The following is a 69807-nucleotide window of genomic DNA, read 5'->3' as shown; positions in this document are numbered from 1 at the left end:
GCTAGGCCTGCTCCTGTACCTTTGTTGCGGTTTTCCCCTGGATTCCCCTCAGCTGGAGCTCACTCTGTAATCCATTTGGCCTAGCTCCAGGCTTTATAGCCCACAGGCCAAGCCCCCCGTTATATACCCTCCTCCTTAGAACCTGGCCCACGCGGGGGCAAGTTCTATTCTTCTCCAAGCTTCATCCCTCCTCATCTCATCGCTGTCACCGGCTGCGCGCTTGTACAGCCTGTGCCCAGTGTCTGCAGCTCCACTGCCAGCTCGCTCGGGGCAAACCTTCTCTTCTGCAGTATCCCGACGCTCTTCCTGCAGCCACTCAGTCTCATGAACAGCTGCTTGCAAAGCCTCTTCTGAAGCCTTTAGCGTCTTCTGTTGCCTTTTTGCTACTGCCGCTGCATATGCCAAAACCTTTTCGGTCAGGGTCTGAGAACCCCCCATGGACTGCTCCACCCTTGTGTTTGTTCCTCCTCCAGTCTGCTTCATCTCTGGGCCAATCATTTCATCCTTCATCTCCCTGCAGCACCCGACAGGGTGTGTTGGTGGAGGGTCTGCAAGGTCCATGGCCACCCCAGCCACCTCCACCTTACCTGCCTCATGGGGGTTTGTGTCAGAGGACACCTTCTCCTTTCTTTCTAACTTCTTAGGGCCCTGGCCCCTCGTTCAGCCACTCAGCAATTTCCTAAGCAGGCCGTGTCTTTTGATATGGCCTGCTTCTCTGCCCCCAAAACAAAGAACTCTTGCTCCCATCTTGGCATTAGGCCACGCTTGTACACTTTCTCATGCCCTTCTCCCTGGGCTAACCTTCTCAGCACAGCCCAGGCATGCTCTCCTTCTCTGCTCTTTTTGTCCATGGGCATAGCAGACCCTGGGTTGATTTCCCTTTGCAGGATCTCTCACAGGTATTGCTGCTGCTGCGTCTGTAGCTGCACCTGCACTTCCTTCTGCGTCTGTTGGTTTTCTAGGAGCTGCTGGAGAAACCCCTAGATCTGCTTTGGCTGCTTAGCCAGTCCCTGGAACTGAAGTGGGAAATCCAGCGACCAGCTTGGTCCCTTGATACACCTGCTTGGGGGAGGGATAGCTCAGTGGTTTGAGCATTGGCCTGCTAAACCCGGGGTTGTGAGCTTAATCCTTGAGGGGGCCATTTAGGGATCAGGGCAAAAAACTGTCTGGGGATTGGTCCTGTTTTGAGCAGGTGGTTGGACTAGATGACCTCCGGAGGTCCCTTCCAACCCTGATATTCTATGATTCCTTCAGCAACCAAGACTTCCCTCACGGATCACGGGGGGAACTCAATCCTGCCAACTATGCCAATCATAAATGAATCTACTCATCGTTAGGTGCCCCCCTGTGGCCAGGCATGGCATCACAGCCCTCTCGCTGGGCTAGCGTCCCCCATCCATGGTCGCTCCAGCACCACGGCAGTTTCTCTGCCTGGTAACTCCGGCCAGGTCACCACCTTTAGTCCACCCTTCTGGGGCCCAGCTTGCCTCACACTAAAAGTCCAAAGAGGTCTTTCCACAGACAGAAGTCCTTCTGCCATCGCTGGGGCACTTGCTCAGCCTGTAGCCCCCTTCCTGGGCTTGGGAACCCTCTCCAGGTGCGTGTACGCCGCCTCCTCTGGGGCCGGTAGGGGAACCCAGTCCCACCCTGACATTGATAGCAGCTCAGGGCCCTGGACCCAACAGCTAGGTCTGCACCTTTCTCTTTGCTGCACTTTTCCAACCTCTCTTCTCAAGTTCCCCTCCAGGCTTTCCTTGCTGCTCTGAACTTCCTACCTCGTTCTCAATCCTGTTGCTACCCCAGCTGGGGTGTATCACCACTGAAGTCTGGCTCTTTACGGGGGCGGATATGGTGCCTCTCAGTTCGGGCTCATTCTGTAATCAGCTTTCTGTGAGTGCCAGGGGGCTCCATTTCCCCTTCCACTAGCTCCCCATTTACAGAGAGCCAGAGCAGTACCTGCAGCAGGGAGCGGGAGTTGCTGGTGGCCTCAGAAGCACAGGCCCTGCAGCGCCTCGGGCACCTGGCGCAAGTGCCGCATGATACGGAGCTGGCGCATCACATTGGCCGTGACGTCCTCCTGCTGCAAGGGAATGAGAACCTGTCTGAGACTCAGACGCCTCAGAGGAATCAGGGGGGATTAACGGCCCCTGGAACCAGCAGCATTTCCACCCAGCCCCTGCCCACCTCTGAGGGACGGATTCCCCCTCGTGACCCCCAGGATGGAGTTTTGTTGTCCTTCCTAGTGACCTCCAGTGGCAACCCCCCTCCTTGTACGGGGCGCTCCTGCTACCTCCCCCTCAGTGCCCCTGACAGCTGTTCCACCTCCAATCCACAGCTCAAGTTCTCAGACCCCTCTCCTACAGCCCCACCGGGGTTGGGTAGGGAGGGGACTGTAGCGGGGGCGGGGCAGGAGGGATTTTGGCAGCAGTGAAGTGGGATGTGGGGAGGTTGAGACCTTTCCCCAAGTCACCCCAGCCACTAATGCTGAAGCCGCAGGATGGCAGCCCTGGTGAATGGGACAGATCGACAGCCCCTGCTGACTGAATCCTCCTGTTCTCTCCAGCAGGGCCGGCTTTAGGAAGGGCGGGGCCCAATTTGAACATTTTTGGTGGGGCCCCGGCAGGGATGACTAACAAAAAAAATAATGTAAAAAAAAGCCTTTCATTTCTTCCATGTATTATTTACTTTCCATAACTATATAAATAATAAAATTATATATTATGTACATTGCTTCATATATGCTGTTGGTCAGTTATTAATGAGCTCCGTTTCACGTGTGTGGGCCCTGCCACTCCGTAGGGGTGTGCTAGGGTGACCAGATGTCCTGATTTTTTAGGGACAGTCCCGTTTTTTCGGTCTTTTTCTTATAGGATCCTATTATCCCCCATCCCCTGTCCCGATTTTTCACACTTGCTGTCTGGTCACCCTAGTGGTGTGCACATGTGTGGGTCCCAGCTGCTCCCTTCCCCCCTCATTGAAGCAGGTGTGCAGGGTTACTGCCCTGGGAACTGCAGGGCACCAGTGGACATGTGGCTGGCTGGAGGCAGGGCAGGGGCTCACTGGAGATAGGGTCTGGCTGCAGGCAGAGCAAGGGGTGCGGGGCTGGCTGGAGACAGTGGTGTGTGGGGCTGGCTGGCTTTGGGCAGGGCCGCAGGGGGGTGCGGCAGGGGTTGCCTGGAGACAGGGCAAGGGGTGCGGCAGCGGCTGGCATTGGGCAGAGCTGGCTGCAGGCAGGGCAGGGGGGTGGGGCTGGTGCGGGCAGAACAGGGGGGGCGGGGCTGGAGGTAGGGCAGGGGTGCAGCAGGGGCTGGCTGTGGACAGGGGGTGCAGGGCTGGCTGGAGACAGGGCTGGCTGCGGGCAGGGCAGGGGGTGCGGGGCTGGTGCGGGGACGGGGTGCAGCAGAGGCAGCTGGAGCCCCGGCCCTTTAAATAGCCCCCGAGCCCCCCGCTATCCCAGGGCTCTGGGGGCTATTTAGAGGGCCCAGGGCTCCCCTGCTTCTACCACCCCGGCCCTTTAAATAGCCGCGGGAGCCCTGGGGAAGCAGCGGGGCTCCAATGGCTATTTAAAGGGCCGGGGCGGTAGAGGCAGCGGGAGCCCCGGACTTTTTAAATAGCCCCCAGAGCCCCGCAACCCTACACCAGGGCTGCAGCAGTGGGGGTCTGGTGGCAATTTAAAGGGCCTGGGGCTCCGGCCCCTGCTGGGAGCCCTAGGTCCTTTAAATTGCCCCCTGGGGAAGCCGGGCCACCCTGGTACAGCGCACAGGCTCTTGCCGGTACACTGTACCGGGGCTTGGGCACGGGGCCCGATTCAGGGGAATTGGTTGAATTGTCCTAAAGCCGGCCCTGGTGCGGGGATGGCCACAGAGCCGCAGGGAGGGGAACCCTGAGGTGTGGGGGCTGGGTGGGTACTGGGAGTTCCTCCTGAAGGGATGTGGGTTGGCCAAGGTCACTCAGCCCCGGGGTGTGGGAGGCGGACAGGCTGAGGGCACTCAGAGCCCCAGGAAGTGGAGGGACCGAGGGGAGGGACTGGCCAGGAGCACTCAGAGCTCGGGGGGGAGGGGCTATCCAGGGGGGCACTCACAGCCCCAGGAGGTGGGTGGGGGAGGGGCACACAGGATTTCAGGAATTCCCTGGCAGTGAAGAGCTGCTGGCGGCAGGGAGGAGCCAGCCGTGACAATCCCCACTTGGGATCCCTGGCTGGGCTAGTGGCTATGGGGGCCCGTGGCCCAGCTGCAGCGGAAGGTGACCTGAAGGAAATGCCTCGGCCTCCGGCTAGGAAGGGCCTGGGCCAGACAATGACCCACCGCAGAGTGTCCCAGCTCCCTGCCCCACACCTGCGGGGCACGGCCCCTCCTCTGTAGGGAGGTTGGCATGTACCTTAGTGCTGCTTACTCCATCCCCAAAGGCCTCTCCCAGCCAGTCTCTGGCAACCCCAGCCGTTCAATACGCACATTACCCTGCTGTGACATACCGGGGGGGGGACCCCTCGGGGATCGGGGGGCTGTCACACAGCTGGGCAATTTAACCCGGCTGGGCAGGGGTGACTGTCTCCCTGGAGCTGGGGTCTCAGCCCAGATGTCTCTCTGCCCTTTCCCCCAGTTGCCCCCGGGCGAGGTGGGAGCGCCCCACGTTGCGTTCCAGCCCCACATTCACACCCACAAGTGCTGGTGGGTTCCAATCCCAGCTGAACACGCTCACCCGGCCCTAGTGCGGAGCAGAAGGGCCCAGTGCTGCCCCATAGACCCTCTGGCTCTCTGAGCCCACTCTTACCCATCACCGCAGCACGTCTGGCCCAGGCTGAACGCTGCTGCTCTGTGCAGAGAGGCTGGCACTTCTCGCTCCTGCGTACGAGGGGCAGGTGCTGCTACCGACTGCTCCTCCTAACCCCCGCCCTGCTGCGCTCTGGGGATGCTGCCCTGCTGTGGAGCTCTCAGGTGTCTTGAACTGGAATTTGTTTGGAGAGAAACTGCTAAGGAGCCTTATCAGCCCCGAGCAGAGAGTACCTGGGAGCCTGCCTGGGTCGGGCGGGTCTGGTACAGCCTCCCCCCAGATAAGGCTCTTCCCTGGACCTGCCACCCATTGGAATCTGGAACGATTCCCTCCGAGGTAACACCCGGGGCAGCCAGGGCAGGGCAGGGCATGGCCTGCTCCCCGGGAGCGTTAGGGCTTTCAGGAGTCAGAGGTGTCAGCGGAGCAGGTTGTGATTGTACGTTAAAGCAGCGAAGGCAGTTGGGGGGGCAGAGGAATTGGGTGCTGTGGCCCCCCCATGCCTGGGGCCTATTTGAAAGGCAGCTGTCACACTGTCCCCTTTATCGGGAGTGCTCACTACACCCATCTCATGTAGTCCTCGGCACGAGAAGGGGGAGCATGTTCCCAGCTGAACGGCGTTCGTCCAGGACTCACCAACCCCTATTCCAGGATGGGGGAGTGACCTGAGAGAGAGGTCACCATGTAGCCTGCAATTATCAGTGGCTTCTGGATTCCTCTGGGAAAGGGTTAACCAGGGGCTTAGTTTAGTCCACACTTGGCTTTCTCGGCAGTGCTGGACTCTGGTGGCAGGGAGGGGTCCAGCTCGCACCCTTTCACCTGGCAGGGAGAGTGACCTAAAGCTTAGGATGTTTTCACAGGCTATCGTAGTTACTGGGACCTTGGCAGGGAGGATTGGTGGCTTGTGGGGCATCGGATACCTCCCCTCCTCCTAGAGCTGTGCAGTAACCAGAACATTACCCCTGCGAGGAGAGGGTTTCGGGGACCCTGGGATCTTGGAAGCCAGGGCTTCTCTCAGCAGCCTGGAAGCCCAGGCCCCCCATCAGCCTGTCAAGCAGGTGGGCAGGTGGGCGAGCAGGCAGGGAGCCAAGCAGCTTTCCGTGCGAAACCTTCCTGCTTTCTGTCTGAAGGTTTGTCCACATCGACGTGTTCCCACGAAACGTTTGGATTTTGACAAGCTGGCAATTTCTGATGGAAAAACAGTTCCACTGGCAAATTCTGACCAGCGCCTCTCCTGATGGCACAGCTCCCTGCATCTTTGCTGAGCGTGGAAACAGAATGGACTTGACACAGGTGGTTGTGCCCTGGGATGCCATCTCAGCCCAGCTCCCCCAGTGCTCCGGCGCTCACATTCTCCTAGTGGTGACATTTGACCCTGGGGAGATGAAAGGCCTCTGCAGGTTGTTTCCTGCAGTGTGAGCTTTGGCTGCAGGCTTCTGTCCCCAGCCATGCCAGGAAGGAATCTGTCTAGCCAGGTTGGGCGTCCTCCCTCATCTGTGGTCAGAGGTCACACGGGTCCTTCCAGTGACAAGGTGGCAGCATCTGGCCCTGGGAAAACAGACATCTGCTGTGTGCTCACCCCAGAGATTTCTTTCTTTCTGCAAACTGAAGAGGCCTCTCTCCTGTAGCCTCAGCAGAGGCTGCGAGGAGGCCAGCAGGCCCTGTGGCCCCCCGCAGACTGGGGGAGGCCCTGACCAGTAGCTCTAAAGGCCAGAAGACCCCACAGGACAGGTGGGGAACGGGACTGTGACGTTACGTTGCTGTTCCATGGTTCCTTTCTCCTCAGCTGAAGAAGAAACTGAGCCCTGAAGCAAGGCACCAGACTGGCTTGTCCGTGCGGCTGACCCAGTATTCACCAGAGGGGGGAGAAGGAACAGTGAGGCTGGTGGGTTCCTTCTTCTAAAAAGAAAACAAATCAGAGCATGTTTTTACATCCGGCTTTTGACTCCCCGGCCAATGGGTGTGATCATCCCAGGTAGAAAAGTCAGCCTGTAATGCCTGGCTCCTGCTGGCTGCTCCGATGGAGACTCCACTTCCCCTCTCCTCCCCGTAAGGCAGGGGAACTGCCAGCCACTGCCTGGTACTGTCTGCACCCAGCAGCAACACTCCTCTACCTCCCACTGCCCTCTCCTCTGCTGAGGTCCCCTGTGCCCTGCCCTGGCACCCTCTCTGCTATGGGGTCAGACACGCGGGGAGAGCAGGGCAGGTCTGTGCCCTCAGCCCCGGGGCTCTCGCACAGAGCTCTGCCCTCAGGCCCAGCCCTGAACATCACGGCGTCAAAGGAGCTTCTCCCACTATCATGGCAGCTCCTCCTGTTGGTGCCCAAAGCCCGGGACTTGCACTCAGCCCCTGAAAGCAGGGCCGGCTCCAGGCACCAGCCGACCAAGCACGTGCTTGGGGCGGCACCTGATAAGGGGCGGCCAATCTTGGGGTGGTGGGGTTTTTTTTGGGGGGGGGGAGTTTGGTCGCTGGGGGTGGGGTGGGTTGTTTTTGTTTCGTCGGCTGGGCGTGTAGGGGGCACTGGGGGGTGGGATTCGGCAGCAGTGCACCCGGGGGGGGGGGGGGTGGCGGCAAAGCGGGGCGCTCCGCGGGGGCGTGGGCGGTGTTTGGCAGCACGGCTCGGCGGTGGGGTGTTCGGCTCCGCGGCGCTCCGCGTTGGTGGGGTGGCGTCGCGGTGCTGAGGGCGTGTGTTATGGCGGCGCTATGGAGGGCGGCACTCTTTTTTTTTGCTTGGGGCGGCAAAAAAATTAGAGCCAGCCCTGCCTGAGAGTTGGGAACGTTGCAGCACGGCTCAGCCTCAGCTGCTGGGAGAAGGTAAAACTCCTGTGAAAGGTGCGCTAGTAATGTTCAAAGCCGGCCGGCAATGCAGGTACTGCCACCAGGCTGCACGGTGATTCATCTCAGAGACATCTCATTAATTTAGCAAATACTGCCTGAAAGGAAGAGAGCGTCGGCCACCCAAACTGTTCACACAAATAAAATCCATATCAGACGCCGCTCACCTTTCCGAGGCGGCTTTGCCTTCCCCTCCCCTCTCCTCTGAAATGTGCGTGGATATAGGTGAGTAAGCAAAGGTGCACTCACACACAAACACACAGTGACACATCTATAATCATACAGTGCATCACTCTGTTCCTAGGATCTCAACAAAGTTCACCTCTGCTCATTAAAGGTGACATGCTAAACAATTGGGTTTGAGCTCTTATTTTTTTCTTCTTTATGGTGGATAAAGAAAGCATGAAAAGGCTTTTTTTTTTAAATTGTTTCTTTCTTGTTTTTCACTTTAGACATACCCAGTCTTAGCTTCCCTGTTTCTGCTGGTGGGCTCCAGAGGGAGTTTTCTAATCCCTCAAACCAAAGGAGAATGACCACTGAATATTTAGCAAAGAGAGCTTTTCTCCCTACTGTGTGTTCGACATTTGAGTGAAATGGGTGCCAACCAGAACAACCGACCTCCTCCCCATGCACCTGTTTCAAGCAGCCTGACCAAAACCCCCTTCCTTCCTCCCTTGATCACTCAGGTTTCATATCCTTGGTACTTGTGAGAAAGCTGTGCAAATCTGTGATCACACTGAGTGTACTGTGCACGTCTTAGTATACTTCTCTGTCACCCTGTTTGGACTGTAAGTTCTCTGGGGCACAGACTGGGTGATAGTTTTGCTTCTCTGGCACAGTAGGACGCTATAACAAGAGACAGGTTTCAGTGTGGTAGCCATGTTAGTCTGTATCAGCAAAAACAACGAGGAGTCCTTGTGGCACCTTAGAGATTAACAAATATATTTGGGCATAAGCTTTCGTGGGCTAGAACCCACTTCATCAGATGACTTCATTAGACTGACCTCCCACTTGGTAAGACAACTCCCATCTTTTCATGTGCTGTGTATATACCTGTTAGTCTCTAAGGTGCCACTAAGGACCATCCCAAACTGCCCCACCATCCGCTCCAATGCAAGGCATTTCTTTACAGCGCCTTCTCTGATATACACACACACACACGTTGCTATGTGTATGTATTATTAAAAAGCCCTCTTGATCGCACACACTTCTCACCCTTGGGAGAGGACAAGGGAACAAATACGTGACGGGTGTTAGTCATGTAGTGTAATGCACCACTGGAAGGTGCTGTGATACTGTGGTGGTGAACGTGGTATAATGACCTGCACAGAACAGAATAGCACGGGAGTGACACTTGAGGTATGACTGTACAGGCCCAGCAAAAGTAGGGCCCAGCTGATAATAGTCTTTCAGCACTACCACGAGAGAAACGTTAAATAATAATAAACCGACCTCGTCAACCCAGTAGTTCTGTCGTCACCCATAGAGCCAGCCACGAAAAAAGAAGGGTGGACAAGATCTGCATTTCTAATGTAAAAGCAAATCAACCCCCACAGGGCTTTAACAACAACTACCCTTTATTCATCAGAAAGAAGCCAAAAGGAACGTGCCCTGTATTTGGTTCCGAGCACAGGTCCCCGTTTGAAGGATGTGCTGACCTCAGGATAGCCGTAGAGGTTTGGTTGAGGGCACAGGCCTGGGTGTCAGGACACCTGGGTTCTATTCCTGACCTGCTCTTTAGCTTTGGTCACTTCATTTCTCCGTGCCTCTGTTTCCCCACCCACTTTTTGTCTGTGTAGACTGTAGGCTCTCTGGGGTGGGGCCAATCTCTTATCATGTGTTTGGACAGCGCCTAGCACCAGGGGGCCCTGGTCTCGTTTGTGGCCCCTAAGCCCTACCGAAATGCATTACCTAGGGAGGTGGTGGAGTCTCCTTCCTTGGAGGTTTTTAAGTCCCGGCTTGACAAAGCCCTGGCTGGGATGATTTAGTTGGGAATTGGTCCTGCTTTGAGCAGGGGGTTGGACTAGATGACCTCCTGAGGTCCCTTCCAACCCTGATATTCTATGATTCTATGACTCTATGACTGTCCTCTGTGCACAAACCCTAGCCTCTCCCCTGCCCCACACATCTCCCTGAGCCTCCCTCCTGCCTCCCTTAGCCTCCTTCCTGTCCCCATCCCCCTGTACCCCCCTCAGCCTCCCTCGGCTCCCCACACCCCGGCCCCCTTAACCTTCCCCCACATTCTTCTGCCCCCTGCCCCCACATGCCCCTTCACCTCCCTCAGCCGCTCTTATATCCCACATGATCACCTCCAACCCCCTCAGCCTCCCCTCTGCCCCATCCCCATGCCCCCCTCAGCCTTCCCCCTGCCCCCCACACTCCCTGGCCCCCTCAGCCTTCTCCCTGCCCCCCACACCTACTACCCCTTTCAGCGTTCCCCCTGCACACTCTGTCTCCCTCATGCCCATATCCCTCTGTCCCCCTCAGCCTGCCCCCTATCCCTGCCCCCACACCCCCCCTGCAACCCGCTCAGCCTTCCCCCCACATCCCCTCACAGTCCCATGCGCTGTCCAGGCCCTGAACCATGGCCTCAGCCAGTCTGCCTGTGGGCTCGGCTTCAGCCTCCTGGAGCCCAGCGGGAGGTGGCAGCCAGCGTCAGGAGGGCAGCCTGCCTGCCACATGCAGACAGAGCGTGGGGACGGGGCGGCCCTCGCGCAGGCCTCAGCCCCGCTGGCAGCAGTGGGAGATGGTGCCATTTTGATGAAGGGACAATTGGCGCCTTTGGCCACGTTTCCATGGGACAGTGAGAAGCCCCCACAATCCCGAGTCACAATCAGAGCGTCAGGGTGGCCGCGCTGATGCCCCTGTTGTGCATGGGGTCGGCCCAGCACGCCCAGTTGATGGGGGTGATCCTGTCACGGAGTGTGGGGGGACTCAGGGCCCTGCACCCCCAGCTTCCTGCCATTCACCATGACTCTCAGCCAGCCAGTAAAGCAGAAGGTTTATTTAGACGACAGGGACACAGTTCAAGACAGGTCCTGCAGGCACAGAAAACAGGACCCCCTCAGTTAGGTCCATCTTGGGGTCCTCGGGCACCCCAGCCCCCTTGGGAGGTCAGAGCCCTGTCTGCCTCCCAGCCATTCCACCAGCCAGCTCCTGAAACTCTCCCTTCAGCGACCCCTCCCACAGCCTTTGTTCAGTTTCCTGGGCAAAGGTGTCACCTGGCCTCTAACCCCTTCCTGGGTTCTCATGTTACACGCTCAGGTATTCTCCGGTCAGTCTCCCATCCCCCAATGCAGACTATCCCAGCCACACTCCGCTGTCAGCATTCAAAGACCACAGTAAGAACAGCCCCAGTTCCTCACAGATGCGTAGCCAGAATCAGCCAGAATCCACTGGAAGCTGCTTTACCAGTTTGTTGGGGCAGCCAGACTTATGGGGCCGGCTGCAGCTGGCATTCGGGGTGTGTGGGCGGGGGGGGGAGGCAGCATGAATTGCATGTGGGAGATTCATTCGTTGTTTGTGTGACAGCACAAACTCCCCCTCATCCCAAAACCTGGTCCCCAAATGAGCAGACTGGAGCACATCACACTAAACAAACTGGTGCCACGTGCAACAAAATAAACAGGTCCCATCTCGTGTCCTTTGTTGCACATTTCAATGGCGTGTGCCAGGTGCTGGCAGGTTGCAGGGTCGAGAAGCGTGCATGCGGGTGAACCGCCTGGGTGCTCTTTTCCAGAACTATACGGACGTGGAGCTGTTCCTTCTAATGCACCAGTTCCTGCCCCCTGTAGGGACACAGAGAGCAGCTGCCTTGACAGTCGCTGAATGAATCCAGTTTGATCCTCTTCCCTGTGGGACAGATGCAGCAGCAGCGCAGTGTCGCTCCAGCCCATCCCACTCAGGTATCTCCTCACCCGGCCGTGACCTGTCGGGACAATGGCGGGAGCGGGGGTTCAGTCTCTGTAACCTCACGTGCTAAGCAGGGGTTAGTGATACCAAATGGTACTGAAAGTCCGAGGGGGGTGGGGAGAGGGGTTCCCACCGGGTGTGTGGGTTTGGTGAAAGGCGCCTACAAAACGTTGGGCCTGCCCAGTGCTTAAAGACAGAGCTGACTGGACTCAGCTGGAAGTCCTGGTTTCTTCTCAGTGATCCCTAGAGCTGAAAACACTGTGAAGCCGGTTGACCTGGGCACCATAGAGCCGGTGCTGTGGTGAAAGACAGTACAGGGGGGAGCAGCAGCGAGGTTCCCCCTAGCCAGGGAAGTCACTAAGAGCTGGACTCACTCCGGGCTGGAGGCCCCTCAGAGCATGGCATCGCAGCTCCAGGCAGAGACGGCAGCATGGAGCAGCAGCGGTGCAGAGCAGAGGCAGAGGCATCCCTGGCCCACCCCTTCTCTCCCTGGGGCAGGAGGCCAACCCTCCCCCCCCGCGAACATCCCCTGAACTCTCAAACTCTGCTGAGCTGGGCCCGTAAACCGGGTACGGGGACAGCAGAGGGAAAATGGGAGGGGTGTGCCAAAGGGACATTCGTCCATTGGACTCTCTCATCGCAAGCTGGGAAACTGAGGCAAGGGGCTGCTGCCCAATGGATTGTAGGGCGGGCGTTTCACTCACAGTTCACGTACTGCTGAGGCACTCTTGTGGTGGTTTCCCCAGTTCATACTGCGTTTCTTTCTCCTCTGAATAAAAGTTCTCGTGTGTTGGACACAGACTCAGTGCTCGCAACGGGGCAACAGCTGCCTGTTAGGGGCGTGCTGGTCAGTTTCCCAGATTTCTGGGAGGGGCGCTCCAGCTGGTTCTGCTTTGCAATGCTAAGAGGAACCCCGAGATCCTGATTCTCGTCCTTGTCACTGCCAATACCACCTGGCACAAGCGTTACACCCCCATCACGTTCTGCACAACCCCCGTTCCTGCCATCTCCTCTGGCTTGATCCTCTCCATTTAGTGCGTCCTTCGTCTGGAAGGCCGATGATACGGTAATGCCGCAGAGTCCCACTGAGAAATTAAATCCCTGGCTCACACCTGCCCGGCTTCAGAAACGTTGGCGTTCTCGGGGAGGAGGGAGCCCAAGAAATCTGGTATCTGCGGTAAATAAAGGCTGGGCAGACGTTCCGGTGGGGGCTCCTTCCCTACCCACAGGCCAGGCTTGAGGCCAGCAGTTGAGAAAGCAAGATAAGCTGGATGTGGAGTGGCGCTTTCCCCATAAAGGCATGGAGCCCTGGCTCTGGTTTCTGATGTGGAAGTGGGACACTTCAGGTTGCTAACTCGCCCGCTCAGCTGCAGCGTCGGGATGGGTGAGTTTTATTGAAATGCCCAGTATTTCACACAGCCTGGAGATGTAGGGCCAGAGCCTGGTGGTGGGCACCAGAGCCCCAGGCGGTGTGGGCACGTGGGGGAGGTGCAGTGGCAGGGCATGCTATGTGGCCCCTGTGGGACACCATGTGCCCTGAGTGCCCGGACACAGGAAGGAACGTGCCCAGACAGACGCAGTAACTACCGCATAGAGAGGGGCAGCCTGCACTCCTCTCAGTGCCGCCCCTCAGCCCGGGCAGGTGCACAAGGGGGAGGGGAGCCCTGGTGCATCCTCTGCTTTCCCGACCCTGCCTGGCCGAGGCACAAGGGATGGGGGCGCAGTGAGGTACATGCTGCTTTTCCTTTGAAACGGAGCAGCATTTCCCCCAGCAAGTGCATGCTGCAGCATGAGCCTGGCTAGCTAGGAGTCTGGCAGTGCCTCCTGGTGGGTAAAGAGTGCTCCGGGGCCATGGGGTACCAGGAGCCTGGCGGGGATCCCCTGCCCAGCGCTCTGCTGGACCCTAGGCAGGAATCCTCCCTCCCTGCCCCAGGTACCTCTGGGCATTGGGGCCAAAGTACTTTAGAACACAAAGGAACTAGGATAAGCCATGTTTTAAAAATGGGGAAACTGAGGTATGGTGCAGTGTAATGAATTTTCCAAGGTCACAGGTCAAACTCAGGCCCTCTGTGTCTTAGACTATTACAGTGTGTGAACGGCTGCTAGCTGGCAGCGTCCCCGCTCCTCTGGGGCGTCCGGAGAAGGGGAGGCGTGTTTTCAAGGATGAGTGACTCCAGATTGTTATTTCACTTCAGTTCCAAACATTGTAGTTCTGGCTTGTTAGACTTACTGAAATCCTTCTCCTTTAAAGCGTTAACCCTTTGCCTGCCATGGGTTACGCCTCTCTCCTCCCTCTCACAGGGATACCTGAGATTGCTGGCAGCATGTCACAGTTACTTGGGCTGTGACATTGTCTGAAGAATTTGGGGTCCAGGCAGCTCCAAAAAGAAGGTGTTTCCAATGAAATCTGTCTGTGGATGACGTCTGGGCAAAGTGTTTCCATTGCAACAGTGTGTTTCGGTGTGTCGTTTACACGGTGTTCTCTCTCTCTCTCTCTAATTCATTTGCACGTTTGTATCACGGTCACTTTTGGGGTTAGTTGTGGACTTTCTAACTTTGCAACACCACATGAATACACTGATGGCTGACAGAAAGCACGGTGCCGGACTCCAGTGCGGCTTTAGCCTGTTCTGGTTTGACACACACACACACCCCCTGCCCGGCGCGTCCCGCCCCGCCCCGCAAAAACCTGCCATTTTGCAACTGTCATGGGCCGGCAGCAGCTATAATCAAACTTGGGACCTCTGGAGCTTCACACGTGAGCCTCTGCTGTAGGGTTCTCAACCTATTTACCATTCAGGGCTGCATATGCCGTGCTCTGCGTTATGTGGGCTGTAGCTACACAAGATGTAATACCAGGGCCGTGATAGATATACCTGGGGGTGGGGGGGAGGGCGGGGGGTGAATGAGCCGGTTTCTGTCCAAGAGTCTGGATTGCTCTGGGCTGCTGATCCCGGCAAGGTCATTGTGAATCCCTGCGCTGAGTGATGAAGGTGGCCTGGGAAAAGCATGTGTGGGGAGGGGGAGGGGTGTCTATGTTAATCCCGGCTGAAATAAATGGCCATGCCCTTGCTAGGGCAGCGCTTACAGTGCACCCCTCGGGGACCTGGCTCCATTTTGAACTCTTTTTGGCCAGGACTGTGGCCCCTGGCGACTCTGCCCACTTTAAGCCTGGCCTGAGCTGGGCCCACAGAACAGCTGCAGTGTCAGCAGCGTGTCCCCTCTGGGCTGCTGGGCTGCAGTGCAGGGGGCAGCATGCCTGGCGTGGGGCACACAGCAGCTCTGTGCCCTGGGCCCCTCTCACCTGGCGCTCATCTGAGGGGGGCAGAGCCCTGCCAGAGGCTGCCCAGCTGCTGTCTCTGTGTGGGTCAGCGGGCACTGCCCTCTGGCTGGTGGTAGTGACTGTGGACGGGGGGAGCTGGGACAGAGGGGGTTACTCTGAGCAGCAGTCCCCTTGCAGCGGTGCAGCGCGGGGAGAGAGGAGGCAGCTCCTTCCCCACCACAGGGAGCGCTCCAGCCGGCCCTGACCCGCCCGGGACCCGGGAGCCAGGACATCGGAGCCGCAATCTTTGAATGGTTTTTACCATGCAGCTGGGTCCCAGCTGTGTGCTAATCGGGCCGGCTGCAGAGACGGAGACAGTGGCCGGGCCGGGGGAGAGGTGAATGGTGGGCTTCACCCCGTCTCCAGAGACTTGGGCCCACCCCCCCCCATGCTGAGCCTCTTTGAACATCCAGCCATGTCCTGCGGTGCCTACCTGGGAGCTGAGCTCTTCTGAAAATCTGGCCCAGTAGTTGAGCCCTCTGAAAACTCTGGCCTTAGCGTCTAAGGGTAACATTTTCAAGAGTGGCTAAGTCACTTAAGTGCCTAAATCCCAGTGACTTTTAGTGGGATTTAGGCACTTGTGAAACTCTCTCCTGGTCTCATGTCCAGTGGTTTCTGTCCCCTGCAGGGTTCCAGTCCAGCTCTCTCGTGCTTCTGTCTGCGCTGTCCATGATGGCACTCCTTTGCGTAGCCCCGTGCAGGGCAACGGGGCCCTGGCCCACAAGAAGGTCGAGAGGGGTAAGTAGAGAACCCGTCGGAGGGCTTCTATCATCTGCCATATCCGAGATCAGGGCATCGTGGGCCTGATTCTGCTCCTCTCCCCCATGCCGGGGTCACCCCTAGATCCACTTATCCACTGAATGCACCTTCCAGCCCCCCCGCCAGCGCTGGGCCCAAAGAAACGCTGAGTTCTCCGAAGGGATCGCAAGGCCAGCCTGCGCTAGTGAGCCCACTACTCCCATTCGCAGGCCTCCAGCGCCTGGGAATGGGCCAGCCGGGGTGGGGGAGGTGCTGCTCGACTGGCTGTTTGCTTTACACAGCTTCGTTATCCCTTTCTCCGGTAACGGCTGCCAAGCCCCCGGCAGTGACTGAAGAGCGCTGGTGCCAACCGCAGGGCAGCGTGTGGGAACCAGGCACCCCTGTTAGCCAAATGGGCTCGTTTCCCCCTGGAGCTGCCCAATTACCCCAAGGAGGCACGGAGAGACAAGAGGACAGATACCAGACCCTTTATTAGTCAGTCAGCTGAGAGGGTGCTCTACTCGGCTAGTGCCTGAGAAAGAGTCACACCTTACAAGCACAACTGGGCCCTTTTTTATACAGAGAGACAAACAACTTAGCGTGTCTAAATTCTGCTAACCTATGCATTGTTTAAACTCAGTTCTAGTAGTAATCAGGATACATCTGTTTAGCTTCCCGTCCTTCACATTCCTTTCCCAGGGTCCGTCCAACCCCCTCCCCTTTGCCATATATCTTCTATACATCCTGTATACGTGCAGCTTCATGCATGGGAAACAACAGTGAAAGCTGAGATAAGCATCTTTACTGGGATAACAAGCAGAAGCCGAGATAAACATGTTTTTCAGTTTTTGGGCCTAACAAGATTCCCCCCTAAAAAGCATTTTGAGAGCCTTATGGCCCCCAATCCTCAGCCTTCACCGGCTGGTATTGAGCCATCATTTGTTGGTGTATAATTTGATTAACCATTCGTCGAACTAATGCAACTACACAGGGAGCAAAGCAAGCTAGGGTTAATAAAGTTGTAATAAAGAGTACAAAGAGAAGAAGGCCTTCTCGGAGCCATCCTAGTTGCGGTAACCAGGACGTGAACCAGTCCGTATTCCACCCACCCCATGTTTGGACCGGGACATGGGCTAACTTCCTCATTTCTTTTGTTAGCTGTTTTACCGCCTTTCCATTATCATCTATTTGTAAACAGCAATTAGATTCGTTTAATTTTGCACAGATTCCTCCTTCTTCTGCCAGCAAATAATCAAGAACTAGATGGTGCTGGTAGAGCGCATTTCTCATCTGAGTGGACTGATCGGCCAAAAGATCGAGAGCTGCAGCCGTCTGATTAGTTATTATTTCTAAGATGGCTTGCAGCCTAATTATCCGATTCAAGTTGTAAATGGGCTCCCTTGCCCCTGAGATCCACTCATTAGGATTCCATGTAGCTGGACCATAATGCTGTATAATTCTCTCAGGGGGCCACTCTTGAGCTCCCCACGTTTGGGAACTTCCAGCGGTCAATGCGGAATCAACAGACCGCCTTTCCCTAATCAAGTCGTCATATACCTTAATTCCTAATTTATTTCCCTGAATTTGGGGTAATAGAAAGAACAAGGGCCTAATGTACCCAACATAACATATTCCTGACCAATTTGGGGGCAATCTTCGATAAGCGTATTGCCCACATATCCAGTAATGGCCTTTTAGGGCCCATTGTCCGTTTGCAAAGGGGCCATCCCAGGCCTCGGGATAGTCCTCGGGGCCTGGTTCTTCATAATACAAAGGGTTACCCATCTCCAGGGGCCCCCCTAGTACAACAGATGTACCGCCAGGATTACAATAGTCACATTTCCATGCCCCGGCCCCTTCCCTCCAAGCACAATTACAACCAAATCTAGGGCTTTTGGTAGTTGACCAAAAATGGTTAAAATGGGTTACCCGAGTTCCATTAGAGTGTTGCCATGCCCACTGATACCAGCGTACCACGTGATCCTTACTGTTGGTATTATCTCGCTGGCAACTTAGAAAGAGGGCATCAAAGAACCCATCTTGTCCAACTGCCTTACAGCCTTCGCCAGTATGCTGTTGGTAGGAACATTTTACCCAGCTATGATTAGTAAGTTTCACGTGGGTATGGTTCCATCGTCCTTGATATTTAGAACAGTCATACGTATGGCAACTAGGGTGATCATAGCAGTCAAATCCTAGAGATAGAGTCCAGTCACATTGGCTCTCGCCCACATACACCCCTTCTTGTTTTGTTCGGTTGAGACAAAGGATCCCTACTCCAGAGGAATAGAGTTGCCAAGGGCTACTATCCTCAGTCCAAACTTCTGTTCCTTTGTGGACTATACTTAAATTACTAATCCACCATTTAGCTTGCACTGGCTGGGCTACCCAAGGCCACTCATTCCAATCCCCTGGACCTCCACAAACCCAGCAGCTACTAAGATTGAAGGAACCCGCTATTGTTTCTCCTAGTTGTACAAACCTATTCTCCCAACCATAGCCATGATAGACACATATGAACAGAAATATTAATAATGAATTCATGATTGCTTTTTTCTAAACAGTCCTTTTAGTCCATCGAGTCCTTGATACTCCCAGATGGTGTCTCCGCCCGTGCCACCCCGGGCTTCCGGGGCCGGGGCGGGCAGAGGGCTGGTGTCCTCTTCCGTGGAATTGGTTCCCTGGTCAGGATTCAGAAACCGCTTTACCCGGGTGTGATGTGTCCATTTGTCGCTCCCGAGAATTTTAACTGCGGCCTGGCTGATGAGCGAAACGGTGTGTGGACCGTCCCACCTTGGCGTCAGGGGGTCGCGTTTCCACTTCTTGACAAGGACCTGGTCACCGATCCGGAACGGATGCACGGTCTGGTCCAAGGGGAGGGCCTGGAATGGCGCCGCGTATCGATGAAGCTGCAACAAGACAGATTGCAACCCGGAAACCTGTTTCCATAGTAAGTCATTTCCCACTTCCCAGGTTACATCCTCCCGGAATCCTGGGATAAGTATTCGGGGTGGAAATCCAAAGACTAGCTCAAAGGGCGAGAGTTTAAGACCCTTACGTGGGGCCCTTCGAATGCGGGTGAGGGCAAGTGGCAAGGCATCAAGCCACTTTAAGCTAGATTCTGTGCATATTTTAGTTAGAGTGTCTTTGAGAGTTCTATTCATCCTTTCTACTTGACCCGAGCTTTGCGGCCTCCAGGGTGTATGTAGTTTCCATTGTATACCGAGGGCCTGGGATACCTGCTGGACCACTTGTGAGACAAAGTGGCTTCCCCTATCAGACTCAATTACCTCGGGGAGATGGAAACGAGGAAGTATTTCATGTAACAGGGCTTTGGTAACTGCCCGGGCCTGGCAATGCCGGCTGGGGTAACACTCCACCCACCCGGTGAGTTGATCAACAAACACAAGCAGATACTTATAGCCCCTGCAAGGGGGTACCTCAGCAAAGTCAACTTGCCACCTTTGAAAAGGGAATATAGCCCATGGTCGGCCTCCCATCGGGGCAGGAGGGCCACATCCCTTCTGGTTCGTTCGTTGACAGATGGAACAATTATTAACAACTCTCTGGGCTTCCATATGCATACTCAGTCCTTTAAGGGACCTGGTAGCCAAGTCAACCATTGCCCCAGACCCCAGATGTCCCTCTTTATGCAGGAGCTGAAAAATCTCCTGGAGTACTGGCCTGGGGACGAAAACCTCTCCCCCAGGCAATCTCCACCATCCAGAGGAATCCTGCCGGCCTCCTGCAGCCTGGGCATGACCCATTTCCTCGGTTGTGTATTGGGGAGGAGGGGCTTTAGTCTCAGTATCTTGAACCATGAGAAGCCGCGAGGCCCCATCTCGGGCGGCCTCCTTCGCGGCCTGGTCAGCCAGTTGATTATACTTTCGCTGTTCGGCCTCGGGAGCCCTCCCGTGGGCACGCACATGCATCATGGCAACCCGGAGTGGAAGCATCAGGGCCTCGAGCAGGGCTTTAATGAGGCTCCCATGTGCAATCTTTTGACCTGAGGCCGTAATGAATCCTCTCTCTTTCCACAGGGTCCCGTGTGCATGTACCACCATGTAGGCATAACGACTGTCTGTATATAGGTTAAGGGTTTTCCCAGCCCCCAAGTGAAGAGCCTCAATAAGAGCCACCAGTTCCGCCGCCTGAGCGGACAAATTGGGACTGAGTTTAAACTTGTATACCCCTCCATCCTTAATCACTACTGCCGCGCCAGTATATCGCTTGCCATCCACTACATAGCTGGACCCATCAACGTACCCCTCAACATCGGGGTTGGGCCAGGGCAAATCTGAAAGATCAGGTCGGGGTTTGGTTTCTTGTTGCAAAACTTCAATACAGTCATGAGTAGGACCAGCCTCTGGGGAAACCTGGGGGTCAGGCAGTAGGGTGGCCGGGTTAAGGGAACTGACTGTCTTAAAGGTCAGATTGGGGGCCAATAAGAGCCCTACTTCGTATCTAGTATGTCGGCTAGGGTTTAGATGCTTTTCCCCAGCGCCTGTTCCCAGTATCTGAGGCACCCCGTGGGGGACCACAACTTCAGTGTCTCCACCCAAAGTTAACTTTTCAGCTTCCTGAACGAGGAGGGCGGTCGCTGCTACGGCCCGTAAACAGGCGGGCCACCCCTTGGCGACAGGGTCCAAGACTTTTGAATAGTATCCAATGGGTCGCCAGGTTGGTCCTGACCTTTGGCACAGGACTCCAGCTGCCACCCCTCCTCTTTCATGAACGTATAGGGTGAATGGCTTCCGGGAATCTGGGAGGGCTAGAGCGGGAGGCTGAACCAAGGCTTCTTTAAGCTCTCGAAATGCTTTTTCCATTTCCCTGGTCCATTTCCAGTGGAGCAGACCTTCTTTAGTTAAAGACTCATATAGTGGTCTGGCTTTCCCCCCATAGTCAGGGATCCAGAGTCGACAGAAGCCAGTCAGTCCCAGAAAAGCCCTTAGTTCTCGGGGGTTCCGGGGCTGAGGGCTGTCAAGTATAACCTGGATTCTTTCTTTGCCCAAACTGCGACTCCCTTGGCAGAGGTGGTATCCAAGGAAGGTGACCTGCTGCTTAACCAACTGAGCTTTTTCCCTTGATACTTTATACCCCTGTACCCCAAGGTGATTGAGGAGACCTACAGTTTGCTCCTTGCAGACTGTCTCTGTTTCAGTACTCAAGAGCAGATCATCGCAGTACTGAACTATGTTACATGCAGGATGGTTAGCCAGGAATGGGGCCAGATCCCTTTTTAGCTGGCTGCCAAAAATCTCTGGTGCACAGGTGAGTCCCTGTGGGACAACAGTCCAAAGATATTGGGCCCTGTAATGGGTGTCCGGATCCTCCCATTCAAAGGCAAACAACTTTTGAGATTCTAAATCAAGGGGGATGGAAAAGAAGGCGTCTTTTAAATCTATAACCGAGAACCAGCTGTGGTTCTTAGGTACTTGGCCTAGAATTGTGTGGGGATTCGGGAGGACTGGGTAGGGGGCTTCTATCAATTTGTTAATCTGTCTCAGGTCCTGGACCAATCGGTACTGTCCATTGGGTTTAGGCACTCCCATTATTGGAGTATTGTATGGGGATGTGTCTTCCTTTAACCACCCGCACTGTAAGAATTTTTGAATCAGGGGTTTTAACCCGATCCGAGTGGTTAGCTTAAGGGGGTATTGTCGAATTCGGACTGGGCTGCTTCCCTCCTTAAGGGAAATATGCACTGGTGTAGCATTCCTGGCTCGGGCCACGCCTCCTTCCTCCGCCCAGACCTTGGGATTTACCCCCGGCAGCTGGCTTCTATCACTTCCCTTACATTCCAGGGAGTGATCTCTAGCATTTATGAGAGCCATCTGGTAATTAGAGGCTTGTTGCTTAGGGATTCTGACTTCCATTGTCCCGTTATCGAATGAGATCTCCGCCTGCAATTTAGTGAGGATATCTCGTCCGAGCAGCGCTATGGGGCAGGAAGGACTGCAAACAAACTGATGGGAAATTTGATGATCCCCTATTTTTACTAGGAGAGGCAGAGTTTTTTCCAAAGCTGTAGTTTGTCCCTCTATCCCCTGGACCATGGCACGTTCCCGAGCTCTACCTCGGGGAGCCTTATTAAGGGGGAGCAAACTAAGGGTGGCCCCAGTATCAATAAGGGCTTCAATTGGGCTACCCTCCACTTTAATCTTCACCGTGGGATCCAGGCTGGCAGCTTGCGCCGCCAGGAGGGGCCGCTGGGTCCCCCGGCCCCCCTATGGGGAAGATTCCTCCCCTGAACGTCCCGTACCGTTGTAGAGGATGGGGAAGGACGGGGATTTATCTTTACGTTCCCTTCCCATGGCCTGTCGCCGGGGGCACTCATTCTTCCAGTGCCCCTCTTCCTTACAGATAGCACATTGATTTCGACCCAGGTGGCCCTGGCCGTCCCTTAACCTTGCCCCCCCTCTCTGCATATCCCTCTCTTAGGGCCATGGCTAGAACGCGGGCCCCTCTCTTCCGCTCCTCATCATCCCTCCGATCATAAACCTTCATGGCTATTTCTAAAAGTTCCTCTATATTTTTGCCCGATGCCCCCTCCAATTTTTGCAGCTTCTTTCTAATGTCCTCGTAGGACTGCCCAATGAAAAGGGGTATTAGTACCCGTTTCCCGTTGCTATCCTCAGGATTGAGGTCTGTGTATCTTTTACAGGTATTACAAAGCCGTTCGTAAAAAGCAGCTGGGTTCTCATTCTTTTCCTGTTTTATATTATATAATTTGGCCCAATTTGGGGTTTTTCTAATGCAGCGTTTCATCCCCTGGACTATAGCCGTGGCGTATTGGCTATGAGAAGCCCGTCCTGCTGCGTCATTTTTCCAGTCAGGAGGGCTCTCAGGCAACCGCGTAGCTACCGTGGCTGAGTCTCCCCCTGTCTCAAGTACCCACTCGCGGGCTCTTGAGAGGACTAAACGCCTTTCTTCCGCGGTTAATAGAGTGTTAAGAGCGACCCTCATGTCACCCCAAGTAGGGTTATGGGCCGTAATTAAGGTCTCAAACACTGCTGTTAGCGGGGCAGGATCCTCCGAGAACGGGGGATTTTGTTGTTTCCAATTATATAGATCACTAGTGGTAAAGGGGACATATATCATAGTGAGTTCACCATTGGGGGCTACAGCCTTCCGCAGTGGACATAAATATTTCTGCTGCAAGGGCATTTCGATTATCCCACCACTCTTGCCCGGGGAGCCAATAAGGGTAAATCTAGTATCCCCAGGGTTATAATCAGTTGACATCCTCCACTGTGTTACGGAGTTTTGATTTGTTATGTGACCAGTCTTGCTCCTGGTGCGGTCAGACACTGAGGAGCTCAGAGAGGTCGAAGGGGACTCCTGTTTGGAAGAGCCCTGGTGGCTTGGCTCACCCCTTTCAGCTGAGGCATTATCCTCAGAGATGGGGGGGGAGTTTTCAATTGAGGATGCCAGAACGGGGAGGCCAGGATACAAAGGGGGAGGGGGCATAGAATCAGGGGCAGAGGGAATTACAGCCTGCGGACAAGATTTCTTAACAGGGGGACAGGGTTTCCTAATAGGGGCACGGGCCATTAAGGTATTAATATTTTGTGATCTACATTTTTGCAACCATGGGGGAGGATTGGCCACAAGGTCCTGCCAAATGTCTATATAGGGATATTGGTCCCAATGCCCATCCCGGGTCACAATACTATGTACAGCTTGTACAATCCCTGGTTTGAGTGTCCCCCCCTCGGGCCATTCCACCCCGAATGTCGTCCATTCAAGAGTACAGAATTTCACAAGGTTGTCTTTACATAATACAATTCCATAGTCAGCCTGGCGTCTAAACGCCTTCCAGTTATCCAGCATACATCCCAGGGGTGTCCCGGAGAAAGTGCTTTGTCCAGACCCCATTATGCTTTACCCCAAAGTTTTCCCAGACAGAGGTATCAAGAGGGGGAAGGGGTAGGGATCTAGTCCTCACTCAGATATCCGCTGGGTCACGAGGTTCGGCTGACCCCCCTTGCAATCAAGATATCCTGGTCACCGGGTTTCCCCTCGCAGGAGTCTTGGGGCGGCTGAAGTCAGCTTAAGCCTCAGACCTGTCAGCGGCACTCATTCGTCTTTCACACAGATCCTTTAATCAGTTACAATCTCGGTTTCCAACACACCATTAAGAGGAGAAACAAGATTACCCCCCCCAGAAACAAGAGTATTCCCTGAGGTTGTTCCAAGTCCCAATAATTGTTAAAAACGGCCCATGGACTTGTGGAGTTAGTTATGTTACTCATTGGCCGTTATTTGCTTACCCTTTAACCAAAAACACAATAACAAGACATTTACAAAGCTACAATAATGTTAACATACCTTCCTGTATACAGGCTGCCTAGGGGATTTCCACTGTCCAACCCACACCTCGGGGGCGTTATTCCTCAAACCCAGGAGGTAAACGCACTTACCGCCCGAAGTGGCCGCGTCCGGCAGTCAGACTTCCCCTCCTTCTGGAGCCGTCTTGCTTCCGTGTCCTTCGGAGTTCTCTTCAGAGAGGACGCAGCCGCCCCGGCCGACTGTGACAATCCGAGGCCCGAGCAAAGCGACAGCTCGAGGTGGCCACTCCTCGGAATCGCCCTCGGCCGTCGGTCAGTGCCCTCTACAGGGAGAGAAGTCCCGGCGGAGTCGCCATTTGTTAGCCAAATGGGCTCGTTTCCCCCTGGAGCTGCCCAATTACCCCAAGGAGGCACGGAGAGACAAGAGGACAGATACCAGACCCTTTATTAGTCAGTCAGCTGAGAGGGTGCTCTACTCGGCTAGTGTCTGAGAAAGAGTCACACCTTACAAGCACAACTGGGCCCTTTTTTATACAGAGAGACAAACAACTTAGCGTGTCTAAATTCTGCTAACCTATGCATTGTTTAAATTCAGTTCTAGTAGTAATCAGGATACATCTGTTTAGCTTCCCGTCCTTCACATTCCTTTCCCAGGGTCCGTCCAACCCCCTCCCCTTTGCCATATATCTTCTATACATCCTGTATACGTGCAGCTTCATGCATGGGAAACAACAGTGAAAGCTGAGATAAGCATCTTTACTGGGATAACAAGCAGAAGCCGAGATAAACATGTTTTTCAGTTTTTGGGCCTAACACCCCCCCCAAATTGGCTGGGAGTTCTACCCTTCCATCTCACCAACTCCTATACTAGGGCTAGCCCCGGCTAACAGCTGGGGATCTCTCACTCATGCCTAGAAGCCTTGCCCCCAGAGTCCAGGCAGCAGGGAGAGCCAGTTCCTCCTTGTCAGGGGTTTTCATTCCCTTCTCCCCACACCTCCAGCGGCTCTGGGAGCTGCTCAGGGTCTTGCCCAGGCAGGCCAGGGGCCGAACCAGCTCCAGAGGTGGCCCTGAGCCCCTGCCCCCGCAGAGCTCAGCAGCTCCTCCCCCTCGGCTCAGCTATGGGGGAGGGGCACACAGGGGGATTGTCTGGGGGGTAGGGGAGCTGGGGGGGGCTCAGGCTCGAGGGAGGACCCTGGGGAGGGGAGGGGCAGTATAACCACAGTGCTCTCATTCTACCAGGATAGTTCGGGACAATTTCCGCCCCAAAGACAAGCCCCTCGATAGGATGTCTGGAAGTTTCAAAGGCTCCACAGGGAGTTGGGTGCCTAAATCCCACTGAATTCCAATCACAGTCGGGTGTCAAACTCCCTTAGGCTCTTTGAAAACTCCCATTTAAATTGTCACTGATGGGTTTCATAATTAACATTCGCTGAGATGGATCTGGCAGCGTCTCCCCCACCCTCCCCAAACGATTTCTTCAGCAGTACGGACTCAGGAAGGATACAGAGCCTTGGTTTACACTTGATTCATCTCTTTAAGGTTTCTTCAAAACCAGCAGAGCAAGAAACTATTCTTATTTTATTTTATTGGTAAAATGAAAGTGTAAGATCTGGAGCCGGATTCTGTGGCCAGGAATGGCCGGGGTGGATTCTGTGGCTGTAGTATTGTGAAATACACAGGACCTGCCTCTAAAACCCAGCCTCCAGTTACCCCAGGCTGATTTGATCGAGCTAGCTAGCGCTCTCTCCCGCCCCCCCCCCACACCTGCCCCCTTAACCTGATGTTCGTGGCATTTCAGGGTTCCCCAAAGACTGCAGCAACATTCCCAGGGACAGCCCCAGCGGGGTCCATGTCATCCAGCCGGCAGGCTCTCCCCCTCGAGTGGTGTGGTGTGACATGGACACCGAAGGCAAAGGCTGGACCGTTGTCCAGAGAAATTCTTACAACACAGAGATCACCTGGAAGGAGTCCTGGAGCACCTACAAGTACGGCTTTGGGAACGTGCAGCAGGATTACTGGCTGGGCAACGAGTACCTGTCCCTGCTCACGCGGCAGAACATCTACAAGGTCCGCTTTGTCGTGGAGGACAAATTCAACAACACCCGCTACGCAGAGTTCGACATCTTCAGTGTCGAGGATGAGCCCAGCGGGTACCCTCTGAGGCTGGGCAGGTACTCTGGGGACGGCGAGGACTATCTCACCACCTACCACTCCGGCCTGGGGGGCATACACGACAATATGAAGTTCAGCACGACTGACAAGGATCAGGACCAGGCCAGTGGGAATTGCGCAAGTAGCTATGGAGGCTGGTGGTACGACAAGTGTCAGAACGTCCTGCTCAATGGGAAAGGCTACATCTACTGGGCAGGGTTCTGTAAGAGTGGGGAGTGCAAGTCTTCCCTCATCCTGGTTAAGCCAACAGACGTGTGCTGTGTCCGGCAGGAGGAGCCCATCCTCCTTGGGAGCCGGCGCCGCTAAGAAGGGGAGACAATATTAAATCAGACACGGCGCGCCATCCCCCACCTAATCAGTGCAGTCCCTGCAATGCCTCCACTCTGCTCACCCCCTTCCCTGTTGGCTTCTGCACGGTAAATTCGCTGGAATAAATGCTGAGAGCTGACCCAGCTGGTGCGTTCGAAGGACACGAAGAGTGTGATTGGTGTGTATAACTGGACCCCCACTTCCACTCTGCCTCGCTGGAAGCCATGTCACTCACTACAACTTTAGACCCACATTAACCTCTGCTTCTCCCAACCCTGCCACTGCCCCTTGGCATTAGTGATCAATGAATCATGACACTGGATTTCTAGCAACTGTAATTGAGCATTTAAATGGGAAGATGACTCAAACCCAGGACTTTACATCTTAATCCTTCATGTATTAGCAGTGGTGAGTTTGGGTTCAAAAACCTGGCCTCTGTGTTTTTAATAAATATGGTTATTACATGAGAAAACATTGCAACAGTAATTAGTTGCTGATGAACCATTGAGATTAGATAGACGTGCAACGAAACCGCACAATAAAGATATTGGTGTCCCTCTTCAACCCAAGGGACTAGTCAAAGTTTGGGGCCCTGGGGATGTTCCAGTGGGGATCAGAAATTGGCAATGGAGTCTGGGGGCTAGTTTCTGGGCACACGCCATCATGGCTTGTTCTACATGAGGCCCCCTTACCTGTTGCTTCCAGCTGTCTTAAATGAAGAGTGTATCCTCACAGCTGTGTCAATGAGATTTTAACTCCACCCATCACAAGGTATAATCCAGCTCCTAGCAGTGTATTTATCTGTCAGGCTGACGTCCTCTGAGCATCTCTGAGCATTTCCTGCCTGTTTGGCTTCAGTCACTTCAATCAAAGTTCATTGTGACCAGATGCTGAACACCATTAATGCTAACAGCCAAGGGCAGGAGCACCCCCCGAACAGGGAACGAACAGGCTAAAGAATAACGCCATGGATTCAAGTCAGCTGGGCCTGATGAAGTTCACCCTCGGGCAGGGCTCCCAAATTGTGGGCTATAGCCCAAAGATGGGCCATGACGTAGCCCTGGCTGGTCCACTGGCAGGGGTGAAGATGGGGGGGAATGTGAAGGGGTGTTGCCCCCCCCCCAAACTGCATCTTTCCATTCCCCTCCTGACCATGGCCCTTCAGTGCATCCCCAGGACACAAGGCCCTGTCTAATTGGCCTTCCTGACAGAGCCTGCATGGAGAGCGTGCGTAGGAGGGAGTTTGGGGGGGCAGGTTTGGAAAGAGGGATATTTTCAGGGGGAGGGAAGCTGGGAGCCGCTGAGGTGCAGCTGGAAGGTTTCCTCCTCCCTCCTCAGCATCTGGGGTGCAGACAGGGGGGAGGGGGTTGCTATTTTCCAGTTGGGAGTATCAGGGACCCCTGCCCCTCCCCCCCCCGTGCACTGAGCTGTCCCCTCCATCTCGGTTGCTGGTGGTGAGGTGGGGGTGTGCTGTTTTGCAGTGGGGGAGCGGGGGATCCCCCTGCCCAGGGCACTGACCTCTCCCCTTCCCGCCTCCCATCTCCGCTGTCCGTGGTGGGAGCCACCCCCACCCCCCACTCTGCCCATTGCAGGCTGCGCTTGGTGCCCTCCCCAGCCAGCCATCCCTCGCCAGGCTGGAGCATGACACTGCAAGCGGGGACATCCTCAGCCTGTCCCGGGCAACCAGCTCGCTCAGCCGTTTTGCTGACTGGCGGCTCCTTGCCAAACCCAGGGTTCCCCTGCACTATTCCCCCCAACTTGGGGTCCCACCCACACCCCAACTCCCCCCTGAACATGGCTACCCCCCCCTTCCAAAACAACCTGAACTCTTCATACGCCACAGCCCACCCCCGCCCCTCCCCATGAGCCACCTGGCAGCAGTGCCCTCCATCGGACCAAACTGCTCTCCGTGTCGCCCTCCCACCCCCACCCCCCAGGGCCAGGCTGGCGCTCTCTGAGGCTGGACCCCGTCTGTGACTGGGGTTTCAGCACTCCTGCTTCACAGATGTATACAGAGCACTGTATAACCAGAGTTGTCATAACTATAAAGGGAAGGGTAACAGCTCTCCTGTGTACAGTACTATAAAATCCCTCCTGGCCAGAGACTCCAAAATCCTTTTACCTGTAAAGGGTTAAGAAGCTCGGATAACCTGGCTGACACCTGACCCAAAGGACCAATAAGGGGACAAGATACTTTCAAATCTTGGTGGGGGGGAAGGCTTTTGTTTGTGCTCTTTGTTTGGGAAGTCATTCGCTCTTGGGACTGAGAGGGACCAGACATCAATCCACGTTCTCCACATCTTTCTGAACAAGTCTCTCAGATTTCAAACTTGTAAGTAAACAGCCAGGCAAGGCGTGTTAGTTTTTACTTTGTTTTCTCAACATGTAAATGTACCTTTTACTAGAGTGTTTACCTCTGTTTGCTGTACTTTGAATCCGATTTCTAACGCAGCGTTTTGCTCTGGCCTATTGCTCTTTAAGTTTGATTACCCTGTGAAGTTATTTTCCATCCTGATTTTACAGAGATGTTTTTTACCTTTTTTCTTTAATTAAAAGCCTTCTTTTTAAGAACCTGATTGATTTCTCCTTGTTTTTAGATCCAAGGGGGTTGGATCTGTATTCACCAGGGAATTGGTGAAAGGTTTCTCAAGGCTTCCCAGGGAAGGGAATCCACTTGGGAATGGTGGCAGTGGACCAGATCTAAGCTGGTAGTTAAGCTTAGCAGTTTTCATGCAGGCCCCCACATTTGTACCCTAAAGTTCAGAGTGGGGAAGCAGCCTTGACAAGAGTCTAGTGACTCTCTCACCCTGGGCTCTCCCCAGTATAGACTCTTGTTCACACTAGTCGAATGATGTTCAAATGCTGAGAAGGAGCAGGGAAGAGGCACAGAAATGACTTGTGGCCTGGCCAGCAAACCTTAGAGCAGGCAACCCGAGGGGCTGCAGCTAGTCAGCTTGACTAAGCAGTTCCGAGGTCTGTCATTAAGGTCTATAGTCACCAAGCAGGAGGAGGTAGCTGCATTTCAGGTTTTTGCTCAGGCAGACAAAGGTGTAAGGAGAGCTGGCAAAGCTGATGTTAGAAACATTGACATTGGAAATCCATGTAAGTGTAGAAGAGTGATGGAACCAATCATGCGGGGACGTGGGAATTCACTCTCACCTGGCCTCTGGGGATGGAGGCAGCACGTGGCTGGCACTTCTCGCTCCTGCTGTCCGAGGGGCAGGTGCTGCTACCGACCGCTCCCCCTAACCCCGCCCTGCTGTGCTCTGGGGATGCTGCCCTGCTGTGGAGCTCTCAGGTGTCTTGAACTGGAATTTGTTTGGAGAGAAACTGCTAAGGAGCCTTATCAGCCCCGAGCAGAGAGTACCTGGGAGCCTGCCTGGGTCGGGCGGGTCTGGTACAGCCTCCCCCAGATAAGGCTCTTCCCTGGACCTGCCACCCATTGGAATCTGGAACGATTCCCTCCGAGGTAACACCCGGGGCAGCCAGGGCAGGGCAGGGCACGGCCTGCTCCCCTGGAGCGTTAGGGCTTTCAGGAGTCAGAGGTGTCAGCGGAGCAGGTTGTACGTTAAAGCAGCGAAGGCAGTTGGGGGGCAGCGGAATTGGGTGCTTTGCCATTGCACTTGATCAGCTCAATTTGAAAATTCTTTCAAAGGAAATCCAGATGTATACATCTGACTGGGGTACATGTACACACATACACACGCATACTCACATGTGCACACACTCATGTGCACATACACGTACACACATACATACCCACATGTACACATACACATATATACAGACGTACACATACATGCACACACGCTCTCCCTGGAGCGCCCCAGGATGGGACTGACAGGGTGGCTGGCTATTATGGAGGCACAAAGGGGTTGGGAGAAAATAATCAACAAGAACTTTTGCTGAAAATGCAAACCTAAGCTGGAAATCTGTGCAGGGCTGGGCTCAGCGAAAATGATCTTTTGAGCTGTTCTTATTAACCGTGGTCCTGTACTTCCTGGTTTGCGTCGGACCCAGGCAGGAGACTGGGCTGCTGTCAGATGTAGAAGCCATTGGAATGAGCCAAGTCGGAATGAGCCAGGCCCTCAGAGCCTTCTGCCACCAATCGCCCCAGCAGTCACTGATCCACACCAAACCACGTCCTTCCAGTCAGGCAGTTTCATATGCACACGTCAAACCCTTGGTTTGCCACTCAGACACCACGGTGATGGGCACAGTAAGGACCGAGAGACGCTAAACAGGCAGACAGACAAGGAAATAGTGGCCCTGGCTACAGGTGTGTGTGTGGTGCAAACGGATGAACACCAGTTGCTGGCTGAAGGCACAACCTTAATTCCCGCATCTCCTGTCTGTCAGCTATCGTTCGCTTGGCAGCCTGAGCTCCGATTTCTAACGCAGCGTTTTGCTCTGGCCTATTGTGGTTCTCATGTCCGGGGGCGCCTTGGCCCCTGGTATCAGGAGCGGTGCTAAGGAGGCTGCTTTTCAAAGGTCCTTAAGTAGGGTTGTCAACTTTCTACTTGCACAAAATCAAACGCCCTTGACCCAACCCCTTTCATGCCCTTCCCCAAGGCCCCACCCCTACTCACTCCAGCCCAGCCCACCTCCCTCAGTCGCTTGCTCTCACACCCTCACTCACTTTCACTGGGCTGGAGCTGGGGGTTGGAGTGCAGGGAGGGGTGAGGGCTCCGGTGGGGATGCGGGCTCTGGGATTGGGCTGGAGATTAGGGGTTTGGGGTGCCAGAGGGGGATCCGGGCTGGGGCAGAGGGTTGGAGTGCGGACTCTGGGAGGGAGTTTGGGTGCGGGAGGGGGCTCAGGGCTGGGGTAGGGGATTGGGGTGCGAGTGGGGGTGTGGGGTCTGGGAGGGATTAGGGTACAGGTGGGGGTTCCGACCTGGGGCAGGGGGTTGGGGTGCCGGGTGTGAGGTCTGGGAGGGATTAGGGTACAGGAGGGGGTTCCGACCTGGGGCAGGGGGTTGGGGTGCCGGGTGTGAGATCTGGGAGGGAATTTGGGTGTGGGAGGGGGTTCCGACCTGGGGCAGGGTTTCTCGGTGCGAGCTCCGGTCAGGCGGCGCTTACCTCAGCCGGCTCCTGGTCAACGGCACACCGGTGCTAATGCAGGCTCCCTGCCTGCCCTGGCTCCGCAGGGCTCCCAGAAGCGGCCAGCACGTCCCTGCAGCCCCTAGGAGGAGGCATGGCCAGGCAGCATTGTGTGCTGCCTGCGCCCACAGGCCCTGCAGCTCCCATTGGCCATGGTTCCCGGCCAATGGGAGCTGCAGAGCCGGCACTCGGGATGAGGCCATCGCGTGGAGCTTCCTGATCGCCCCTGCGCCTAGGGGCTGCAGGGACGTGCCGGCCACTTCCGGGAACCCCACAGAGCCAGGTCAGGAAGGGAGCCTGCCTTAGCCCCGCTGCGCCACCAACCGGCCAGACTTTTAATGGCCCGGTGGGCGGTGCTGACCAGAGCTGCCAGGGTCCCTTTTCGAGCAGGCGTTCTGGTCGAAAACCCGACACCTGCCAACCCTGTGTCGAAGGCCCTGATTTGTGAGTGAGCTAAACCTCCAGCCTCCTGCGCTAAATGAGCTCCCTTAACCTTTTCCTGCACCCCATCCCGACCCCCCCCTTTTTACCTGCTTCATCTGCCCGGTGTGGGGTGTTGTGACCCTAGAGCGTGAGTTCCTTGCCACAGGGCCTGTCCTCTTGTCCCTGGGGGTGCAGTGTCCAGTCCTAGGCACCCTGCCTCCAGACTGGGTGTGACGAAGTGGGAATGGTCTTATGCTTTCTCTGAATAATGTGGGTGCCTCAGTTTCCCCTATGCATTTCTTAAGTATCTAGGTGATGGGATAATGGTGTGATTGTTGCAGAGCCCGAGAGGGCAGGGCCGTGCAGGGGTCTCCACAGAGAATGGCCGACACCCTGTCTCCTGGCAAGTGATGGCCTGGGCCCCTCCCCTGCAAGGTGCCAACTGAAGGTGTTGGAGAACAAAGAGATCAGGTGACCTCCTGGCCCAGGAAAGAGACAAAGGCTGGAGGGTTTCAGTTTGGAGCTGGCTGGGGAAACGGAGGGAGGCCCAGCACCGGGGTCTGGGCCCCCTACCCCCAAGTTGGACCTGACTGAGGGGTCCTGTTCTCTGTACCTACAAGCTCTGTTTTGGACTGTGATCCTGTCGTCTAATAAACCGTCTGTTTTACTGGCTGGCTGAGAGTCCCAGTGAATTGCAGGAAGTGGGGGGTGCAGGGCCCTGGCTCCCCCATCCTCCGTGACAACTGGGGCCTCTGGGTAACGCTGCAGTAGGAAGATGTCACGGGTTGCTGTTATTACTGTCTGAGTCGTGTTATCATTATCTGTCCTCCGGCTTTGGGTGGGTCCATGCTGTGGATTTGCTTGTGTCCCACAGTGTCTAATGGGGTTGGAATCCCGCAGGTTTGTTATCCTGGGGGAGCTCAGCGTCCGTGTGACCAGTGCCAGGGACACATGCGTGTGTGTTCTCCTGGCCACATGGAGCCCACCCGGGCCGCCCTGTTCTGGGCACACCCTGGATCTGACTGTCAGCCGAGGGCCGAGCACTGGGCATATAACCAATGTTCTGACTTGACCCCAGCCTCATGGCCCAGCGATCCTGGCCTGTCCTCCCTCCCACCCCCCCGGGGACAAACACCCACAAAGATGGTTGGCCTGGAGGGGGTTTGGCTCCTGTAAGTTTTCAAGAGATGCTGGCAGGGCCGGACCGCAAACCACAGGCCAAGGGGCCACTGAGGACAATCACACGGTGACCACAGCCACAAGCTCCTCCCCATCCCTGCTGGATGAATGTCGGGTGAGACACAGAGACAGCGCTTGGGAGCCACAAACGCTCTGCCAGCTGGGCAAAGCTGGGAATGTGACAACAAGACAACACACCTGCCTTCAGATGCTTTGGGTGGAAGTTCCTGATTGCATGGGTGGGTCCCGTTAAGACGTTCAGGTTGTATATTTCCAGGGTGAGAACTGGGGCTGACAGGGCCAGCAGGCCGGTGAGGAGCAGGAGACGAGGGCACCGGGCAGCTGCTAAAGGGAAGAGCCGGTGAGAAGCTGGGAACACAAACCCGTCCTTCAGGAGCCGCGACTCCCAGTTCCCTCTGCCAGGACAGTGTCCCTGGAGCAGCCAGCTAAGAGCACGCTCCGCGCTCACAGCAGCCCAGAGCGGAGGGGAGCTGGGGAGCCAGGCGGGGCGATTGGGAACGTGGGGGCAAGGTGGTGACCGGGACAAGGGGAATTATGGGAGAGAAGAGCATTGGGGGAGGAGTGTCTGGAGGACTGGACCAGGGTTGTGGGGGAACCTGTGGTTCTGGGGAGCCCCCTGCATGGTTGCTTGAAGCTGCAGCCTCTGTTCCCTGGCACAGCCCTATGGGAAGCCCTAGTTGCCTTACTGTGGAGACAGTCACTGTTGCCCAGCCCAGATTCCGAGCTCAGGCCAATCCCACAGTCAGGCTGCCCCGTCCATCCCCCTACACACAGACATCCTCCCCACAGATTTCCAGAGCCCTGCTTAGCCCTGCCTGCCCCCACCCCTGCTCCGCCCATGGCCTGTCTCCCAGGGCCCAGCCCACACCCCGTGCTGCCCAGCCAGCATCCCTGGCTCACTGTGGCTCTGCAGGGCGCAGTGGGATCAGCCAATGCTGCTGAAGAGGGAAGATGAACATGCCCCTTTTCTGTTGGCAGCTTGCGTGTGAGCTCACGGCCTGGGAATGGGACTGGTATCAGTGCCAGGTGCGGCTCAGGAACAAAGAACAGGGATTTCGCTGGCCAGACCACTGTCTAACGTCCCAGGTCCCCATCCCCCCGTGTGCTCTGAGGGGAGTGTGAGAACCTGCCCGTGGCGAAAGGCAGGGGCCGGCCAGGAGCCCCGGATTGGGAGGGAGCCGGGAGATTTCAAAGCATTTTCAAATGTTTCCTATGAAAGGATTGATCGGCACAAGCTGAATGATGGTGTTACACGGAGCAGCTCCACGGTGATGCCGAGGGAGGGGGCACTGATCCCTTCAGAAAACTGGGCCCTGCTGACTGCAGGGGCAGGACGGATGTAGAGATGAAGAGCCAGGCCCTGTGCTAGGTGGCATGGGAGCACCAGGGGCCTCTTTCCTCCCCTCCCCCTGTCTGTGCAGGAGTGGGGCAGGGTTCCTACCTTGGGCCCAGACAGCACTAGGGAAAGGGACCAGTCCTTGCACCAGGCCTGCGGGCCGCCATAGGGGCATTGTCCTCCGCCAAGGGGTGCGGCCAGACTCCTAGCTAACTAGTGTGCAAGCTGCCATGGGACCATGTGCTAGCTGGGGAAACAGGCTGCATTTTACCACACAAGCAGTGGGATGCATTCGGCCCAGTGGTCTGGGGCCTCCCCACCCGGTCCCTGCTGGCACATGGCTCCAGCCAGCAGGGTCCAACCCCACGAAGATGCCCTCGGCCCCAGCCCCTGGGCACCATTCTTTAATTTAAATGAAGTGCTGCAGAATCCAGGGACCTGGCCGCAGCATTTAGGCCCAGCGTGATACCCCATAGATGGGGGCTGCCACAGGATGCCCTGGTATGAGGCACCGCACTCCTGCTCCAGGAGTCTGCACGTGACCAGGCAGAGCTGCGGGCAGAGCCTTCAGTCTCAGGCGAGGAGCGGCTCCGCCTGCAGTGGGAGTGGGATGGACGCTGCCTCCGCCCTACAGGCTCTCTGGATGTGGTCCGGAGGGCAGGGGGCCCAAGGACTCCTCTCTCCCAGCACTAAGGGCCCAAGTCTCTCCTCCCGCTCACATCCCCTCTTTCTCCTCCCCCAGAAAATCCCTCTGGCCCCAGTCTCTCCTCCTCCCCGCCCCAAATGGAAGGGCTGGTGGCCTGGAGATTTACTCTTGCAGACCCATCCCAGCAGCCCCGTATGCTCTGCCTGTGAACCTGGTAACGCCAGGCATGTTCTCCAGCAGCGTGGTGCCCATGGGAGCACCCGGAGAGACAGTGACAGCAGGGCACAGAATTACCATCTGCAGACCTCACTGCTTAGAAGTGTGTGTTTATTTCAAAGCCTGGATCCCGAGGCAGGGCCGTGCAGAGGGTGTTTGAGAAGCTCCCGCCATGCTTGGGATTTCACCTTTCCAGTGACCTCTAGGCCTGCTCATCGCATCGCCGAGCTAAAATGACGCGCAAGAGTCACTCCAGCCGAACGCTGGTGCATGGGAGTCAGCCCAGCGGAGAAAGGCCCAGTGGAAAAAAGCTCAGAAAGTCTGCAGGGAGGGAGAGGAGAAGGAAAGTGTCCCCGTTTCCTGGGTAACCCTGATACTTCCCCCAGCAAGGCCTGTGAAAGCGGGCGGGAGGTTTGGCCATGATACACTCTGACCCTTTTCCCTCCCTTCGTGGAGCAGGGGTTGGCCTCACTGCAGACAGGAGGGTGGGGAAGGGGGGACTAACAGTAGGACGCTGGTTTGATGACGGAGGCTTGGCAGTTCCCGCTACAGAAACTACCCCAAGTGATGCTCCCTTTGATGTTCAGTCGAACAGAATGACAAGCCGAGTACCACCAGCCCCCACCAGAGCTAGACACACAGTTCCCACTGGAAGTGTCCTGATCCAGGTCTTTAGCAGAGAACTTCATGTTGTCATGCATGGTGCTAGGATTGTATGAAGCCATGGCGTCCCCTGCAATCCCAGTGTAAGAGCCCAGCCTCAGCCTGTAGCCTTTGGACTCGTCTTCCAGACCGAAGAGGTTGTAGTCTGCGTATTTCATGGTGCTGGATGAATCGTGGATGACAAACCTGACCTGGTAGACGTTCTGCTTGGCGATCCGATAGATGTACTCCGTCCCCAACCAGTAGTCATCTTGCACGTTGCCAAAGCCGTACTTGTAGGTGCTCCAGGACTCAGCCCAGGTGATCTGTGTGTTGTGCCGGTTCCGCTGGAGAACCGTCCAGCCCTCACTGGTGCTGTTCAGCTCTCAGTAGACCTCGAATTGATGGAGTCCTGTGGGCTGGATGACAAAGACGCCACTGACCCTGTTCCAGGTTATCTCGCTGCAGTCCTTGGGCCAGGCTGTGGGCAAAACGAAACAAGTTGTCAAGAACAAAACCTCATGGAACAAAACCCCGCTAAGAGTTATGATCACAGTGGAGTTTCCATAAAAACTTTCCTTGGCCTCCTTCCCAACTCCTCCACCGAGGAATAGCAGCTGCATCTTGGCCAGATCAGGCTGCGCTGAGGAGTCCTGGAGGTGAGCTCTGGTCTCTAGCCTCGCGCCAGACTTATGTCCCCATAGCTGTGTCTGAGGGAATTCTCACCACTGGCACTCTGCTCCCAGATCTCTGCAGTGTGTGTGTGTGTGTGTGTGTCACCCCTGTGAGGGGGGACAATGCAAGCGGGACACACTTACCACTTACCCTGGGCTACCCGCATGTCACTGGCTCTGCTGCGCCGGAGGCTCCCTTTCCCCTGATCTGTGTGGGGAGGAGAGAGCCGAGTGACGTGAGGGCTTTACAGAGGATATTCCCAGCTCCACAGCTGGGCGTATTCTCAGCACATTCGCCTCCCTGTCCCTCCGCTGGCCCAGCTGTAGGCCTCAGTTATCCGCTGGGCACTGGGGCGCCTCTCCCTGCTGGATTGCTCCAAACTCTGACACCCGCGGGGAGGCAGGAATTCACCCAGAATCCCTCCAGAGCAGAGACCCACCCTGGTACCCTCCTCAGCCTGGCCACAGCCCCGCGTCGCTGCCAAGAACCATCAGCAGGAGGGGGCCGGGCACCAATCCCAGAGGCCTGATAGGCTCTGCCTGCATCGGGCACCAACAGGCTCCTTCCCTCTGGGCCCGGGCCCGTTCGCACATGCGCAGGGCGGCTCCCTGGGCCCAGCTCCCAGCCCTGAGCTCAGGCTCCCCTGGGCCCTGCTGTGTCCCTGCAGGGACAGCACATGTCTCTCCGACAGCCCCTTCTCGAAGGGTGGGAGAAGGGCTGGCAGCAGGCAGGAGAGGCAGGATTTCCTGCCAGCTCTCCAGCCAGCCAGGGCTCTGAGGGACGGGGCGGGAGGCCAGCTTCTCCTGTGTGCCCATCCCCAGCCAATCAGGGCTATGGCGGCAGGGCCAGTCCTCAAAGCACTGCTCCTGATCCATCCAGTGCGGGTGTCATGACTTCGACTAACCCAGACTCCCCTTAGCTGCTCTACCTGGCTCCTGGCCGCTGCCCTCCAGTCTGGCCCAAATGCAGCCACCAACCTCACCGCCCGCTCCCGTGGCTCTGCCCACACCACCCAGAGGCCGATTAAGGTTTATTGGGGAGCTGGGTACAAAGAACATTTGGTCTCCCCAGCTCCCCTCACCATGGGGTCCTGCCTCTTGGTCCTCCTCTTCCCCCACAAGGCTCCACTCCCAGGCCTGGCCGGAAGCTGGCCTGTGGTAAGAGCTGCCCAGGTAGCCCAAGTCACAGTGGGGAGGCCCGGACTCTCCACCTACCCTGGGGATACAGACTGTGGGCTGCTCTCAGGCTCCCTGGCCCCCACCCTGGGCAGGTGGAGGGGCCAGGGCTCCCCACAACTGGCCCCGGCTCCCTGGGCGCCTCTTACCACAGCCAGGCTCCAGCTTCCAGCCTGGCAGGGGACAGAGCCACAGGGGAAGAGGACAAGCGGGGCCACAGTTCTGGAGCCAGTGGCACCCTCACTTCTGCACAGGTTCCGGCGCTCCTGCAGGGGCCCCCAAATTGGCTGGCGCCCCTAGGCACGGGCCCTGTGGGCCTGTGCATTAATCTCCCATTGGTTCTGCCACCCTTTACTCATACGGATAACAGCACTTCAGCACCCCTGCACTCAACACTATCGTGAACTGTACCCAACAGCAGGGCCGGCTCTAGGTTTTTTGCCGCCCCAAGAAAAAAAAATTTTGGCTGCCCCCCGTCCCAGCCCTGGGCTCCTCGCTGCACCCCCCTGCTGTCCCAGCTTTGGGTTCTCCCCACCCCCTGCCGCCCCAGCTCTGGGCTCCCTCATTGCCCCCCACACACACCTCCTGCCGCCCCAGCCCTGGGCTCTCTCCCCCCCTCCCCCACCTGCACCTCCTTCCGCTGCAGCCCTGGGTCACTGGTAACTCGCTCCCACGGCAGGTCATTCAGCATGAATTTTACATGTGCACAGAACACAGACAGGATTGGTTCCCATATGGTTACAGAACTGCAGTAAAGTGGAACGATTTTCAGCTTGTGTGATTGGAGGATATCTGGATGCATATTATAAGACTGACATACATAAATGAGGAAAAGTTGAGGTGCCTTTATTATTCTTTTCTTCCACTCTTTCTTTCTATGGGGAATTTGCCAATGCAATATCACTGTCTTCCTTTTAAACAAACAAACAAACAAACAAACAAACAAACAAAAAGGCAATGGCTGTTGAAAATAGCAATTCCAGTCCTAATAACCACTGGGAAGCATTTCTTGCTCAGTTTTATCCTACTTTTTCTACAGCAAGTTACAGTGGATCAGTAGATTTGATTTGGGAGAAATGAAGTAACAGCCACCCAAACTGAGCTTGAGCACTCCTGAATTTTGAGGTGTTCAAATCTGGAAGGCAGGTGCGGGGGGGAGCTGTGGCTCTGCAGGGGAGCACGGCAGCATGTATGCAGCAGTGTGTCTGGCACTGCGCGGAGCCAGACAGGCTGGTCTGAGTGGCATGATAAGGGGGCTGGGGGGTTGGATGGGGCGGAGGTTTGGGGGGGCAGTCAGGGGCAGGGAGAAGGGGGGGTTAGATGGGTCAGGGGTTGGGATGGCAGTCAGGGGACAGGCAGCGGTTGGATAGGCATGGAAGTCCCGGGAGTTTGTCAGGGGACAGGTAGGGGGTGGGGTCCTAGGGGGAAAGTTGGGGCGGTCTCAGGAGGGGGCAGTTGGGGACAAGGAGAAGGGAGGCTTAGATAGGGGGTGGGGTCCTGGGGGGCAGTTAGGGAGAGGGGTCCCGGGAGGGGGTGATCAGGGAACAGGGTGCAGGGGGGGTTGGATGGGTTGGGGTTTCTGTGGGGGGCAGTCGGAGGAGGTGGATGGTGGCGGGGGGGGCTACCCTCCCTGTGGACTGTCCTATTTTTTGAATGTTAAAATATGGTATCCCTACCCTTCAGAGTGCAGCTCTCCATTCATAGCAGGCTGCAGCATGAGGTCTTAGCTACCTCCCTCCCTCCCCCTCTTTCCTGTTGGTAGTGGCCAAAGGAATGCTGGGAAATGTAGTTCTTTCCCTGCTCCAGGGCTGGCTCTATAGGAAGGGAGCTAACCAAGGAACTACAGCTCCTAGGACCCCCTGTTGGTTCTCAGCTCCCAGGCTGGATCCCTGCCGCCCCTGCAAATGGGCTGCCCCAAGCACGTGCTTGCTTTGCTGGTGCCTAGAGCCGCCCCTGCCCAACAGCACCCAAAACGGATCCCTTTGGCAAAACAGCTCCATCGGCTCATTACCTTAGGGTTACCATACGTCCGGATTTTCATGACAAATCCCCGTCCGGGGGGAAATCCCCAAAAGCCGGACATGTCCGGGAAAATCAGGAGGGACGGAGGGCTCGGCAGTGCTCGGCCGGGGCCTCTGGGGCTGGGGTCGGTGGTGCGGGGCCGGGCCGGGAGCCGCGGCTGGGGGTGCGGTGCCGTGCCGGGAGCCGGGGTCGTGGTGCCATGCTGGGAGCCCGGTGCGCGGCCGGGCCAGGAGCCGGGGTCGCAGTACTGGGCCGGGGGCCAGGCCCGTGGGGCCGGGAGCCGGGGTCGCGGGGCCGGGCCAGGAGCCGGGCCGGGGGCCGGGCTGGGGGCGCGGGGCCAGGCCGGGAGCCGGACCCGCGGTGCCGGGCGGGGGTCGCGGTGCCGTGCCGGGAGCCGGGGTTGCGGTGCCATGCCGGGAACCGGGCGCGCGGCCGGGCCAGGAGCCGGGGTCGCAGTACCGGGCCGGGGGCTCGCGGTGCCGGGCCGGGAGCCGGGTCGGGGGCGCGGTGCCGGGCCGGGAGCCAGGCCCGCAGTGTCAGGCGGGGCTCGCGGTGCCATGCCGGGAGCCGGGGTCGCGGTGCCATGCCGGGAGCCGGGCGCGCGGCCGGGCCAGGAGCCGGGGTCGCAGTACCGGGCTGGGGGCCGGGCCCTCGGGGCCGGGCCGGGAGCCGGGCCTGCGGTGCCGGGCGGGGGTCGCGGTGCCGTGCCGGGAGCCGGGCGCGCGGCCAGGCCAGGAGTCGGGGTCGCAGTACCGGGCCGGGAGCCGGGGTCGCGGGGCAGGTGGTGCGGTGTCGGGCCGGGAGCCGGGCCGGGGGTGCGGTGCTGGGCCGGGAGCCGGGCCCGCGGTGCCGGGCGGGGGTCGCGTGCCGTGCCGGGAGCCGGGGTTGCGGTGCCATGCCGGGAGCCGGGCGCGCGGCCGGGCCAGGAGCCGGGGTCGCAGTTCCGGGCTGGGAGTGGGAAGGGCCTGGCTGCTGGAGAGCACAGGGGACCTGAAGCAGAGCAGGGCTGGGGATGGGCAAGAGGAGCTGGGGAGCTCCAGCTTGGCAATTCCCCAGGCTGAGGCTTGGTAAGGCCCAGGGTGGTACTGGGGCTGCAGAGGTGCCACCTGGGCATAGGCAGAAGCAGCTGATCCAACCCCCTTGGCAGCAATGAGTGGCCATGACAGATGCAGTCTTAGGGTTACCATATTTAAAAAATAAAAAAAGAGGACACTCCACGGGCCCTAGCCCCACCCCTTTCCCACCCCCGGCCCCGCCGCAACTCTGCCCCTTCCCCAAAGTCCCCACCCTAACTCCCCCTCCTCCCTCCCAGCCACGCGAAAAGGGCTGCCCGAGTGCTACCGGCTTTACGGTTTGCCGGGCAGCCTCCAGACCCTGCACCCCCGGCCGGCGCTTCCCCAGCGCAGCTGGAGCCCGGGAGGGGAAGCGCCCAGCTGGGGGCGCAGGGTCTGGAGGCTGACCGGCCAACCATGAAGCCGGTAGCGCTCGGGCTTTGGGCAGCCCCTATGCCTCCGGACCCTGCGCCCCTGGCCGGGCAGTTCCTCTCCTGGGCTCCAGCTGCTCTGCTCCTCCCTGGACTCAGACTTCGGCTCTGTTTAAGAGCCAAGCTGCCCGAGCCAGCGCTACCGGCTTCGGGCAGCCCCATGCCTCCGGACCCCAGCCGCCGGCCGGGCACTTCCCCTCCCCGGCTCCAGCTGCTCTGCTCCGACAGCTGGGGTCCGGAGGCAAGGGGGCTGCCCGAAGCCGGTAGCGCTGGCTCGGGGAGCTTGGCTCTTAAACAGAGCCGAAGTCTGAGTCCGGGGAGGAGCAAAGCAGCCGCGGGAGGGGAAGTGCCCAGCCGGTATTTTTCCTGGACATGTTCAGCTTTTTGGCAATTCCCCCCGGACGGGGGTTTGATTGCCGAAAAGCCAGACATGTCCGGGAAAAACCGGACATGTGGTAACCCTATGCAGTATGCCCCAGAGAAAGGGGGCTAGATGACGACTGGCAGTAGCCACTGAGGCAAGGTGGGCATGGGGGAGAGGGTTCCCCTGGGAAGGGAGAGCCAGAGTGTGGGGGCACTGCTTTGGGACAGCACCCCAAGGTAAGGGGCACTGGGGTCTGTGAGGGACATGGGGGCCTGAAGCAGGAGAGACACCGGCCAGCAGGAGGCGCTCCTAGTGCTGGAATTGAACTAATTCCTGGATGACCAGCAGGAGGCGCCGCGCCAGTGAGTCAGCGATCTGCTACATGGCCAAATAAACTAGTTCCTTTGAAGCAGTAAAACAAGAATTCTGTGATTAAACCCCTCAGCCCCTTAGAAAGGCACAGCGGGGCGGGAGCCTGGAGGGACGAGGGGAGGGTAGTGCACGGAAGGAGGGGTCGTGTGGGCATCAATGCAGAACGGTCTAGTTAACGGCCCCTAAATGCACTTTCTGCACAGAACTACTGCAGCTTCTCAAGCCCCAAACTGCACAAAGTCTGGAAACGGACAATTCAGGGATTCAGCCAGTTCCCCCCGGTCACATCACCGGGGTCACTCCACAGGCTTAGCCTGGCTGCTCTGCCCTCTGGCCAGGCTGCCCTTTGGTCTGTGAACAGCCCTGGAAACGGGGTGGGATGCACGGCTGGACAAGGGACGTTTTTAGGAAGCTCTGCAGTGCAGGTTGCAGAGCAATGGGAGTTGAGGCAAGGAAACTAGTTGGACGTGTTGTCAGTTTCAGGGGACAAAGTTGAGTGGCCGGTGTCAGACTGCTGGAGTGGAAGGTCCTAGACCAGTGGGGCGGTGCTGGGTTCCTTTCATTGTCCGTCTCCAGACTTCCTGACGTTCGGTGTCCAAAGGCCTCATTGTTTTGTCCAGAAAATGTAGTATTGCTTTGGACGGTAGATGGCCCCACTGACACACGTTCAGCATTAACTCTTCTTACGGGTTGTGGGGAGGGATTGCTGAACAGTTTGCATTCCCTTCTCTAGAGAACAAACAAAGCAATTCCCAGCCCGGAGCAGAGCAGATCCATTCTCCTGTGTTTCTCTCTTGTGCTGTGTGTACATGAGCAAACGGCCTGTTCAGCTCTCATGCTGCCCCCTCTCCTGCCGTATTTGCCATTGCAACAAAGTTGACTTTTTCCCACAGAAAATTTTGCTTTCCCCGAAACCACATTTCTGATGGAAAAAGTTTTGCCCAGCTGGAGCAATTTCCTTGTGTGATGGTGCCCCCCCCCCAATGCTTTATGGAATGTGCTTATGAATGTATATATGACATAACTAGAATATGTTTTATGCTACATATGCCATGTAACATATCTCTGTAAAGGTTATGATCTACTGAATCTATTAATCCTCTTGTTGTGAATGTATCATTTTTGTACTTGAAGTTAGGAATATTGGCTGTATACTTGCTTGATTTTCAGCTTCCTGAGAAAAGTGCAAATTAGGTGCCCAATCAAAAACCACTTCAGCCAACAATGCACTTGAAGATGCCAATCCACATCAGAGCCTTCTCAGGATTGTGGCTTGGCTGGTAAAAACTGACTCATGCATGGACATGTGACTTGCCCATGTGACTCCAGAACTCCATCTTGGAGCTGGACTTTGCATAGAAGAGAGGAGGGGGTCTCCACCCGCAAGAGAAAGTCTATTTAACCCCCTGGGAGACCCCTCCATTTTGTCTTCAGCTGGCTAAAGGGATAGCCTCTCCACCCCCAAGAATACCTGAAAGAGACTGGAACAAAGGACAGTAACTACAGGGAGTGTGAGTGATTGCTGGACCCAGACTAGAAGGAGACTAGTCTGTAAAAAGGAGCATTCTGGAACTGGTGAGGTTTTTATCTGTACCCAGTTGTATTACTGTATTAGACTCAGACATGCGTGTTTTATTTTATTTTACTTGGTAATTCACTCTGTTCTGTCTGTTACTACTTGGAACCACTTCAATCCTACTTTCTGTATTTAATAAAATCACTTTTTCCTTATTAATTAACCCAGAGTATGTATTGATACCTGGGGGGGGGGCGGCAAACAGCTGTGCATATCTCTCTATCAGTGTTATAGAGGGCAAACAATTTCTGAGTTTACCCTGTATAAGCAGGGGTGTGGAGAGGGGTCGAGGCAGGCAGGGAGAGGGAGCAGGGTGGTTAGATGGGTCGGGGGTTCTGGGGGAGCTGTCAGGGGGGCAGGGGGGTGGAGAGGGGTCAAGGAGGCAGGGAGCAGAGGGGGTTGGATGGGTCAGGAGTTCTGGGGGTACTGTCAGGGAGCAAGGAGCAGTTGGATAGGGCATGGGAGTCCCTGGGGTCTATCTGGGGGTAGGGGTGTGAATATGGGGTGGGGGTGTGGATAAGGGTCAGGGCAGTCAGGGGACAGGTACGGTCCTAGGGGGGCAGTTAGGGTGGGGGGTTCTCAGGAGGGGACAGTTGGGGGACAAGAAGCAGGGAGGCTAGATGGCGGTGGGATCCTAGGGGGCAGTTAGTGGCAGGGGTCCCAGGATGGCACAGTCAGGGGACAAGGAGTGGGGGGGTTGGGCGTTCTGAGCGGGGCAGTCAGGGGGTGGGAAGTGGGAGGGCGTGGATGGGGGCGGGGCAGGGCGGGGGCAGGGCTAGAGCGGGGCTCCCCCCCGTCCTCTTTTTTGATTGTGGAAATATGGTAACCCTAGCAGACAGGCCCCAGGGTGTGGGGGGGATGAGCTCCCTATAGAGCAGCAGCAGCCCTGAGGGAGCAGGTAGGATCTCCGTGAGGTCGACTCCCGCTGTGGCCGGGGGTCGCTGCCTTTTGGAGCGCCGGGCAAGGAGGATGGGGAGGGCCTGGCTCCCGGCTCGGCCGGAGATTGGCTGAGGTGAACAGGCTCGAGCTGCGTGCCCCAGCCACAGCCGCAGCCGCCCCAGCTCCACTCCCTGCAGAAGGGTGACAAGACACCCTACCATGCCACCCTTCCTTCTGCGCTGCTGCTGACGGCAGCACTGCCTTCAGAGCTGGGTGCCCGGCCAGCAGCCGCCGCTCTCCAACTGCCCAGGCCTCCCCACACACATGGGTCCCACGGGCATGGACAGCCCCCTGACCACGGAGCCTTCCTGGACCATTGCACCCTGGGCAGTTGCCCACTCCCAAATCCAGCCCTGCTCATTGACTTTCAATGGGCTCTGTGCTCCTAAGTAACTCGTGACCTTTGGAAAATCCCTTCCCCCATTTTTGCTTGTTGCTATGTGAGTGTCCTACTGCGGCCAGCAAGCAACAGCCCTTACAGGAGACAGCCCCTGGGTCTGTGACCTCTTCACCGAAGCACATGGCCAGGCAAAGCTGGGGGCAGAGCCCTGATTCTCAGGCTGAGGAGCGGCTCCACCTGCTGTGGGAGTGGAATACGCCCCGTGTCTGCCCCACAGGCTCTCTCTGAGTATTGTATCGACAGCAGGTAGCCCATAATCTCCTCTCCCAGCATCCCAGTCTCTCCTCCCCCAAACGTGAGAAAGGACTGGTGGCCCAAGGAGTTACTCTTGGTGCAGTTGGCAGCAACGGGCCCATCCCAACAACCCTACACTAGGGCCTGATCCAACGCCCACTGAAGTCAATGGAAGATTGTCTGTTATCAACTGGCTTTGGACTAGGACCTACTTGCACACGTGGACAGTAATTCAAGGTACTGATTAAAGGGCCCCTCAGGCCAATGCTGCAGCTACCCAGATATCATCAGACGTGCAGGCCTGGCTTTCAAATCCTGCTAGGCCATTGCCGAAAATTCCCTCACAGCAACCACAGACCCCTAAGACTGTGGGGCAAGGAACCCAGCCAGGTCTACCAGCCCAACTCCCCCAAGGCAGGACGGCTGAGAATACTGGGAATGGATCTACGCAGTACGGTGCCCACGAGAGCACAGCAGAGAGTAAGTGGCACGCAAAAGAAAGTTACCAACCGGGGCCACCACATTTAAAATGCCTTTTTAATGTGAAGCTTTAATCCCTGCTAATGAGCAGTAGAGCGGGTGTTTATAAAAACCCTTCTGTGTTTCTGGATTTCCCCACCCCTGTGACCTCTGGAACTGCCCATGAGTCTGAGAGCAAAAGACACTGAAAAGTCACTACGGATCCGAGGCATTTACTCTCCCCGGAGCTTCTACATCTGCATACTGCAAGTTTTGCAAATGATTCTTCTGATTACGAAAATCACTATGTCAAGTCAACGCAAAGCACAAGTGCCCAGCAGAGATTAGCTCGGAAAGTGCACGGAAGAAAAGAAAAGAGAAAGTTGCCCCATTTTGGATAAACATGATACTTCCCCCTCCGAGTTGGGTGTGAGGTTTGGCCATGACACACGCTGACCCTTTTCCCTCCCTTCGTGGAGCAGGGGTTGGCCTCACTGCAGACAGGAGGGTGGGGAAGGGGGGACTAACAGTAGGACGCTGGTTTGATGAGGATGGCAGAGGCTTGGCAGTTCCCACTACAGAAACTACCCCAAGTGATGCTCCCTTTGACGTTCAGTCGAACAGAATGACAAGCCGAGTACCACCAGCCCCCCTCATAGCTAGACGCACAGTTCCCACCGTAAGTGTCCTAATCCAGGTCTTTAGTGGAGAACTTCATGTTGTCATGCACGGTGGTAGGATTGTTTGAAGCCATGGCGTCCCCTGCAGTCCCAGTGTAAGAGCCCAGCCTCAGCCTGTAGCCTTTGGACTCGTCTTCCAGACCAAAGAGGTTGTAATCTGCGTATTTCATGGTGCTGGATGAATCGTGGATGACAAACCTGACCTGGTAGACCTTCTGCTTGGCGATCCGATAGATGTACTCCGTCCCCAGCCAGTAGTCATCCTGCACGTTGCCAAAGCCGTACTTGTAGGTGCTCCAGGACTCAGCCCAGGTGATCTGTGTGTCGTGCCGGTTCCGCTGGAGGACCGTCCAGCCCTCGCTGGTGCTGTTCAAGTCACAGTAAACGACAATCTGGTGGAATCCTGTGGGCTGGATGACGAAGACGCCACTGACCCTGTTCCAGGTTATCTCGCTGCAGTCCTTGGGCCAGACTGTGCACAAGAGAGAGATCGCTTTCACTAAACCCCGTGGAACAGAACCCTGCTCAGCTCTTCCCACCCTGGGTCAGTGAGAAAGGGCCCCTCCGGTGTGCCACAGACAGCAGTGTCTGCACTGACACCCCGCATGCTTTGCCAGCCCATTGTCAAAGAGGCTTCAACAAGGGATGCAGACACTGAGCCCGAATCTGCTGGCACAGTCCTGTCACCCACTCCTGGGCAGTTTATTCTCTAACTAGCTACTTTGCACGTGCACACGTAGGTTTCCCAGAAGACAAACAGGCCCCTGTTCATACTCTGCAGGGGTTTTCGGGGAGGTGTTTAACACGGCAGACATGATGCGTGGGACACTGCGAGCTAACAGCACCGTGTGTCCTGTGGGGTGACTGTATCTTACAGCAGCGGGTTCTGCACCCCCTCAGCTCTCAGCAAACTCCTGTGCCAAGGGCTCTCCAACAGGGCGTGTGTGCTGAGGCCACCGACACCAGCTGCCAGGGAAAGGAGGAGTCTGTGGAGTCAAAGGATCTTGCCACTCATCCCAAATTTTGGCTGCAAACTCCCCACACCTGCAGTAGTGAGGGACACGGCCCAGTGGGTCACAGCCCTGGGTCCTGGATCCCACACAGTCTATCAGTGGTGCCACTTTTCCTGCAGAAAGATCATGACCCAAAGCTTCTCCTCTGCAGGACACGTTACAGCCTGTGTGTATCAAGCCCTTTCCCCCACACCCTCCCACCCTCTGTCACCAGAGTTCCTGCTCCCAGGGGCCTGTATAATCCCTGGGGATTCCCCTATGGCCCGGTCAGACAATGCATCCCAATGCCTTGTTCTGCCCTGCAGGGAGAAGCTGTGTGAATAACTCTTGTTGTTCTTCATATCAGAGGGGTAGCCGTGTTAGTCTCAATCTGTAAAAAGCAACAGAGGGTCCTGTGGCACTTTTAAGACTAACAGAAGTATTGGAGCATAAACTTTCGTGGGTGAATCTTGCGTCTGATGAAGTGGGCATTCACCCACCAAAGCTCATGCTCCAATACTTCTGTTAGTCTTAAAGGTGCCACAGGACTCTCTGTTGCTTCTTGTTGTTCTTGCATCTCATTTCTGCAAGGCGTGGATAGGTGAAGCGTGGGATACTCTTACCGTGGGCCTCTGGTAACTGCGGGTCACTGGCTCGGCTGTGCCGCAGGTTCCCTTTCCCCTGATCTGTAGGGACAGGAATTGGGAGATCCGCGTGACATGAGGGGTTTTCAGAGACTGTCTCCCAAGCACCAGAGAGTGTTAGCAGTGCATTCGCCTCCCCTTCTCCGTGTCCCTGAAACCCTCATCCAGGACAAACCGTTCTTCTGCCCACACTTCTGTAAACCCCCCTCACCGCTCTACCTGGCTTCCGTCTGCTCCTCTCCAGTCTGGCCCAAATGCAGCCACCAAACTCACCGCCCGCTCCCGTGGCTCTGCCCACACCAACTTGTGCCTTCCAGTCCCTTCCCTGGCTCTGCAGCTCCTCCTGCAGCAGCTTCCAGCCCCCGTGCCTCCCCTCCAGCTCTGCACAGCCCTGCCCTGCCTAGCTCGAGCTCTGTGTTAATTCTGCACCAGTCGCCCTGCTGCCCGAGCACCCCCATCTCATCCCGTCTGCCCCTGCCTGGCTCGGGCCCACGCTGCACCAGTTCACTCCTCCGCGCCCCCTCTGCTGCCCAAGGCAACCAGCACCTCCTGGCTTTGTCCCATGCTGCTCCCTGCACTGCAATGGGCCAGCCCCTGTGCCCCTCCGAACCTCCCTCCCTCCCTCCCCTCCCTCAAACCACCAAAGAGCTCAGCGTGGTTTGAATAGAGAGCTACGGTTGGATTGTAATTTCTCCCAGTGGCTTCAGGCCTCCATAATCCCCAGGCAGCCAGTGAGTGACGTCCTGGGGCCCCAGGGCTGGCAGGGATCCCTAGGGCCAGAGGGGAGGGCTATAGAAGCAGACACATGACACACCTGCCTTCAGGTGCTTTGGGTGGATGTTCCGGATTGCATGGGTGGGTCCCTTTAAGATGTTCAGGTTGTGTATTTCCAGGGTGAGAACTGGGGCTGACAGGGCCAGCAGGCCGGCGAGGAGCAGGAGACGAGGGCACCGGGCAGCTGCAAAAGGGAAGAGCCGGTGAGAAGCTGGGAACACAAACCCGCCCTTCAGGAGCCGCGACTCCCAGTTCCCTCTGCCCGGGAACAGCACAACCGAGAGCTGGGACTGCTGGACCCTCCCGCCTCGCCCAGCACAGCCTGGCACTGCCGCCCTCGCCCATCAGTCTGGCTGGGCAGCCGGCCACCGGCCAGGCATGCACGGGTCAGAGAGGAGACGCTAGGAACCGGCCCCGTTGGGACAGAGACTCCCAGGAGGGGGGCGGGTGCTGAGGAGTTTGGGACTCGCCCTGGAGAAATGTTCCCGCCCCACAGAGACACTCCTGTGCCATGGAAATAACCGGGCAGGGAAGGGCGGGAGAGTGGGTGAGAGAAAGGGAAAATGGAGATTGGGGCTGGGGGGGCACTGAGAGCCCTGGGAAGGCCTGAAGGGTGGGTAATGAGAGCCCCACGGACAGGGGGGTGGGGGGTATGGCCACAGAGCCGCAGGGAGGGGAACCCTGAGGTGTGGGGGCTGGGTGGGTACTGGGAGTTCCTCCTGAAGGGACGGGGGTTGGCCAAGGTCACTCAGCCCCGGGGTGTGGGAGGGGGACAGGCTGAGGACACTCAGAGCCCCAGGAAGTGGGGGGGGGGGCTGAGGGGAGGGACTGGCCAGGGGCACTCAGAGCTCGGGGGAGGGGCTGTCCGGGGGGGGCACTCACAGCCCCAGGAGGTGGGTGGGGGAGGGGCACACAGGATTTCAGGAATTCCCTGGCAGTGAAGAGCTGCTGGCGGCAGGGAGGAGCCAGCCGTGACAATCCTCACTTGGGATCCCTGGCTGGGCTAGTGGCTATGGGGGCCCGTGGCCCAGCTGCAGCGGAAGGTGACCTGAAGGCAATGCCTCGGCCTCCAGCTAGGAAGGGCCTGGGCCAGACAATGACCCACCGCGCAGTGTCCCAGTTCCCTGCCCCCGACCTGCGGGGCACGGCCCCTCCTCTGTAGGGAGGTTGGCATGTACCTTAGTGCTGCTTACTCCATCCCCAAAGGCCTCTCCCAGCCAGTCTCTGGCAACCCCTGCCGTTCAGTACGCACATTACCCTGCTGTGACATACCGGGGGGGGGAACCCCTCAGGGATGGGGGGGCTGTCACACAGCTGGGCAATTTGACCCAGCTGGGCTGGGGTGACTGTCTCCCTGGAGCTGGGGTCTCAGCCCAGGTGTCTCTCTGCCCTTCCCCCCAGTTGCCCCCGGGCAAGGTGGGAGCGCCCCACATTGCGTTCCAGCCCCACATTCACACCCACAAGTGCTGGTGGGTTCCAATCCCAGCTGAACACGCCCACCCGGCCCTAGTGCGGAGCAGAATGGCCCAGCGCTGCCCCACAGACCCTCTGGCTCTCCAAGCCCACTCTTACCCATCACCGCAGCACGTCTGGCCCAGGCTGAACGCTGCTGCTCTGTGCAGAGAGGCTGTCACTTCTCACTCCTGCGTACAAGGGGCAGGTGCTGCTACGACTGCTCCCCCTAACCCCGCCCTGCTGCGCTCTGGGGATGCTGCCCTGCTGTGGAGCTTTCAGGTGTCTTGAACTGGAATTTGTTTGGAGAGAAACTGCTAAGGAGCCTTATCAGCCCCGAGCAGAGAGTACCTGGGAGCCTGCCTGGGTCGGGCGGGTCTGGTACAGCCTCCCCCAGATAAGGCTCTTCCCTGGACCTGCCACCCATTGGAATCTGGAACGATTCCCTCCGAGGTAACACCCGGGGCAGCCAGGGTAGGGCAGGGCACGGCCTGCTCCCCGGGAGCGTTAGGGCTTTCAGGAGTCAGAGATGTCACCGGAGCAGGTTGTACATTAAAGCAGCGAAGGCAGTTGGGGGGCAGCGGAATTGGGTGCTTTGCCATTGCACTTGATCAGCTCAATTTGAAAATTCTTTCAAAGGAAATCCAGATGTATACATCTGACTGGGGTACATGTACACACATACACACGCACACTCACATGTGCACACACTCATGTGCACATACACGTACACACATACGCACATGTACACATACATATATATACAGACGTACACATACACGCACATACGCTGTCCCTGGAGCGCCCCAGGATGCGACTGACGGGGTGGCTGGCTATTATGGAGGCAGAAGGGGGTTGGGAGAAAATAATCAAGAAGAACTTTTGCTGAAAATGCAAACCTAAGCTGGAAATCTGTGCAGGGCTGGGCTCAGATCTTTTGAGCTGCTCTTATTAAAAGTGGTCCTGTACTTCCTGGTTTGCGTCGGACCCAGGCAGGAGACTGGGCTGCTGTCAGCTGTAGAAGCCATTGGAATGAGCCAGGTCGGAATGAGCCAGGCCCTCAGAGCCTTCTGCCACCAATCGCCCCAGCAGTCACTGATCCACACCAAACCACGTCCTTCCAGTCAGGCAGTTTCATATGCACACGTCAAACACTTGGTTTGCCACTCAGACACCACGGTGATGGGCACAGTAAGGACTGAGAGACGCTAAACAGGCAGACAGACAAGGAACTAGTGGCCCTGCCTACAGGTGTGTGTGTGGTGCAAACGGATGAACACCAGTTGCTGGCTGAAGGCACAACCTGAATTCCCACGTCTCCTGTCTGTCAGCTATCGTTCGCTAGGCAGCCTGAGCTCCGATTTCTAACACAGCGTTTTGCTCTGGCCTATTGTGGTTCTCATGTCCGGGGGCGCCTTGGCCCCTGGTATCAGGAGCGGTGCAAAGGAGGCTGCTTTTCAAAGGTCCTTAAGTAGGGTTGTCAACTTTCTACTTGCACAAAACCAAATGCCCTTGACCCAACCCCTTTCATGCCCTTCCTCAAGGCCCCACCCCCACTCACTCCAGCCCAGCCCACCTCCCTCAGTCGCTCGCTCTCACACCCTCACTCACTTTCACTGGGCTGGGGCTGGGGGTTGGAGTGCAGGGAGGGGTGAGGGCTCCGGTGGGGATGCGGGCTCTGTGATTGGGCTGGAGATTAGGGGTTTGGGGTGGCAGAGGGGGATCCGGGCTGGGGCAGAGGGTTGGGGTGCGGACTCTGGGAGGGAGTTTGGGTGCGGGAGGGGGCTCAGGGTTGGGGTAGGGGATTGGGGTGCAGGTGGGGGTGTGGGGTCTGGGAGGGATTAGGGTACAGGAGGGGGTTCCGACCTGGGGCAGGGGGTTGGGGTGCCGGGTGTGAGGTCTGGGAGGGAATTTGGGTGTGGGAGGGGGTTCCGACCTGGGGCAGGGTTTCTGGGTGCGAGCTCCGGCCAGGCGGCGCTTACCTAAGCCAGCTCCTGGTCAATGGCACACCGGTGCTAATGCAGGCTCCTGACCCCTGGTCTCCCTCCGCTGGCAGGCTCTGAGCAAGGCCTGCCCAGAGAACATGGATGACGAGCTCTCGATCCTGCTGACAGCACCCCCCAGCACAGACAAACTCCAGCACATCTTGGAGGTGAGCAGAATGGGGAGGGGCAGCAGGGGTTTTACCTTAGCCCTGGGGACTCCTAGAAAGAAGAGACTGGAAAATCTATGTTTCTATTCGATCCTTCCGAGTATGCATTCGTGATATAAACTCACTGGGTGACCTTGGGGTAACTCACTTCCCCCTTACGGCATCAGTCTTCTCCACTATCAAATCTACACTGGGGAAGAAGGACAGAAGCCCCGACAATCACCTTCACCTCTGGGTGTCTGGTCCTGGGAGCCGAAACCAACTGGACTATCTGCCCCATCTCCTAAACTGCCCTGTCTTTCCCTCCTAGGGCCTTGTCCTTAGTGCTCAGCCTGGCCCCTTCCCAGCTTGTCCCTGACCTTTGAAGGACTCTCCAAGCCCCTCCCATGCCTGCTTCCCTTGGGGTCTCTCTCCTGGCTGAGCACAGGCTGCCCTTCTATCTCTCAGCAGGCCTGGCTCCTAGTCACAGGCTGCGTCTTGTCACGTGACCCACACACTTATTCCCTTCACCCTAGGGAGCTGCATCACCTGGACCAGGTGCAGTTGAGCTCCAACATCTTTCCTGGCCATCTCACCCTGGGACAGGTTGAAACTGGTAACCTGTGGTAACAGTAACTGGTTGCTCGCAAAGGTGCTGAAGACACAATGGAAGAGGAAATCCTTTGGCCTGGATTGAAATTATTCCGACTGAAAGCGAATGAGAGAAAATAGGTCCAGAGTTCTCTTCCTAGCAGCAGAAAATGTAGCGATTGATAGAGGTTCAGGTCAGAAAGGACCATTATGTGCATCTAATTGCCCCTCCTGTATAACTCAGGGCCTAGAATGTCACCAAGTGGTTCCTTCAGCCAACCATAGCATGGGACTGAGCCAGAGCACGTCTTTTGGAACGACATCCACATGCAGGAGAGCCAGCTGGCTACCAGAAAATCTCTCTTCTGCAGTGACGTGGGCTTAAGGGACACAGGGGAAAAGACATGGAGGCTGTGACTAAACTTAGAGCAGCAAGGCCAGGAAAACCAGGGTTAGGTCCCAGGCCTGGCTATCAGATCTGCTGTTTTCTATTCCTGGCTTTGGACCATGAGCGAGTCTCTGCACCGCTGGGTGCCTCGGTTTCCCCAGCTATCAAATGGAGCTAATCAAGGTTTTGTTTGTTCTCCCCATTTTACAGGGTGGGAAACCGAGACACACTTGGGACCTGTCTACACTACAGGTCTGTCGTGCGTTTGTAATCTGCTGACCCCCACAGAGCCTATGGACAACACAACTCCTAAAGGTATGTTTGTTCTGTGCTTATCCCCTATGTACCAGCAGGGCTGGACAGCATTTCTCACTGTGATGTGGGGAGCAGGTCCTGGGTACTAAGGGTCTGAAGAAGCTCTCAAGGACTAATTTTAAAAATAATTGTTATCAATGAATTGAGAGAAAACATACAATCACTGCGGATAAGATTGGGGGGTGACAAAATACAGGCAGAGTGGTAATTCCTGATGGGGAGAGGGCAGTGATACAGAGCGATCTGGCTCATTCGGCCAGCTGGACCCATTCAAAGAAAACAAATTTGAGCAGAGCCCAATGCAAGGTCCTATACGTGGCAACAAAGCACGCCGGCCACACCTCCAGAATGGGGACGTGTATCCAGAAAAGCAGTGACTCTGAGAAGGATTTAAGGGCCAGAGTGGAGAAGCCACTCAACATGAGCTCCCAGTGCGATGCTGTGGTGAACAGGGCTAAAGCCATCATTAGACGAAGGAGCAGAGCCGTGAGTAGGATAGGGAGGTGACACAGCAGCAGTGAGACTGCTATTGGAATACTGCCTCCAGTGTTGGTGTCCTCCTTTGAAAAAGATGGTCCTAGAAATTGGAGCTGGGCAGCAAAGAGCCACCAAATGTTCTGAGGGCTGGAGAAAAATGCCTTCTAGTGAGCTATTGAAAGAGCTCAACCTGTTTAGCTTATCAAAAGAAGATTGAAGGGGACTTCACTGAAGTGTTGAAGTGCCTTAATGGAGAGAAAATACTGGGTATTAAAGGGCTCTTTAATTGAGCAGAGAAAGGCAGAACAAGACCCAATGGCTGGAAGGTGAAAAAAGACAAATTCCTATGACAAATAAGGCACAAATATTCAACAGCGAGGATGATTGAACCCAGGAAGAAGCTACCAAGGAAAGTGGTGGATTCTCCATCTCTTGATGTCATTAATAAAGACTAGATGCCTTTCCGGAATGTGTTTGCCCCAAAAGTAGCTATTGTGGTAGACAGGAGGCCTGTGATATGCAGGGGGTCAGATTAGATGCTCTAACTGTCTCTTCTAGCCATAAAGTCTACTCATTTCTGAGAAACCGAGTGTAGCATTGGGAGCAGCCTCTGCTGTTTTACTGTCTAGCCGGCTTGCTTCCTAGAATGAACACTCATTGAGCGGGGTGATCCACAGGGAGTTGCTCAAACCTCCAAAGGGTCTGCCCTGTGGTAGGACATTAGCACTGCAGGGGAGGGGTGGGTGTGGCAGTGATATCACAAAGGCCTTTTTCAGGACCTCAGACTATTGGCCAAAGGTGCAGGGGAGGTGGTGACCTCACAGAGAGATGCTGACATCAGCCAGGCAGGACAGGGGCGCAGGGCCAGGGAAACCTCAGAAACCCCTGTGGCTTTGCTTCAGCAAGTCTCCTTCTCGAGATCTCTCTTTGAGGTCTGAGAGAGTATTTGAGTTCATGTATGTGACCACCAGGAGGAACCTCTTTTGAGTTTTCTCCTTTCTTTTTCCTAATTTCACTAGAAAACTGACGTTCTTGTTTAGAAGGTAAGAGCCTCCGAGAGGTTTGGAACCTGTTCAGTCTGATGCATCTGGCGCCAGCTGAATTTTAGGCATGGAAAACACTAGCTTAACGTGGCCAAATTTTATTCCCCACCTGGGATTTTGTCCCTTAGAATCTCTGGGGACATTAAGGTTTGTCCTTTTTCTTTTACCTTTTCCTCCATCCCTCCCTCCTTTCTCTTCATCTCTTACTTCTTTTGTCCTTTCCTCTGTTCCCCTCCCACCACCAGGAGGGGGGGGTGTGTGTCGTGGGGGGTGCTCTACAACTCCCATTGTGGGAGGTCCACCGAAAAATGTGGGGCTGAAATAGTGCTCAGACAGTGATCCCCAGCGGTGACCTGGGCCATCCTTTGGGCTCTCTGGTGAGAACCCTCATCCTCCCGCCCCTCAGTCTCAACCCTGATTGGCTGAGCAGGGGGTTATTGACAGGGAGGAGACTCAGGTCCCTGCTGTTTTCTTTTAAGACCAAGTAAATAGTCATAACCAGTCATATGTTCGACAAATTTTGCTGCTTCTCTGCAGTTCATTATTTTCTCTACCATTCCAGTTCTCCTAAAATACTTGCTGAATAATTACTATGAACTCTTGCTGGTCTGCAACTCGCTTGAGAGCACTTTATTCAGGTCATTCAATGTCTGAAATTCAAGATCCGATGGTTATTTGAAAATCAGGGCTCTTGGGTCCTATTCCCAACTCTGCCACGGAGTGGCTGTGTGACCTAAGACAAGTCAATTCTCCTTTCTCAGCCTTAGTTTCTCCCTCTTTCAAGTAGGGATAACAATCCGCCCCTACCTACCTCCCGGCGGGTGGAGGATGGGGATCTATTGGAGAGTGTCACTAGGAGCAGTGCATAAGATGAGGTGTCCTATCGTGTTTACTCAGATCAGATTATGACATAATAGAATGGATGAAATAGTCTATTTTATTTTTTATTATGTTGCAATTGTTAAGAGCAGCAACTACTTAGCTCAGACTGAAACATCTCATCTAATTTTTGAGATCTAAGTGTCTCCTCTTTGTGTAGCTCAAACCTCCAAAGTGTCTGCCCTGTGGCAGGACATTAGCACTGCAGGGGAGGGGTGGGTGTGGCAGTGACATCACAAAGGCCTTTTGCAGGACCTCAGACTATTGGTCAAAGGTGCTCGGGAGGTGGTGACCTCACAGAGAGATGCTGACATCAGCCAGGCAGGACAGGGGCGCAGGGCCAGGGAAACCTCAGAGTTCCCTGTAGATTTGCTTCAGCAAGTCTCCTTCTCGAGGTCTCTCTGAGGACTGAGAGAGTATTTAGTTTCACGTACATGAGCACCACGAGGAACCTCTTTTGAGTTTTCTCTTTTCTTTTTCCTGATTTTACTAGAAAACTGACGTCCCTGTTTAGAAGGTAAGAGCCTCCGAGAGGTTTGGAACCTGTTCAGTCTGATGCATCTGGCGCCAGCTGAATTCTAGGCATGGAAAACACTAGCTTAAGGTGGTCGAATTTTATTCCTCACCTGGGATTTTGTCCCTTAGAATCACTGGGGACATTAGGGTTTGTCCTTTTTGTTTTACCTTTTCCTCCATCCCTCCCTCCTTTCTCTTCATCTCTTACATCTTCTGTCCTTTCCTCTGTTCCCCTCCCACCACCAGGAGGACTCTGTGTGTGTGTTGTGGGGGGTGCTCTGCAGTGGGAACAGGGACAATTCTCCAACTTTGGGCAGTCGAGAGCCTGGGTGAGATAAGGGGCGTTAAAGCCCTTTGTGAAGGAGAAAGGGGAGTTTCACGGTGTTGAGCACCAAGGAATTCTAAACTTTGCTAAAACATCTAGTCTGCAGAAACCAGAAATGGTCGAGGCCACATTGTAACCATTGTCTTTTTTAAAGCCCATTGAGGGATGTGAGTCCCACCCTTTTAGGTATCTGGGGTGCTGGGAGAAGAAAAGAGGTGCCTGTCTCCATTTTATGGCCTCAACAAACTAAGTGCTGTGCCCCAGTTCTCGTCAGAGCTCCCTGAAAAAGAACATCTTCCCATCCATTAACATACCTGGAAAGATACTGGAACTCCTTATTAAACAATCAGTTTGTCAGCACCTACAGGACAATTTGGTTCTTAGGACTAGTGAGCATGGACTTATCAAGAACAAATCATTCCAAACCAATCCTAGCTCCTTCTTTGGCAGGGTTACGGGCCTAGTGGAGGTGGGTAAACAGTAGATGTGATCCATCTTGGTGTTAATAAGGACATTCTCACAAACAAACTAGGGAGATGTGGTCTAGATGCAATTAGTATAATATGTGTGCACAGATGGTTGCAAGCCCATACTCCAACAGCCCAGAACCAAACAGCAGGAAGCAGATCATGCAATGAACTCCTGCCAGTGCGTGTAGATTGCATTACGTGCACCCCTGTGGGGGAGGAGTAGCTGCTCTGGCTGGGGCAGGGATGGGGAGGGACCAAACAGGCTGGTTAGTGAGAGGCTGCCTTGACCCCAGACTCACGCCCGCTCCCCGCTCGGTTCCAGGATGGCCAGGCTCCTAAGGATGTTCAGGAAGAAGGCTCTGCAGGTGGCCCCAGAGCCTGAGGGAAGCAGCTGCCATCTTCCCCAGGAGCAGAGCGGCTCCTCCGTCCCCACTGGCGGGGAAGGAGCTCCCGGCCAGGCCAGGAGGTGGAAGTCCATGCACCAGCAATGGAGATACAGGTGAGGAATCGTTTCCATGTTCTCTCTACAGGTGCTAATGCGGAGAGTGGACTAGATGGCCCATCTGAGGGAAGGGAGCAGAAGGAGACTCCACCGATTGGAAGGCAAAAGATGCACTGTCCTAGGGATGGGGGTTCCACGACCACCACTCCCAAGAGGAGGAGGAGGGTGGTGGTGGTCGGGGACTCCCTCCTCAGGGGGACTGAGTCATCTATCTGCCGCCCTGACCGGGAAAACCGAGAGGTCTGCTGCTTGCCAGGAGCTAGGATACACGATGTGACGGAGAGACTGCCGAGACTCATCAAGCCCTCGGATCGCCACCCCTTCCTGCTTCTCCACGTGGGCACCAATGATACTGCCAAGAATGACCTTGAGCGGATCACTGCAGACTACGTGGCTCTGGGAAGAAGGATAAAGGAGTTTGAGGCGCAAGTGGTGTTCTCGTCCATCCTCCCTGTGCAAGGAAAAGGCCAGGGTAGAGACCGTCGAATCGTGGAAGTCAACGAATGGCTACGCAGGTGGTGTCGGAGAGAAGGCTTTGGATTCTTCGACCATGGGATGGTGTTCCAAGAAGAAGGAGTGCTAGGCAGAGACGGGCTCCACCTAACGAAGAGAGGGAAGAGCATCTTCGCCAGCAGGCTGGCTAACCTAGTGAGGAGGGCTTTAAACTAGGTTCACCGGGGGAAGGAGACCAAAGCCCTGAGGTAAGTGGGGAAATGGGATCCTGGGAGGAAGCACAAGCAGGAGAGCGCAACAAGGGAGGACTCCTGTCTCATGCTGAGAAAGAGGGACGATCGTTGAGTTATCTTAAGTGCCTATACACAAATGCAAGAAGCCTGGGAAACAAGCAGGGAGAACTGGAAGTCCTGGCACAGTCAGGGAACTATGATGTGATTGGAATAACAGAGACTTGGTGGGATAACTCACATGACTGGAGTACTGTCATGGATGGATATAAACTGTTCAGGAAGGACAGGCAGGGCAGAAAAGGTGGGGGAGTTGCGTTGTATGTAAGAGAGGAGTATGACTGCTCAGAGCTCCGGTATGATACTGCAGAAAAACCTGAGAGTCTCTGGATAAAGTTGAGAAGTGTGAGCAACAAGGGTGATGTCGTGGTTGGAGTCTGCTATAGACCACCAGACCAGGGGGACGAGGTGGACGAGGCTTTCTTCTGGCAACTAGCAGAAGTTGCTAGATCACAGGCCCTGGTTCTCATGGGAGACTTTAATCACCCTGATATCTGCTGGGAGAGAAATACAGCGGTGCACAGGCAATCCAGGAAATTTTTGGATAGTGTAGGGGACAATTTCCTGGTGCAAGTGCTGGAGGAACCAACTAGGGGCAAAGCTTTTCTTGACCTGCTGCTCACAAACAGGGAAGAACTAGTAGGGGAAGCAAAAGTGGATGGGAACCTGGGAGGCAGTGACCATGAGATGGTCGAGTTCAGGATCCTGACACAAGGAAGAAAGGAGAGCAGCAGAATACGGACCCTGGACTTCAGAAAAGCAGACTTTGACTCCCTCAGGGAACAGATGGGCAGGATCCCCTGGGAGAATAACATGAAGGGCAAAGGGGTCCAGGAGAGCTGGCTGTATTTTAAAGAATCCTTATTGAGGTTGCAGGAACAAACCATCCCGATGTGTAGAAAGAATAGTAAATATGGCAGGCGACCAGCTTGGCTAAACAGTGTAATCCTTGCTGATCTTAAACGCAAAAAAGAGGCTTATAAGGAGTGGAAGATTGGACAAATGACCAGGGAGGAGTATAAAAATATTGCTCAGGCGTGCAGGAGTGAAATCAGGAAGGCCAAATCACACTTGGAGTTGCAGTTAGCAAGAGATGTTAAGAGTAACAAGAAGGGTTTCTTCAGGTATGTTAGCAACAAGAAGAAAATCAAGGAAAGTGTGGGCCCCTTACTGAATGAGGGAGGCAACCTAGTGACCGAGGATGTGGAAAAAGCTAATGTACTCAATGATTTTTTTGCCTCTGTCTTCACGCACAAGGTCAGCTCCCAGATTGCTGCACTGGGCAGTACAGCATGGGGAGAAGGTGGCCAACCCTCTGTGGAGAAAGAAGTGGTTCGGGACTATTTAGAAAAACTGGACGTGCACAAGTCCATGGGGCCGGATGCGCTGCATCCGAGGGTGCTAAAGGAGTTGGCGGATGAGATTGCAGAGCCATTAGCCATTATTTTTGAAAACTCATGGCGATCGGGGGAGGTCCCAGACGACTGGAAAAAGGCTAATGTAGTGCCCATCTTTAAAAAAGGGAAGAAGGAGGATCCGGGGAACTACAGGCCAGTCAGCCTCACCTCAGTCCCTGGAAAAATCATGGAGCAGGTCCTCAAGGAATCAATTATGAAACATTTAGAGGAGAGGAAAGTGATCAGGAACAGTCAGCATGGATTCACGAAGGGGAAGTCGTGCCTGACTAACCTAATTGCCTTCTATGATGAGATAACTGGCTCTGTGGATGAGGGGAAAGCAGTGGATGTGTTATTTCTTGACTTTAGCAAAGCTTTTGATACTGTCTCCCACAGTATTCTTGCCACCAAGTTAAAGAAGTATGGGCTGGATGAATGGACTGTAAGGTGGATAGAAAGCTGGCTAGATCGTCGGGCTCAACGGGTAGTGATCAATGGCTCCATGTCTAGTTGGCAGCCGGTTTCAAGTGGAGTGCCCCAAGGGTCGGTCCTGGGGCCGGTTTTGTTTAATATCTTTATTAATGATCTGGAGGATGGTGTGGACTGCACTCTCAGCAAGTTTGCAGATGACACTAAACTAGGAGGCGTGGTAGATACACTAGAGGGTAGGGATCGGATACAGAGGGACCTAGACAAATTAGAGGATTGGGCAGAAAAAAACCTGATGAGGTTCAACAAGGACAAGTGCAGAGTCCTGCACTTAGGACGGAAGAATCCCATGCACTGCTACAGACTAGGGACCGAATGGCTAGGTAGCAGTTCTGCTGAAAAGGACCTAGGGGTCACAGTGGACGAGAAGCTGGATATGAGTCAACAGTGTGCTCTTGTTGCCAAGAAGGCTAACGGCATTTTGGGCTGTATAAGTAGGGGCATTGCCAGCAGATCGAGGAACGTGATCGTTCCCCTTTATTCGACATTGGTGAGGCCTCATCTGGAATACTGTGTCCAGTTTTGGGCCCCACACTACAAGAAGGATGTGGAAAAATTGGAAAGAGTCCAGCGGAGGGCAACAAAAATGATTAGGGGTCTGGAGCACATGACTTATGAGGAGAGGCTGAGAGAACTGGGATTGTTTAGTCTCCAGAAGAGAAGAATGAGGGGGGATTTGATAGCAGCCTTCAACTACCTGAAGGGGGGTTCCAAAGAGGATGGAGCTCGGCTGTTCTCAGTGGTGGCAGATGACAGAACAAGGAGCAATGGTCTCAAGTTGCAGTGGGGGAGGTCCAGGTTGGATATCAGGAAAAACTATTTCACTAGGAGGGTGGTGAAACACTGGAATGCGTTTCCTAGGGAGGTGGTGGAGTCTCCTTCCTTGGAGGTTTTTAAGGCCCGGCTTGACAAAGCCCTGGCTGGGATGATTTAGCTAGGAATTGGTCCTGCTTTGAGCAGGGGGTTGGACTAGATGACCTCTTGAGGTCCCTTCCAACTCTGATATTCTATGATTCTATGATTCTATGAAGTGCCCAGCCTTCTGGCGGAGAAAACCCGCTCCCAGCGCAGGCGCCGAGGTGGGCGAGGCCAGGTCGAAATGGAGCTGGGCCAGGATGCGGCTGGGCAGGCAGGACCCAGCGCAGGAGGGGAGCCGGGCAGGGTGACTCTGGGCCATGTTGTGTGGGCAGCAGCGGCCCCAGGAGCCCAGCCCTGATTCCCAGCAGGAGGCATCGCCCTGCCCCGTCTGTGAGGACCTTCCAGCCTCCCCAGGGCACGAGGTGGAGGATCCCTGTCCCACCACCAGCAGCTCGGCCCGCTCCCCATGGGACAGCAGCAGTGCCTGGGACTCGGGCAGCAGCGAGGCCGATGGGCGCCGCAGCTTTGTTCCAGGTGAGGAGTCAGGCTGGGCTCAGGGAGAGTGAGGGCGGGGCTGTGAACACCCGGGGCCCAGGCCCTCGATCAGTGCTATGGGGGTGGGTCCCCAGCCCAGGGGTCTGGCCTGAGCCACATGAACCCCACTGACACTAGATGCTGCCACTTTGGTCCTTGGTGCTCCAGTTCGGGGGAGGCACCTCTCAGGGAGTCCAGGACAGTCTGGGGGGGTCTCTTTGCTATGGGCTCCTGAAGGAGTTGGCTTTGGGGAGAGGCTCACTCCCAGGATCAGATACAGAGGGGCAGCAGGGTCCAGGGAACAGGTGCTATTCCTGCCCTGCCACTGTCTGTCTGAGAAACCTTGGCCTTGTCATTCCCTGGCTCGGTGCCTCAGTTTCCCTTCTTGCCAGCCTGTGCCTATTTCACTGTAGTTTCACCTGCGTGTTGGTGCCAGTCCCATCCCTGCACTGTACAGTCTAATACAGGCTCCTTTCTCTTGCCAGCACCATGACGCCTGCCCTGGAGCCAGAGCTGGAGACCCACCTCCTCCGAACTGCCCTGCACGCCGTCTTCACCCTGGGCATGGAGAAGGACACCACCCAAGTGCAGGTAGATCATGCTAAAGTCATGGATAGATGAGCCAGCTGTCATCCTGCCATGAATCCTTGCTAATTGCCTGCAGTGGGATGTGAATGAGAGAGGCCAGGATATGTGTTTGGGGTCTCACCAGTGCTTCCCAGAGACCCCACTTCCCATCCTGTGGCAGATGTAGCCCCAGTTTCCCTAACTCTGACCCATGGCTCTCCCTTGCTTTCAGGATCTGCCTAGGGTCTTGCCAGACCTCCTGGACGCCATGCTGGGGAACCTGCTGGCAGAGTCCCCAGACACCGACAGGCTCCAGTACATCTTGGAGGTGAGCCCGATGACAGGGATGGGGGCAATTTTACCTTCACTCTTAGATCCATTTTCCAGTCCGTCCTCCTAGCCGGGCCCGCAGTGGGCATCCTTGGTCCGGGCAGTCAGTGCAATGCCTCCTTTCCCCACAGCACATTAACTACTGGATCGTGTCCAGGGGGCCACGAGAGAGAGCCAGGGCCGTTAAGAGCAGCACGGCCCTGCTCAGATCCACCATCACCCTCCCTGAGTTTGACGTAAGTGACCTCTGACCCCAGCTTCCTGACTCCAGGGGTAGGTGGGCTGGCTCCGACGGGCTGTAGGATCTGCTGCTGCAGGGGCTGTGGGTTAGGAGTGTTCCTCTTGGGGAGGCAGAGGCAGAGCAGAGAGTGAGCCTGGCTTGAGTCAAGTTCTTCTTGTCCTAGTTAAGTGGTGACTCTGGGCTTTTAAGGGGGCTGTGCTCCAGGTTCATGCCTCCCTGTCATCCTGGAGCAGCGGGAAGCAAGTCCTCATGGAGGGCCCTGCCCACAGCCCTGTGCTCCAGGCTTCCTTGGGGGCAGAGGAAATTAAGGGTCTGGCTCTAGCTCCTATCCTCTAGCATCTCCTGCAGAGGGGCTGAGGGGAAGGAGAGTCCTGGCCCGGGGGGGACTGGGAGCTGACAGGAAAATGCTGATGGAGTCCCCTTCCCTCTCCCGTCCATTAGAACTCAGCGGAATTCCCCAGGATGGGTCACCACATGGCACAGCTAGCTCTGTCCGTCAGTGACCCAGCCAAGGACATCAGCCGGCAGGCCAGGGAGGGGGTTTACCGGCTCTACCAGCTGCTGCTGCACCAGAGGGGTAAGGAACCCAGCTGGGAAATGGCATCCGCTAGAAGAGTGAGACTGGGACCCCAGCCAATTTCTCTCAGACTGACCCCGGCTGGAGGATGAGTCTCTCTATCTCTTTCTGTGTTCCACACCACGCCCTGCAATTCTGTTGGGCCGGGCACGCAGCGAGGACTCTGCCCACTGTGCAGCCACCAATGGGATTGGAAGGACAGAAGCCCTGCAACCAAAAGGACAAATGTGTGTGTGTCTCTCTCCCTGTCACCTACTCCCTCCTGGGGGAAACCCAGCAGCTGATGGGGGACAAGGTGAGCAGCTGCATTAGACTCAGGAGATTGGGGCGGGGCCCATGCCTCATTCCCATCCTGTGGCCATTCGCTGGCCTGGCACAAGGAGCCTGGTGGGGAATGAAAGGGAGAGCAGGTGCTCCTGGGAAGGGAGATGAATTCACCTCCATGAGCAGGAGCGAGCCAGCTTGTCCGTGGAGCAGCTCCACCCAGCTCTTTAGCCAGGCTAATTAACGACAAGCTTTGCCTCATCCCAGACTTATGTTCTTAGGACAGGGTGCTATCGCTCTTGGGAAGGGCAGGAGAGTCCCCCAAGTGCCCTCTGCGAGACTCTCCTGTCCCACAGGGCCGCACCCAATTCCTAGTGGTCTGGTGTCTGTGTCACCCGAGCCACCACCCAGAGTTGCTCCCATCACTGGCAGCCTGGGAGGCCAAGGACTGATGGGTGACGGCGTCTGACCAGGCAGGGCTGAGGCACATGGACAGGGGACGCTTGTCCTGCTGCTGGCAAGGCTGGACCCGTTCTGGAGAGAACAGGAGGATTCAGTCAGCAGTAGGGTTACCATGTCTAATAAATAAAAAAGAGGAACCTCCACGGGCCCTGGCCCCGCCCATTTCCCCACCCTTAGTCCCGCCCCAACTCTGCTCCTTCCCCACCCTAACTCCGCCCCCTCCTCCCTCCCACTCCCAGCTATGGGGAAAGGGCTGCCCCAGCGATACCGGCTTCACGGTTTGCCGGGCAGCCCCCAGACCCTGCGCCCCCGGCCGGCGCTTCCCCAGCGCAGCTGGAACCTTAAAGTCTGAGAGGGGAGGAGTGGAGCAGCTCAGCTGGAGCTGGGGAGGAGAAGTGCCTGGCCCGTGGCTCGGGGTCCGGAGGCAGGGGGGGCTGCCCGAAGCCAGTAGCGCTGGCTCGGGCAGCTCGGCTCTTAAAGTCTGAGAGGGGAGGAGCGGAGCAGAGCAGCTGCGGGAGGGGAAATGCCCGGCCGGCATTTTCCCAGACATGTTTGGCTTTTCAGCAATTCCCCCCGGACGGGGGTTTGATTGCCGAAAAGCAGGACATGTCTGGGAAAATCCGGACGTATGGTAACCCTAGTCAGCAGGGGCTGCCGATCCGTCCCGTTCACCAGGGCTGCCATCCTGCGGCTTCCGCATTAGTGGCTGGGGAAAGGGAAATGGGATGGGGGTGACTTGGGGAAAGGTCTCAACCTCCCCACATCCCACTTCACTGCTGCCAGAATCCCTCCTGCCCCCCCCGCTACAGTCCCCTCCCTACCCAACCTGGGTGGGGCTGGAGGAGAGGGGTCTGAGAACTTGAGCTGTGGATTGGAGGTGGAACAGCTGTCAGGGGCACTGAGGGGGAAGTGGCAAGAGCTCCCCATACAAGGAGGGGGGTTGCCACTGGAGGTCACTAGGAAGGACAACAAGACTCCATCCTGGGGGTCAGGAGGGGAATCCATCCCTCAGAGGTGGGCAGGGGCTGGGTGGAAATGCTGCTGGTTCCAGGGGCTGTTAATCCCCCCTGATTCCTCGGAGGCGTCTGAGTCTCAGACAGGTTCTCGTTCCCTTGCAGCAGGAGGACGTCACGGCCAATGTGATGCGCTAGCTCCGTATCATGCGGCACTTGCGCCAGGTGCCCGAGGCGCTGCAGGGCCTGTGCCTCTGAGGCCACCAGCAACTCCCGCTCCCTGCTGCAGGTACTGCTCTGGCTCTCTGTAAATGGGGAGCTAGTGGAAGGGGAAATGGAGCCCCCTGGCACTCACAGAAACCCTCTCCCCTCTGTGTGGAGCAGGGTCCTTTCCTCTGCCCCCAAATTCCTTCATCTGGGACAGGAGCTCTTTCCCTCACACCCATTCCCCTCCCCCCTTTCCTTGATCTACCCCCATCCCATTCCCCCTGCACCCAGGCAGAGCTCTGCCTGCCCCATATGGTGCAGAAAGGCCTGTGATATGCAGGGGGTCAGATTAGATGCTCTAACTGTCTCTTCTGCCCATAAAGTCTACTCATTTCTGAGTGTTTTCCTGTCTAGCCGCCTTCTTCCTAGAATGAACACTCATTGAGCGGGGTGATCCACAGGGAGTAGCTCAAACCTCCAAAGGGTCTCGCCTGCGGCAGGACATTAGCACTGCAGGGGATGGGGGGGTGTGACAGTGACATCACAAAGGCCTTTTGCAGGACCTCAGACTATTGGCCAAAGGTGCAGGGGAGGTGGTGACCTCACAGAGGGATGCTGACATCAGCCAGGCAGGACAGGGGCTCAGGGCCAGGGAAACCTCTGAGTCCCCTGTATCTTTCCTTCAGCAAGTCTCCTTCTCGAGGTCTCTCTTTGAGGACTGAGAGAGTATTAGGGGTCACGTACATGAGTGCAAGGAGGAACCTCTTTTGAGTTTTCTCCTTTCTTTTTCCTGATTTCACTAGAAAACAGACGTCCCTGTTTAGAAGGTAAGAGCCTCCGAGAGGTTTGGAACCTGTTCAGTCTGATCCATCTGTTCCACAAGTCCTTCAGTCATAGAATCATAGAATCATAGAATATCAGAGTTGGAAGGGACCTCAAGAGGTCATCTAGTCCAACCCCCTGCTCAAAGCAGGACCAATTCCCAGCTAAATCATCCCAGCCAGGGCATTGTCAAGCCGGGCCTTAAAAACCTCCAAGGAAGGAGACTCCACCACCTCCCTAGGTAACGCATTCCAGTGTTTCACCACCCTCCTTGTGAAATAGTTTTTCCTGATATCCAACCTGGACCTCCCCCACCGCAACTTGAGACCATTGCTCCTTGTTCTGTCATCTGCCACCACTGAGAACAGCCGAGCTCCATCCGCTTTGGAACCCCCCTTCAGGTAGTTGAAGGCTGCTATCAAATCCCCCCTCATTCTTCTCTTCTGGAGACTAAACAATCCCAGTTCTCTCAGCCTCTCCTCATAAGTCATGTGCTCCAGACCCCTAATCATTTTTTTTGCCCTCCGCTGGACTCTTTCCAATTTTTCCACATCCTTCTTGTAGTGTGGGGCCCAAAACTGGACACAGTATTCCAGATGAGGCCTCACCAATGTCGAATAAAGGGGAACGATCACGTTCCTCGATCTGCTGGCAATGCCCCTACTTATACAGCCCAAAATGCCGTTAGCCTCCTTGGCAACAAGAGCACACTGTTGACTCATATCCAGCTTCTCGTCCACTGTGACCCCTAGGTCCTTTTCAGCAGAACTGCTACCTAGCCATTCGGTCCCTAGTCTGTAGCAGTGCATGGGATTCTTCCGTCCTAAGTGCAGGACTCTGCACTTGTCCTTGTTGAACCTCATCAGGTTTTTTTCTGCCCAATCCTCTAATTTGTCTAGGTCCCTCTGTATCCGATCCCTACCCTCTAGTGTATCTACCACGCCTCCTAGTTTAGTGTCATCTGCAAACTTGCTGAGAGTGCAGTCCACACCATCCTCCAGATCATTAATAAAGATATTAAACAAAACCGGCCCCAGGACCGACCCTTGGGGCACTCCACTTGAAACCGGCTGCCAACTAGACATGGAGCCATTGATCACTACCCGTTGAGCCCGACGATCTAGCCAGCTTTCTATCCACCTTACAGTCCATTCATCCAGCCCATACTTCTTTAACTTGGTGGCAAGAATACTGTGGGAGACAGTATCAAAAGCTTTGCTAAAGTCAAGAAATAACACATCCACTGCTTTCCCCTCATCCACAGAGCCAGTTATCTCATCATAGAAGGCAATTAGGTTAGTCAGGCACGACTTCCCCTTCGTGAATCCATGCTGACTGTTCCTGATCACTTTCCTTTCCTCTAAATGTTTCATAATTGATTCCTTGAGGACCTGCTCCATAATTTTTCCAGGGACTGAGGTGAGGCTGACTGGCCTGTAGATCCCCGGATCCTCCTTCTTCCCTTTTTTAAAGATGGGCACTACATTAGCCTTTTTCCAGTCATCTGGGACCTCCCCCGATCGCCATGAGTTTTCAAAAATAATGGCTAATGGCTCTGCAATCTCACCCGCCAACTCCTTTAGCACCCTCGGATGCAGCGCATCCGGCCCCATGGACTTGTGCACGTCCAATTTTTCTAAATAGTCCCGAACCACTTCTTTCTCCACAGAGGGCTGGTCACCTTCTCCCCATGCTGTACTGCCCAGTGCAGCAATCTGGGAGCTGACCTTGTGTGTGAAGACAGAGGCAAAAAAATCATTGAGTACATTAGCTTTTTCCACATCCTCGGTCACTAGGTTGCCTCCCTCGTTCGGTAAGGGGCCCACACTTTCCTTGATTTTCTTCTTGTTGCTAACATACCTGAAGAAACCCTTCTTGTTACTCTTAACATCTCTTGCTAACTGCAACTCCAAGTGTGATTTGGCCTTCCTGATTTCACTCCTGCACACCTGAGCAATATTTTTATACTCCTCCCTGGTCATTTGTCCAATCTTCCACTTCTTATAAGCCTCTTTTTTGTGTTTAAGATCAGCAAGGATTTCACTGTTTAGCCAAGCTGGTCGCCTGCCATATTTACTATTCTTTCTACACATCGGGATGGTTTGTTCCTGCAACCTCAATAAGGATTCTTTAAAATACAGCCAGCCCTCCTGGACCCCTTTGCCCTTCATGTTATTCTCCCAGGGGATCCTGCCCATCTGTTCCCTGAGGGAGTCAAAGTCTGCTTTTCTGAAGTCCAGTCCAATCCACTTCCCTAACTAATTTCCTTAATTTTTTAAAGTTAGCCCTTTTGAAAAAAAAAAACCCTAGTCACAGATCTATTTTTGTTTACCCTTCCATTTAGTTTAAACTGAATTAACTCATGATCGCTCAAACCCAGGCTGTCCCCTACAACCATTTCTTCTAAGAGATCCTCACTACTCACCAAAGCCAAATCTAAAATGGCATCCCCTCTTGTTGGTTCAGCAACTACTTGGTGAAGGAATCCATCAGCTATCACATCTAGGAAAATCTGAGCCCTATTATATTAATAGCACTTGTCCTCCAGTCTATATCTAGGAAGTTAAAGTCTCCCATGATTACACAATTCCCATTAGTATTTACTTCATTAAAAACATTGAAGAGGTCTCTATCCCTATCCAAATCAGACTCCTGTTCTAACAGACAGCAACCTCCCCCGAAAGGCAGAGATAGAGCCCAGGAATCGAGATGGTGGGGAAATTTCATTGAAACCGTTTCTGACCGAAAATCCTATTCAAACTAAACCAGTTTGTTTCTTGAAATCATAACAAGTGGCAATGAAAATTCTTTGTCACAATGTGTTAAATTGTCTCGTCGCACTCAAAGAGGAGACACTTAGATCTCAAAAATTAGACAAGATGCTTCAGTCTGAGCTAAGTAGTTGCTGCTCTTAACAATTGCAAAATAATACAATACAAATAAAATAAACTATTTCAGCCATTCTATTATGTCCTAATCTGATCTGAGTAAACATGATAGGACACCTCATCTTATGCACTGCTCCTAGTGACACTCTCCAATAGACCCAGCAGTCCTTATTTCCAGGCCCCTTCACTAACCACTGCTGCACACTCCCTCCCACAGCTGGCAATTACAACCAGGCCCTCATGTCCGGTCCCCCTGCTTTGAGAGGGAGTGTGCTCCGCTGGAGTGATTGGAGCAGGGAACTGGGAGTCAGGACTCCTGGGTTCCATTGCTGGTTTCCTATTGACCTGTGGGACTTGGGGTAAGTTGCTGCCCCCTCTAGGCTCTGTCCCCAGCAGTCAAATGGGGATTTCATACTTTCCCACTATTGGAAAGTGCTGGGAGAATCCCCCAGCAAAAGCTGCTCTGACAGTGCTAAGCAGCATCTGTTTGCTTGTGAGAATGTCCTATGGGACTGTGTCAAAAGCCTTATTAACACCAAGATAGATCACATCTACTGTTTACCCACCTCCACTAGGCCCCTAACCCTGCCAAAGAAGGACCTAGGATTGGTCTGGAATGATTTATTCTTGACAAGTCCATGCTCACTAGTCCTAAGAACCAAATTGTCCTGCAGGTGCTGACAAACTG

At 55.5% G+C, this 69807-nt stretch overlaps 2 protein-coding genes across 2 annotated transcripts; one reads left to right on the top strand and one right to left on the bottom strand.

Annotated features, from left to right (window-relative positions):
- The first annotated feature begins 12768 nt into the window (after window positions 1-12768).
- LOC128848346 (fibrinogen-like protein 1-like protein) lies at window positions 12769-29397 on the top strand. Its single transcript, XM_054048326.1, has 2 exons — window positions 12769-12898; window positions 25664-29397. The coding sequence occupies exons 1-2, from the start codon at window positions 12895-12897 to the stop codon at window positions 26341-26343; spliced, it is 684 nt and encodes a 227-aa protein (XP_053904301.1). The 5' UTR covers window positions 12769-12894; the 3' UTR covers window positions 26344-29397.
- Window positions 29398-45668: 16271 nt separating this feature from the next.
- LOC128848348 (fibrinogen-like protein 1-like protein) lies at window positions 45669-50379 on the bottom strand. The gene is made up of 4 exons (XM_054048328.1): window positions 50271-50379; window positions 48739-48882; window positions 47904-47966; window positions 45669-46760 (listed from the first exon to the last, which is right to left on the bottom strand). The coding sequence occupies exons 1-4, from the start codon at window positions 50272-50274 to the stop codon at window positions 46297-46299; spliced, it is 675 nt and encodes a 224-aa protein (XP_053904303.1). The 5' UTR covers window positions 50275-50379; the 3' UTR covers window positions 45669-46296.
- Between the last annotated feature and the right edge of the window lie 19428 nt (window positions 50380-69807).

The sequence above is a fragment of the Malaclemys terrapin genome, chromosome 13 (genome assembly GCF_027887155.1).
Source record: "Malaclemys terrapin pileata isolate rMalTer1 chromosome 13, rMalTer1.hap1, whole genome shotgun sequence".
Classification (NCBI taxonomy): Eukaryota; Metazoa; Chordata; order Testudines; family Emydidae; genus Malaclemys; species Malaclemys terrapin.
The sequence above is the reverse complement of the archived record's forward strand: the minus strand, read 5'-3'. Positions and strand labels throughout refer to the sequence as shown.

Bases quoted from the DNA above. Each gene is read 5' to 3' on its own strand.
- LOC128848348 (XM_054048328.1), bottom strand. The intron at 47,967-48,738 runs GTGTGTCATGTG...CTGTCCCTACAG, and splicing joins CCCAAAGCACCTGAAGGCAG to ATCAGGGGAAAGGGAACCTG. The intron at 46,761-47,903 runs GTAAGAGTATCC...TCTTGTGCACAG, and splicing joins GCAGTTACCAGAGGCCCACG to TCTGGCCCAAGGACTGCAGC.